Consider the following 63,248-nt stretch of genomic DNA (forward strand, 5'->3'; position numbering starts at 1 on the left):
TGACTTAAAATGGATTAATTAGCAGGAGAAAAGCACTGGGGGCCTTGTGATGAATGAAGACCCAAAGACGTGATAAAGCCTGCGTGCTTTTAAAACAGGTTAAACAAAGAGCAGCAATTGTGGGAAAGAAACTAAACCAGACGAGAGGCTAAAGGGAGATGAGAATTATTTTAACAGATTCTGTTCAGACAGAATTTTCTCCATCTCAACTTCTGGTCCTTGATGATAAGAAAGTTACTTTCCTTCTGGTCTTATAAGGAAGACGTCTTTCACATGGAGATTTCATCTCTTGCTTTCAAGAAAAGGAAAGAAGGCCAGAGTGTTTTTCTTGCCTTCGCTGTTTTCCAAGTGGCTTTAACTCAAAATAATCCTTATGCCAAAGTGGTGTATTTTAGGGTGGTATATTCTGCCGTACTCCAACACCCATGTTCTTGGCATCACTGTTCACAACAGCTAAAACGTAGAAGCAACCCTTTGACAGATGTGAATGGATAAGCAAAATGTGGTCTATACTTGCAATATTATTTTGGCCCAAAAGGCTGAGTACAAAGGAAGGAATTTTTCTTTCTTTCTTTTTAAAAAAAAATGTTTAATGTTTATTTATTTTTGAGAGACAGAGAGAGAGACAGGAGAGGAGGACGGGTAAAAAGAGAGGGAGACACAGACTCTGAAGTCGGTTCCAGGTTCTGAGCTGTCAGCACAGAGCCCGACGCGGGGCTCGAACCCACGAACTGTGAGAAGGTGACCTGAACCGAAGTCAGACGTTCAACCAACTGAGCCACCCAGGTGGCCCCAAAGGAAGGAATTTCTGACACCTGCTATGACCTGGATGGACCTTGAGGACATTATGCGAAGTGAAATGAGCCAGTGGCAAAAAGCACATACTACTGCATATTCCACTCCTGTGAGGGACTGGAAGTGGTCAAAATCATAAAGACAGAGAGTAGAATGGAGGCTGCCTGGGGCTGGAGAGGGCAAGGGGAGCCACTGTTTCATGGGGACAGAGTTTCAGGTTTCCAAGATGACACAGGCTATGGGCATGGCTGGTGGGGACGGCCGTGCCACGTTCTGAATGTATTTAATACACTGAACTGTGCACTTAAATGTGGAGAAGATGGTAAAACTTGCCTTGTGTGTATTTTACCACAATAAAAATATTTGGAAAGAGAAAAGGACAATGGGAGATATCAACATTCTATTCCACTAGGTTCGTTGAAAAGGAGAATAGTAACTGTTTTTTTTTTTAACATGTCAGTATTTAAAATGTGACATTGAATATGAAATATGAATCACATCCTGCCTCATCAGACTCTTGATGCAACGTTTTAGAAAACAAGCAAAAAAGGTCCCAGGATGTCTGATGCAGTTCTCTCGAAACCATTCAGGAGACCAGAGGGTGAGCAAACTCTCGCCCTTGGGCGGTCGGGGCCCGGGGCTTGGTTTGGCTTGGCCTGCAAATTAAGAAGGGCTCCTGCATTTTTATGTGATTGAAATGAAGTGAAAAGAAGAATATTTTGTGACACATAAAAAAGGTATGAAATTCAAATTTCAGGGCCCATAAATAGACTTCGATTGGAACGCAGTTAATCTCATTCATCTACGTCTCATCTCTGGCTGCTTTCCCAGCACGAAGGAAGAGTTGAGTAGTTGTGACACAGACCATATGGCCCGCAAAGCCTGGAATATTTACTATGTGGCCATTTGTAGAAGGTGTTTGCCTACCACAGACTAAGGACATCGGGGTAGTGGTTCCGGCTCTGCTCCCAACCGTGGACAAACCACTCCAGGGCTCTGAGACTCGGGCCTCTCATCTGAAAAAAACGTGCCACTTGGACAAAGTCGCGTTTGAGTTCTCTACCACCTCTAAAAATTTGGCAAGCTTGGGAAGGCAATGCACACTCAGGTATTCATGGCCAATACCTCCCAGGAGTACTCACCTTTGACAGTGACCCCGGAAGAGGCAGCTTCTTAACCCAAAGAGGTGGGGTGCTACCCCACCATGGGTTGGTGGCCACCATTTTGGTGAAGGGGTTCTTTCCAGCATCGTCCATTCACAGTGTTTATGGTGAACAGACAAAGGTTTGAACAAATCAATCTGTCCAGTGACGAGCATCCACCAACGTCCCCTAGAGGCCACTCCTGGTTCGTTCCCAGCCCACCGACTTCCTGTAGAGGCCTCAGGAAGGCCGGGCACATGCAGGACTTTTCACGCCCTCTGTCTATGGAGAGCTCTTGTTTCATGCTGGGCTTGCAGGGAGGGCGAGGTTACAGGCAGACCAGGGGCAGGCCACACTGAGTGAGGCAGGCCATGCTGTGCAGGCCCCACCCACTCCAGCGGGCTGTGCACTGGGGTCTCCCACAGAAGGAAGGGAGGGCTGGGCGTTCAGGGTCTCCCTCTGACTCCCCCGGCTTCCCCAGCCAAGGTGCCAGCATGCCCTGCTCCCCCATGGGTCAAACGTGGCCCTGCTGGCTTTTGTGGAAGGCCAGTGGGGTGGGGAGGGGTGACGAACCCAGTGCCAACAGGGTCCTAGTCTGGGTGACAGGCAGCCTTGTCCCATCTCAGAGGGGCCCCTCTCTGGCTCTAGTCTCAGCTGACTGTAGCCGATTGTTGAAATTCCAGGTCTGGGGTTGCCAGCAGTTCCAGATTTTCTAAAGAAACCGGAAATCTGGAATTCAATGGGAAATCTGATTTCCAAATGTTGGCAGTTTGTTTCAAAAACATTAAAAAACCGAGCTGGTCTCTCAGGAAAGCAAATCTATAGGTCAAATTCAGGCTCCAGGCTGCAAGATCAAGGCCTGTGAGGGGGCAAACCCTAAGCTCTGGACTTGGGAGCCCAGGTGGGCCTCAGCTCTGCCAGTGTGGTCGACTGAGGCCCCCAGAGCATCGATTTCCTCACTTCCAAGGTGGGATGATCGTCCTCACGGGCGTCCTCACGGGCGTCCCTCCTCTCCTGACTCGGAAACTGGCCGTGTCTCCTGATGACGAGAGACATGAAGTCGGGGCCGGTTGTCGGGTGGGTTTGCTGTGCTGCCCACCGCTCCATTTCTGGATGCTTCTGGAAGGGTGGGCGGGACTTACCTGGGTAACTGTCTTGTCTTGCCCTCTCAGGCACCGCCTTGAGGCACCTCCACCCACCCGAGGAAGCCTGTCAGACGGGAGATGCTTAGATCCCACTGATCGCCACCCTGGGGAGGGGGGAGCTGCTGAGATGGCCCTGATAAGAGTTTTGCAGCGAGGGTGACTCTTTTCCGGTTTTCGTGTGGGCGTTTTCCCCTTAGAGGAAGATTAGAGGTGGGTCCACCACGTTTTCCCTGCCGCAGGTGCCTTGACCGTGATGGTGACCGCACGAGGCCATCCTCATGGGGCGCAGCCCCGGGTGCGGCCGGGTCAGGGGGCCCGGGCGGGTGCTGGCGGACCCGGGTTTGAATCCCGCCCGCAGAGCAGCGTGCATAGGGAGGGCCGCTGGAGGAGGAGCAGGATGAATGGGGATGGCACTGAACGGATGAGTGAGGAGGAACGTTTGCTGTAAACCCCGGATGGCACAAGAATGACTTCTCTCTGCTTTGGGAGTGCGTTCGATCCCCATCACCACGCCCCAAAGGCTTGTTCTCTAATTCCGTTGCATCTTTTCGTCTTTTTAAGCCCAATTAAGCCTAATTTAATTAAGCCTAATTAAGCCTACTTTAAGCCTAATTAAGAAGTTACTATAGAGTGGCTCAGTCGGTTAAGCGTCTGACTTCGACTCAGGTCACGATCTCGCGGTTCGAGCCCCGCGTCGGGCTCTGTGCGCGCAGCTCGGAGCCTGGAGCCTGCTTCCGTTTCTGTGTTTCTGTCTCTCTCTCCCCCTCCCCTGCTTGGGCTCTGTCTCTCTCTCAAAAATAAATATTTAAAAAACCATTTTTTTAATAAATAAACGTTAAAAAATTTTTAAAAAAATAAAAAGAAGGGTGGTACCCAGGAGACTTTGGTGTTCAGAGGCATCACTCCCAGCTCACGCGGGGCTCCGTGCCTGCAGGAGGGGGTCTTCTAGCTCCCTCAGGTGGGGCCTGGGCTCCTACAGCATGGGGCTCAGTGACAGTGAAGAACAACCCCTGCGTGGGTCTGGGACCTTCAGGAAACCGGTGTGTCCCCCAGAGGGCAGGATGATGGAGGGGTGCACAGCAGGAGGGGGCGGGCAGGAGGGGCGGAGGGAGCGAGAGAGAGGAGCGAGGCTGAGCCCCTTTATTGTTTTAAATTGGGGCAGAAATGAGGGATGACAGTGACAAACCATTCACAACTTAAAAAAAAAAAACAACCCTTTTGGGGACACAGATGTTCAGGTTGCAGCATAATCTATTTATAGAAACACGTCCAAGGAAGGAGCAAGCCCACTTTTCAAACAGAGAGACAATTAACCAAAGACCTGCCGAGGCCCTGTAAGAGCTGTTGAGTCTATTCCTCAAAAGGCAGGTGTCCCTGTTGTGCCTGGCAAACACTCCAGGCAGCACCTCGTCTTTCTATCCTTTCCCAGCCCCCGGGGAGAACTCATGACGTGGGTCCTGAGTCCGGCCAGACTCTGCTCTGGGTCCTGCGGGTACCCCAGGAAACAAAGGGGGCAACACTCACGACCTGCCCGGAGCTGACGCGGCAGTCTGTGTCTCCTTTTTCTGGGGCCCTCGTCTTGTGATGTGGCCGTCTTGGCACGCCAGGCAGGGGCCAAGAGCTTTCGTTCAATGCTCAAGGAAGATTTATCGGCAGTGGGAGCCATCAGAGAGTCAGTGTCACATCCTGCTCGTCTTTGCATCCCTAGAGATGAGCAGAGAAAATGGCTCATAGTGGACACTCAACAAATATATTAGGGGAAGCCTGGGTCGCTCAGTCAGTTGAGCGTCTGACTTTGGCTCAGGTCACGATCTCACCGTTCGTGAGTTCGAGCCTCGCGTTGGGCTCTGTGGTGACAGCTCGGAGCCTGGAGCCTGCTTCGGATTCTGTGTCTCCCTCTTTCTCTACCCCTCCCCCCTCACGGTCTGTCTCTATTTATTTTATTTTTGAGAGAGAGAGAGAGAGAGAGAGAGAGAGCGTGAAGGGGGAGGGGCAGAGAGAGAGGGGGACACAGAATCGGAAGCAGGCTCCAGGCTCCGAGCTGTGAGCATGGAGGCTGACACGAGGCTCGGACTCACAAACGGTGAGATCGTGACCTGAGCCGAAGTCGCTCAACCGACTGAGCCGCCCAGGTGCCCCTAAAATAAAAAGTTACTTTCTAAAAATTAGATATGCCATAAGAAAAATGGGGGGAAAGCCTCACTTGCCGTCTGAGCAGGGAGCAGGGTGGGTGCGGAGTAAGAGGGGGAATCAAAACAAGACACGTTTCTCACACACTGACGATGTTCTCTTTTCTTCTCCAGCTCCCAGTGGCCGCTGCTGTGTGCCTGCTCCGTTGGCACCTGCTGGCCCCGGGGTCACGGCCTCTGGATTCTGGAAACTTCGGGAGCACTGGATTCAGAGAAGCGAGGCCTACCCGGACACTTTTCCATTCTAGTACTGCCCATAACTGTCTCTGTCCCACAGTGAGCTTCCTGAGGGCAGGGACCCTGTCTTCTTTCAGGGCCGGGGCCCTGAGGGTGCCCATTAAACTGTCATGAAATGGGTGTCCCTGAGCTCATAGCCATAGGACAGGACTCTAAATACCATCAGATCACAGATTGAGAAAGCAACGCCCTTGTCAGACCTGTGCCAGCTTTTCTCTGACATCAGGAACAACTCAGGCCAGCAGGAGGATGTCCCTGCACCTCCCCTCTGTTGCCCATCCCCGCATGTAACCAAGAACAGGCGGGTCTTAGGCTCAGACTCAGCTGACTGATGTATCTAGCAAAAGGAGTGGCATTGCCCTTGAAGAATGACCTTCAATTTGTAGCGAGCGATACTGGTTTCCCCCTCAAGACGGCAACACAATGCTTCCTTTAAATGTGTTTTACATTTTAAAGCAATTTCAGACTTAGAGAAAAGCTTCAAGAATAATATAAAGAGGGGTGCCAGGGTGGCTCAATCGGTTAAGTGTCCGATTCTTGATTTTGGCTCAGGTCACGATCTCGCAGTTCACGGGTTCGAGTCCTGCGTCGGGCCCTGTGCTGGCAGCACGGAACCTGCTCAGGATTCTCTCTTTCCCTCTCTCTCTGCCCCTCCCCCACTTGTGTGCACGTGCATATGCTCTCTCTCTCTCAAAAATAAATAAATAAACATTAAAATATATATATATATAGCGGTGCCTGGGTGGCTCAGTCGGTTGAGCATCCGACTTCGGCTCAGATCATGATCTCGCGGTTTGTGAGTTCGAACCCCGCGTCGGGCTCTGTGCTGACAGCTCGAAACCTGGAGCCTGCTTCAGATTCTGTGTCCTCCTCTCTCTCCGCCCCACCCCTGCTTGTGCTCTGTCTCTCTCTGTCTTTCAAAAATGAATAAACATTAAAAAAAATAAAAAAAATTCCTGGAAACTGCTCATTGCTGGATATCCCCTAATGTTAATATTTTACAACTTAATTACCCCTCCCCCTACCTAACCCCTTTCCCAAACAGAAAATTTTTTAATGAACCACTTGAAAGTAGGCTGTCCCTTTACTCCTAAATACGTCAATATTTTAGTGTGTATTTCCTAAAAGCAAGAATATTTTCTTCCATTAACCGTAGTTCACATATCAAAATCAGGGAGTTAACACTGATACAACACTATTGTTTTTTGAGGGTAGAGAGGAGCTGATTCTCTTTGTTTTCCTTTATTTTTATTTTTTGAGAGAGAGAGCGTGTGTGGGTGCACGAGCGCACACAAGCAGGGCAGGGGCAGAGGGAGAGAGAGAATCTCAAGTAGGCTCCACACTCAGCACAGAGCCCCACGCGAGGCTCGATCTCACGACTGTGCGATCATGACCTGAGCTGAAATTAAGAGTCAGATGCCTAGCCGACTGAGCCACCCAGGCGTCCCTGGATACAGCACTATTTTCTAAACTGTAGACATCATTCCTATTTCTCCGTCTGTCCCAGTAATGTCCTTTATAGTGAAAGGAAATCCCAGATCACAGCTTGAATTCAGTTGTTCTCTCCTCAGCTCCTTTGGTCTGAAATATGTCTTGGAACTTTGTATTGGGTGATGTTAGTATTTTTGAGAAGCACACAGTCGATGTTTTGTAAAATGGCTATTTCCTTTACATTTACGTTTTCAAAACTGTGAATCCATCTATAGAAAAATTGCAGGCATACGTAGGACATATCATAGATTCGTTCCAGACCACCGCTGAAATAAAGCAAATCAAATGAACTTTTTGGTTTCCCAGTGTATGTAAAGGTTATGTTCATACTATACTATAGTCTATTAAGAGTGCCACGGTGTTATGTCTAAAAATAAAAACAATGTACATACCTTAATTTAAACTATTGCTAAAAATTGCTACCTGTCACCTGAGCTTTCAGTGAGTCCAGTGAGTTATCATTTTTTGCTGGTGGAGGGTCTTGCTTGGATGTTGCTGGCTGCTGACCCATCAGGGTGGTGGTTCGCTGAAGGCTGGGGTGGCTGGAGGCAATTTCTTAAAATGAGACCATCAGGTTTGCTGCGCTGATTGAGTCTTCCTCACCTGAAGGTTTCTGGGCCGTTGTGGGCTTAGTCATTTCCCAAATTTCACTATTGTTGCCTCTCAAGGAACAGGGAGGCCCCAAAGAGAGGGAGGGAGACTGAAACAGCTGGTGGGCGGAGGGGTCAGAACACGTACATTTATCCATCAGGCTCGCTGTCTTGCACGGCGCGGGTCACGGTGCCCCCTGGTACCACAGTCGCATCAAAGATCACTGATCACAGGTCAGCATAGCAACTATAACAATAATGAAAAAGTTGAAATGTTCTGAGCACGACCAGTATGTGACCCAGAGACACGAAGTGAAGCCAGTGCTTTTGGAAAAGTGTGCACGTGCAGAAACTTGATTGTTGCTGGGCAGCCAGGAAACCTTCAGTCTGTAAAACACGCACTATCTGCAGAGCGCGATACTGAGAATCGCGATCAAATGAGACGTATCTGCGGAGCGCGATGCAGCCAACGGCGATAAAAGGAGACGCGCCCGCATTAAGCAACCAGAGAACAAATGGTCCCCCGATAAAGCAAGACCGTGGAGACACACGGAAAACTGAGGTTTAAGAAATGCTGATGGTTTGGATCAACTTCCTTCTGCCCCTGGCTCCTCGACCCCTCCGGGGGGGTTCGGGCCTGGGGGGCTGGGTTAGAGCCTGTGGGTCACGCTGGGCAGAAACTCAGCCTCAGGGGGCAGGCATGAGGGTGTTGGGCTCCCTCTGGGTGCTGGTCAGCGGCTGGGGGGGGAAGGCTTGCGCAGATCTGAACGAATGGTTCATAACATGGAGAATGGAGGAAACAGCCCAACGAGGCAGCAGGAAGAACTGAATGTGGATAGGAGAGTTTTCTGGAAGCAGAGGAAGGTATCTCAGCAGCCTCAGACTCACAGCTATTGCACCCCCCTCCCCTCCCCCACACTCTGGAGTGTTCCCCAGATGTTGGAGGAGCAGGATGGCCTGCCTACTTTGGTCCTGCACTAACTATCCCCAGGGTAGGTGGCCTGGGGACAGAAGGCCAAGATGGTCTTGTGTCACCCGAGACCCCACAGGGACCTTCTCCAGGGATAGGCTGTTCTTGCCAGAGCAGGGGTGTGGGTATGAGCTGGGGTGGTCCTGCAGGCTCCCGGGAAGAAGGAGTGAGGGAAATGGAAGAAGCCCTGGGAGGTCGGGGCACTGGTGCAGAGAAGAGGGTGGCTGTCGTGGATGTGTGACAAAAGGTATCACTACATCTCAGTCACTCAGAAGAGCTGGGGGTTACTGACTCCAGTTATGTTAGCATCTCCTCAGACGAGAGCAGGCCTCCACCTGCCTTCACGCCAGGCCCCGGGGGGCCGAGCGAAGCCCACGAGAGAGGTGGCCACACCTCAGAGGGGAGGCCTCGGTGGGGGGCGGGGGAGGGGAGTGGGACCCCATGTTCACGCTCGAGTGGAGCGTGGCTCACAGGCCCATGAGGGAGAATGTGTTTGCGGGTACAGATGGGGATCATTTTTCTCTCCCCGCTGTGAGAGACTGGAGGGGGTCGAGAAGGGCCTGGCCCCCCTCTGCCGTGGCGGGGCGGGCAGGAGACCCCACAGGCAGAGGGGGTTGCTCAGAAGGCAGTGACGGCTGGAGGATGACTCCTCCTCTCTCCTTCTGCACTTGTGGGGGTGGGGGGTGGGGGGTGAGCCTGGAGAGAAGGAGCCAGGAAGAGACACCTGCCTTCAGCCAGGATAGGGCTGGGGTCCTCTTGGTGGGGGGCAGTCCCTCCCCAGGAGAAGACGCTTCGCGATCCTTCCTGGGCCTCCAACCCGTCCTGTCTCATTCTCCAGTCCTTCCACTCTTCCATCGTCTTTCCTTTCTCCTTCCAGCCTACTGACTGGCTTCTCCATCCGGGTCCCAGCTGGGTGACCTCAAACAAGTCCCATGACTTCTCCGGGCTTCACTTTTCTCACCTTGAAGACAATGGAGATTAGAATATCCAGCTGCCCTGAGAGGCCCTTGAGGTCCAAGGGATGCCCAAGGCTAAGGGACCGAGGACGGTGCCCCGCTCCAAGGGAGGGGGGGGTGGATAAAGTCAGCTTTGGCTGCCTGCTGCGACCCACGACCCACGTTGCCTCCGGATTACTTTCCTCTCTGTCTCATCACGCACTCTCTCCCTCCTCCCCTCCTTTGTCTCTCTGTTCTTTGTCTTCCTCTGTTGCTATTTCAGTCCTTCCTCGACGATGCTGGTGAGGGGTGAGCCTCTTTTCATGTCAGGATGCCAGCACCGCGTCAAACTGGTAAACAGCTGAAGGATGTGGTGGGAGATGAACTTTCCACTGGGGCGACTTTGAACTTACCCCTTCCCCGATGGGTCTCCCCTGCTCCCCCCACCTTGTGGAGACTCCATCCCATCTTCGCAAAGCCAGGACGGGGGGTCTGGGGCCACGGCCAAGAGAGGCCCACGACGAGCAGCCGCACGGGGCCCTGGCCACTTCTGCCCGCCTCCAGGGGAGGGGTGGAAGTGGGGACCGCAGACGGGGCGGCAGGGAGGATGGGGGCCCGAGCAGGGCTTGGCAGATGCACTCTGGGGCAGAGGTTTCCAGTGGAAAAGTTCGGATCCCAGCAGGGCAGGGAAGCCAGAGCCCGTGCCCCTGGGAGTGACCTCAGAGCCACATGCTGCAGCCCAGGGACGGGCCTCTGGCAGGATAATCTAGCCCAGGCCTCCTTCTGGGTTCAGCCCTCAGGGTCCCCCAAATGCCTGGAGGATGCAAATGAGCTGCGAGGCCTGAAGAGTAAGTGGTATGGTGCTCTCTGGCTGGGCATTCGGATCAGTAAGCACAGAAATGAACCTTTAGCTTAGCCCGTCCCACCTCAGGAGGCCACGTGGAAGGGGAGCCACGGCCCAGCCACACCATGACCAGCGGACAGCTCTGGCGAAAACTCTGGATCTTTCCGAGCCTTGGTTTCCTTAGCCGTGAGATGGAGATAAATATTAATACCTCGCAGAACATTAATGTGTTAGTACCTGGAAAATGCCCAGAACAGCACCTGACGGAGTACTCAGGAATGGAAGCTGTTTTTAAAAATTTTTTTAAATGTTTATTCATTTTTAAGAACAAAAGGGAGAGAGAGAGAAGGAGAAAGAGAGGGAGAGAGGGAATGAGAGGGGTAGGGATCAAGAGGGAGACACAAAATCTGAAGCAGGCTCTGAGCCATCAGCACAGACCCCGATGCGGGGCTCAAACCCTTGAACCTTGAGATCGTGACCTGAGCTGAAGTCAGCCACTCAACCGACTGAGCCACCCAGGCATCCCAGGAATGGAGGCTGTTTTACTGTCACTGTCATCATAATTATCACTGTGGCTGGGGGTACCGTGTCAGAAAGTCATCTCCCGTGTATGTGCTCACTCTTCACGTCCTGGGACCCTTCTCCAGCCCCCAGTCCTGGCCATCAGTGTTCAGTGACCACCCCCCAACTGGTCTCCCTCCAACCCACCCCCACCTCACAGCGGTGATCTTTCTAGAGCATCCGTCTCATCTGGTCACTTCCTTGCCTTAGAAACTACTCACGACTCCCCAGTGCCTGCAGGACCACGACCGAACCCCTGGCTGAGGTTATAGACCCTCTGAGATGCTCCCCAGTGTCTCTTCCCATGTGCAGTAGACTCCCTGCTCCCCACACTTCAGCCAACACGCTCCACACATGTTGCCTCTGGGAACACCCTTCACTCTCTTTTCTGTCCATCCAACTCTTACTCATCCTTCAATGGCCAATTCATTTGTTCTCTCCTCTGTCCTGCTTTCCCCAGCTTTCCATCAAAGTTAGTGGCTTCTTCCTCTCTGTCTGCACAGCCCCCTGGAGCACTGTGTTGGAGTCACCCATGAAATAGAGATCGTATGCTTGACTAGCACATGGGACAAAACTCAAAAATGGTCAACGTTACTCTCAAAGATCCCTCGGGAGAATTCTCTCGCATGCTTTAAGAAGTGAAAAGAAGCAAGGAGCCTAGGACCGTGGGTAGAATGCCATTTTTTGCTTTGGTTTTTGTTTGTTTGTTTGTGTTTTTAATAAGCAGGGACGTGGGGGAAGCAAGAGATATTCACAGTTGCTTGTCTTTGTATCACAGAAACAGTACTGTTCACCTGGGAAGGGGGTAAGAGGAGGGGGAGGGCGGATGGGTGGGTAACAAGATTTTAATGATATGCATGTGTATGAGTTTTGAACCACGTGACTATTTAAAAGAAAGAAAACGAAGGGGCACCCGGGTGGCTCAGTCGGTTAAGCGTCCGACTTTGGCTCAGGTCACGATCTCCTGGTTCGTGAGTTCGAGCCCCGCGTCGGGCTCTGTGCTGCCGGCTCAGAGCCTGGAGCCTGCTTCGAATTCTGTGTCTCCCTCTTTCTCTCTGCCCCTCCCCCACTCATGCTCGTGCTCTCTCTCTCTCTCTCTCAAAAAATAAATAAACATTTAAAAATTAAAAAAAAAGAAAGAAAACGAAAGAAGGGGAAAAAGAAAGAGGGCTGGAGGAAGGGAGAGGAAAAGTAAACACTGTTAGGAAGGCTCTCCCGTATTTGAGTCTGTCGTGCATCGTCTCCAATTTCGATGTTTCCCCCTCCGACGCTGGCTGACCCAGATGAAGGGGGGGTTGGGGGTTGTGTTCGGGCCCACTGTGCACGAGGGTTTAGTTGTTAGTAACTAAAGTCTTATCTGATGTGGCAGGATGCCCAGGTGATGAATTGTTCTCAGGGTCCGAGGGAACAGAGGGCCCCCCGGCTCCTCCCTCCCGCCTCCCTCCTTCCCGCCGGGTGTTTGTTCACGGAGGGGGACTGTGGGCGCCATCGTTCCTTTCCTTTCTCTTCTGCTGCCGGGCAGATACACTGAAGTTTGTGTGGGTTAAATATGGCCATGGTGGGCCCTCACTGTGCATTTGCAATGGTTGGTTTCACACTGGGGCTTTCGAGCTGCCGAGCTGTGTGACCTCCGGCTTGTCACTTAACCTCTCTGGACCTCGTTTCCTTCTTTGTAAATTAGGGAGGATACTACCTTCTCAAAGAGCTCGTAGGAGGATTGCGTGAAATGATTTAAGCCTTGCACGTAGCAAATGCCACTCACCCCCGTCATCGCCATCACCACCGTATCCATGGTGACATACTGTGGCTACTGGTCTCTGTGTGTCTGCCGCGAAGACCTTGAACTCCGCAAGGGAAGGGCTCAGTCTCCCTCCTCTCTGTGCCTTGTTCCACACAGGTGCCCAGGTAATGAGCTTGGAATCCCAGTACCCAGCAGGTGCCAGTGCTGGCGTTTCCAGGCTCGTGTTTCCAGATCTCAGAGCTCGGCCGGGGCTCTGGTTGTGCCCAGCAGTGTGACTCCAGGGGGCACGGGGACAAGAATAGGTTTCCACCGGAAGTGCCATGGTTAATGCTCAGACTCTGAAGCTAGACAGCCCGTAAAAGCTGCCGCTTTTTTAGCTGTGTGACTCCGGCATTTGACTTAACCCATCGGGGCCTCGGTTTTCTTACCAACAAAACTGAGTTGGTGTGAGAGTTGACTGTCCTCACCCTCTGATCGGGCGGGACCGCCCTTTACCTTGTGAGCGACCTGGTTTGCTGTGCTGTCTCTGCTCGTGCCATTGCATTGACTTGGAATGCCCTTTCCTCTCCTCTCCCAGACAGCAAACTCCTACTCATCCTTTACAGCCCAGCTCAGGCAGCAGCGTCCCCCACCCCCACCCCCACCCCGCCCAGGTCTTTCCGGATGGCCTCCCTCTAGCTGGGTCAGGGGCTCTCCGGGCCCCTCCGTACATTCCCGGGGCTCATTCTCTCGCTGGCTTGCAGAGCCGAAGAATTCCTGCCGTGCTTTCGTGCTCGGATACAACCCCTCCCGCTGTATCGACGTTTCTGAAATCGGGATGCGACTGCCACATCCGTTTAACATCTTGGTGTTTCCTCTCCCAGATCCCTGAGGCTTATCGTAATGGTTGGTCTCTGAAGAGTGGACGGTGAGCACACCAGCTTATGTTAGTTAGGGACGCTTCCCTGCCAGGCTCCCACCACCTCCCCTCTTCGGATCGAAGCTGGATGCCATTCGGATCTCTGCCTCTCCACTCCGGGCGCAGTCTGGCTCCATAAGGAACCCTCCACGTCCCCCGGAGGCATAGAGATGGCTGCGGATGGCCGGCTCTGTGAGCAGCCCCCATCACCCAGCGCAGGAGGCCTTGTGGTTCTGGACCCCAGGCGTCAGAAAGTCCCCCTGACGCGTGTGACCCTGGTGCCACCAGGCTGCAAGGGGGCAAGGGAGACACGTCTCAGAGCTTCCCACTTTCTCTCAGACTGGTGGGTGTGGGTGGAGAAGGGGCCGGGGATGGGGAGGTGGCTCTCGTCAGAGAGGAGCCAGAACTCAGAGGGCGTCAACAGCCCCCTGTCTGAGTCCTGGGTGGTGGCGGGGGCCGGGTGGGGGCGTAGGTGGGATAGGGCTGAACTGTGACTTGACTATTAATGCTCTGAGTGACCTTGGGCGAGTCCTTTCCCTCCTGGGGCTCAGCGTCCTCATCTGGAAAATGAGACGGTGCTAAGACCCAGGGATTGGTGGCTGTCTTCTCTTCTCCTCCCCCTCTCTCTCCTTTTAAGGAGCTCTCTCACCTCCACTGAGAAAGAACTAAGCCTCTAACCCTTGCTGCCAGCTGTGTGGTATCACTGCCATGCCCCCTTTCCAGATGAACTTCACAGCAAAGGCTCAGAGATGCCGAGTGGCTTGCCAGAGGCCACACAGGGAGGAGACGGGATTTGAACCCAGGCTACAAAAAACCAAAAAACTTTCACAAACCACCCTGGGACTCTGTCCCGGCCCACCCCAGCCCTGACTCCTCCCCCAGAAATCCCCCCCCCCCCACCTCAACCCGAAGGCTGGGGAGGGTTCAGAGGGCCAGAAGGGGGCCATCACCGGGAACCACATCCTGTGACAGTTGCCCTGGGGAGAGCTCGCTTTCTCTCCAAGTCTGGGACAGGTGAACGGAAAACAGGCCCTCCTCAGCCCCGCTGGGCAGGACCCACAGCCCAGCCTCCTGTACCATCCGCCCGCTCTGGGAGGAAACCTGAGTCCCGGGCAGAGCCGGCCGCTGGCCCTTGCCACTGGGCCCAAATCGCGGCCTCTGGGCTGACGGAGGAAAAGGATTCCTCTGTACGAAGCCACTCCACAACCCGTCCCCTCTGGGCATATGCCAGGCTCATTTCAACTCCCCCAGGCCTGGGAGCGATTCTTTGCCAGGCGGCAGCTCTGAGCGTCAATCACATGACCTGTCTTGGAAACCCGTGGAGCTACTGAGCCAGCGCCGGCCGAGTGGGGCAGAGAAGAGAGGGACGCAGCCACTGACCTCCCTCACGGGTGTCTGTGTCCACCTTGTCCCGCCCTCCACACACACACACACACACACACACACGCGCGCGCGAGAGTTCAAGGACTTGTCACTCAATGCCCCATTTTTATTCAGCAATTACTTTAATCTCAGGACCCTCGGAACAGGACACCAGCAGCCGGCCCCAAACCCTCGGGCCTCTCTCTGGAGGCTGCCGGGACGTGTTTGTGGCTCTGGGTGTGACACTGTATATTCCCGTGCTCCTCGGGGAAGCTCCCAGCAATCCAAGCAGACAGATGGGCGCGAGGTACTTCGCACAGCCTCTGGGCCCCTCCTGCTGCCGTGGGCACTGGCGCCCAGCTCTGGGTCTATGGGGGAGCTGGGCTAGGGCCATCGTCGTAAGCCATGGGAAGCTTAGAATAAGGATCTTCTGTCCAGGGACAGTCACCGCAGAGCAGGGCTGTGCCCCAGTGGGCTCCAAGGGTCTCTAGAGGCAGGGCTGGCTGCGGGCACCAGCACCTTGGTCGTGGGGGAGGGGCAGTCGTCCCGCTGGCGGTCAGCTGGAGGTTCCCAGGAAGGCTGGACTCCGTGCCCGGGCCCTTGCCAACCTGGGCCAGTGGGTGTGCCACCCCCAGCCCCAGAATCCACCTGCCGAAGCAGCCCAGCAGCCCCTGCACGTGGGGCGTCCCTGGGCAGCGCTGGGACGGGGCCTGTTTCTGTTCTCTCAGCACCTCTGGACCCGGAGTCATCTGAGAACCCGGAGAAGCAAACGCATCGTAGACGCCTGAGGACCCGAAGGGGCCTCAGGAGTCATTCAGCTCAGCCCCTCCTTGCAGCCTGCTGAGAGGTGGCCCAGGCGGCTCGTTCATCCTTGAGACGGAGAGCTCACCACCTCTCCGAGGCAGCACCCTCCACCTTGTGGCTGTTTGGGGCCGGGGGAGGGCTGGGCCAGCAGCTTCTGTTTGATGGATGGAGACTGAGCAGTGCAAGGTGAGGGCTTTCCTTGCATCTCTCCGGGGGAGGCTTCTCAGCCCCCTGGGTGGGGGGTGGCGAGCTGGGAGGACGGGGTGGGAGAGCGGGGGCAGGGAGAGCAGGAGTCCAGCGGAAGGGAGTCGCCGGAGCCTCTCGTGGGCCCGGCCTAGGATGCCCCGATGTCGTCATAGTCCTCATTGCCAGTGGAACCAGGCTGGGGCCTGGGGGATCCTGTGTGGCCAGGGGGCTTGGGTTAGTGGGAGGCTCGTCACCGCCCCTCCTGCCCCATGGGACAGAGCCGAGCGGGTCCGAGTCCGCCCCCTCCCCTGTGATGCCGGGCGGTGTGCAGTGATGAGACTCCCGTTGTATGCTCTTGGTCGCGGCCAGCTCCCTCGCTGGCCTGTCAGCCCAGAAGGCAGAGCCTCGTCTGTGCGGTGTAGGGCTACAGTCCCCAAGCTTGCACAGGAAGTGCTGGGCGACTGAGTGCTGGCAGACGCTTGCCACCTCAGTGTCCCCCCCAAGGGACCATCGGCCACTTCTGTTTGAATGCCTCCGCTAATGGGGAGCTCACTTCCTCTCAAGGCACTCTTTTGAGTCTTTCTCTGTCTCATCCCCATCCATGTTCCCCACCTCCTCATTTTACTTCCTTTCTTTTCCCCTTGGGCCGATGGATCCGATGGATCCAGAGTTCCCCCTACGCGTGCACCCGCTGCCCCTGACCATCCCCCCCCTTCCGGGACCCACCTCCCCTGCCGCTGGCACCTGGATACTGAAACTGGTCCGTAGAGGGAGGCTGGGGCGGCGGCTGGAAGTTCTGGTACCACTCCCCGGAGGAGGTGCTGGAGCTGTCGTCAGCCGAGGGCCCTGCCGGAAAGCCCCAGAGCCGGTCACTCTCTGCCTGGGGACAGCCAGCTCACGAGCTGCCAGGGCTAGGAGGCCCTCCCGGCTCACAAGAGTGAAGTCCCTGGCTTGACCACGAATAAGAAAATGAAGGTCCGGAGAGGGGTGGAGGCTTGCCCAAGGTCACACAGCGAGTGGCTACGGGGCTGGGGCTGGGATCCCGAACTCAGCCTGGCTCAGGGCTTCCGGCTGCACGCTTCCTCCAGCCAGGCCGGCTACGGGATGGGAGGCTGGGGTACACGCAGAGTCCTCCTGGGCCCAGCTTACCTGAAAAGGTAGCCTGGGAGCCAGCCAGCTCCAAGTTCGGGGGCTGCTCCAAGAAGGGGCTCCTCTCTGTAGAAAACACCTGAGGGGTCCACAGAGGTAGCCTGCTACTGGGGCTGTTGCAGTAATCCTCCCCGGAGGACGTGCTGGATCCCCTGTTGCTTCCTGGGTGGCGCTGAGAGCCCAGGGAGGGCGTGTCTGCGATGTAGTGTCCAGCCCTGGCGGGTGGGACCTGGGAGGCACTCGGCTCTTCAAGTCCTGGGCCAGGAAAGGGAGGATGGTGAGGAAAGAAGCGGCAATGCACCAAGGGGGCTTTCAACTCGGTCGGGGCCGACATCCCGTATCACCGACTCACCTTCCTCCAGGGGAGGCATTTGGAACCTGCTCTGCTGGATCTCCTCCTCCGTGACCCGGTACCGCTGGGAATCTAGAAGCAGAGCAGTGGTGAGGAGGGGTGAAGGTCCACCTCCTGGTCCTGGGAGCCCGGAGGAGGGGTGGGTGGGCCTCGGGACTTGGGAGGGGGCCCTGAGGCCGAGCAGTGGAGGAGGACAAGCCCAGGGGTACCGAGGGGCTTAGAATTTCCCATCACACCCCAGGCTCTTGTCCAGCCAGACCCCAAACCTCAATCTCTAACCAGCACGGGGACAGGCTGCTTCTGGCCAGAGACCCCAGTGCCTCGAGCCTCTCTGGCCCGCCAGCTGCCCCTCCTCCTCCTTAAGGAAATAGGAAGAGTCCTGGGCTCTCCGCTCATGCCCTGGAGACTCTGGGCAGGAAAGGGGCAGGCAGTGCCTCCTAGGAGCACCTAGAACTTTCTAAGAGCACCTAGAACTTTCCGGAGTGGAAGCCTTGCTTACATCCAGTTCCCTGTTTCAGAACTGGAGAGATGTGGATTTGTTGAGTCTTAAGGACTTGAGGGTCTGGAACCTTGCCGTCAGCTCTCTCAGAACCGGTACCCCTGAATTTCCTTCACAATGTCACAGGATTTTGGACTCCTGGTCTTGCCTCTTACGTGCCTGAGCTCAGAATCCCGGGCTCTAAGGATGCCTCATCCCGGTGGCTCCCAAATGCTGATTTGTGGCACAGAGCAGAAGTGGAATCACCCACCTCCCACCCCATTGGCCCTGGTGTGCTGGGTGGGGCACAGACAACCGGTGGTCCCCAATATCCATTCTCCCCTCTGGCCTTTATCTGGACACACAACTGCTTGGGACAGAGGTTTCGTCTGTCGTCCTCTCTTACAGCTGGGGGGGGGGGGCTTAAGTTCCAGCCGGGGTGATGTGGGTGGCTGTGATGTGGGCATCTCTGGCATCCTGCCTTTTAGGGTAGGGCATGCTTCACCTTCCCTTCCTGTCCTGCTGCCCAGAATGTGGATGTTGTAGTGAGCCACGCTGGACCATGTGGACAAGGGCAACAGCTTAGGGATTGCACAGCGGCAAGAAAGGAGGAGGCTGGGTCCCTGCCGACTTCTTAGGATGCTGTCATTTGGGGACCTCCATCACACACAGCCAAACTCTCATCGTCGCTTATATGGTGGGTCCCGGGGAGAACCGGGGAATGTTTGACAAGCTCCCAAGGGACTTCACAATAGGCATGGGATTCTGTGCTCTAACCTCCAGCATTGCATGGGCCCTGCCTTAAGCACTGTCTTTCCTCGTCCTATCCCCAGCAGGCGGGAAGGAAAGCTGGAAAAGCCGGCTGAGAGGTTCAAGCTGGGCTTGCCCATGAAGGGAGGGGAGGGTGCCAGGTTGATGGGCAGAATGGGACGCAGAAGGGGTGTGGGAGAAACCATCTGAATGAATGTCTCTTGCTTGGACTTGCTTGTCTAACACGGCCACAGCCACCTTCTGGTGAATGTCGAGGGGCGGGTCTTAAGACCCTGCGTGGCCAGAGACAAACGTGGGAAAGAAGGAAGTTGGAGCCATGGAGAGGTCTCTAGGGTCACAAAGTATTGTGAGAGCCTCAGTGTAGGACCATCTGCAGTGGATCCAGTGGGTAAGAAGGGGCATTCAACCCATGTCATGCAGGGGTCACCAGATGGAACCTACGGAGGGTCCCCAGCCACATGGGCCCTCTCCCTGGTAGGGGCGGGTGGGCCCTCGGGAGCCCAGGCACTCACTGTAGAAGGTGGTCAGGGCCACGGGAGGCTGGGCGCTGAAGTCATAATGCTCATAGTCTGAGTCCGAGCTGGAGTCCGAGTCCTTGGGGGGTAGGGCCTGGACCTGGATGGGCAGCTTGGGAACTGGGGAGAGAGCAGAGTTGGGGCACCGGGGAGTGGTGGGCAGAAAGGCACAGGGAGAGGCAGCAGAGAGCGTGGGTGGGGGGGACCAGAGACAGAGCGGCAGGGAGAGCACGGGGTAGCCCATCTTGTACAAGCCCATCCAGCCTGGGTTTTCCAAGCCCTCCCCCCCCCCCCACTTCAAACACGGGGAACTAATAACACGTGTTTATTTCACAAGGAAGGTGCAGTCACTACATGTGAGGCGCTGTTCTAACATTTAAAACATGATCTCGTCTGGATTCTCGGAACAACTCTGTGAGGTAGGTGCATTACGGTCCCTCTTTTACAGCCGAAGAAACTGAGGCACAGGGAGGTTCTCACCTTGCCCAGAGAAGCGGGCAGTGTGGCTCTTAACCTCGAGACCATAACATTCAGTGAGCGAATGCTCTGGGCCCAACTTGTGTGCTAAGTTCTGTATTCATAGTCTCTTCTCAAATACACGGATACCGTGCAGAGAGAATATGTATATAATTTGGCTGAGTTTTGTATTGCTTTTCCGGTCACCGAATGCTTTCAAATAAAGGTGATTTAATGCAGTCATAATGCAATGCAATGAAACTCGAGTTCCTTTACAAGACTTTCAAGAGGTATAAATCCCTACGTTGTAAAAGATGGATGACTGATCTGATTTTTTTTTTCATTCAGAAAAATGCAATAAAATTATGTTCCAGGAAACCTGGATGGGGCTCTGCAGGAAGGCTGATTGAGGCTATTGAAAGACGCGATAATATCACAAACCTACCAGCCAATTAGCAGGGCAGAACTTTCCTCTGAGAAATGCCCTGTATTATTCCAGAACTCTAAAGCCTAGTCTAGAACGACTGCCTTGGAGGGTCCTCTGCCCAGATCGAGGCACGACATGCTCAAGGTCCCACGGGCACCAGTGGGCTGGCTGAGGTCTCATCTCCAACTGGGACGCTGCTTTGACCTACACAGGTCTGACCCTCCAAAAAAGGATTCCTTTCCTGTCCTCCCCAGCCTTCCTCACTCCCAGGGTGGTGGACATCGTACCTTCTTCTTTGGAAATGGTGATGGGAACATCTTGATAGCTATTGATCCCCTCTGGGGTGGTGGTGGGTGGGTGCTGGTCGTTCACCATAATGGGCAGGGCTGAGAGAGGAGAGGCAGAGACGCTATAAGTCACTTTTTGGTCTCTCCCGGTCTAGCTGGTCCTGTTCTCACGGAGATGCCTCTCTCCCCATCTCTCCCTCGAATCCACACGCACGCACGCAGTCTAGTCCTCCCATGGACCGCTTCTGCCAGGCATGCTGGGAAAATCCTGCCCATCGGGAGGTGCTCCCAGGGGTCTGGGCTGGGTGGCCATTGCTGGGTGGTGCTCCATTCTGCTGAGTCCCTTGAGGCCCCCATCCCCCTGAGAAGGCCACACCTCAGGCCTGCTGCTTTCCCTCTCTGGGCCTTTCCTGTGGCTCCCAGAACTCTGCACCTACCGTATTTTCCTTTAACTTTCAAGAAGATGAAGGCTGTGGAGATGAGTAAGCCAAGGAGGAGAATTCCCAGAATGATGCAGAGGATGAAAAGCATTAGTTCTCGCGATTTCCAGGCTTCTGCTTTCTGGATCGTAGTAGGTTCTGGAAGCAAGAACCCCAAATCAGAAAGAGGAACGGACATAGACTTCTTGCCTCTCCAGCATCTCTGCAGCCGACCTACTTCCCTTTTGGACTTATCTTCCTCCTCTCTTCTTTTTTCCGAATGTCCCCATCTGCTTTTAGACACTTTATATTGGGAGGTGCCCAAGAAATGTTGAATGAACAATTAGCTGAGTGAGCCTTTCCCCTGGCCACCCGCTCAGTAATCACTGAGTGCCCACTGTGTGCCCACTAGGCTCTAGGGATACAAATACGACATTGGCATCATAGGCCTTGAGGGCCACTGTCTAGTGGGGAGATCAACACGTTGACTCAATCCAATATGGCGCCAGGCTTACTGGGAAGGAGGTATGGGCAGGCATGAGGCCTTACAAGGGGCCTTCTCTGGTAGGGCAGGGTGGGAGGTGGACACCGAGGCTGGCTTTCCAGAGAAGGTGACGTGGAGCCACCTCTGGCAGCGAACAGACCATCAGGAGGGCAAGATGTCCTTTCTGTGACCTGGATGCATCGTTCCCATCAGACACGTACTCCCTGAGGGCAGAGGTGAGGGCCGTGATTCTGGACCTCCCAGGTCCGCAGCCCTGACGTGACTTCCTGTCTTCACCCCTCTCTCGGTGCCACCCCTGCTAAAAAAGAACCCAAAGCCTGCAAAGAGGCTATAATGAGGCAGGTGCTTGGAGCCCTCGAGAGAGGAGAGATGGGACTCATCTCCTCCTCGGTGTTAGGCCACAGGGCTGGATGAAGGGTAGTGACAGCACCACAGGGGGCTGGTGGGATGTAAGCATCCTGACCCCCTGGCTGGGCATAGTGACTGCTCCCCACTGCCAAGAAATTACCCTCTCCCTGTTCTCATTTTTTCCCCTCTCCTGCATCTGCAAAGGGCTTGACTTGAACCAGGGTGGGAGGTGGGTTTAGCAGCAGGAAGTGGGTGTAAGAGTGGGTGTAAGCTGGGCTGCGGAGGCCATGAAGAGACCAGTGAATTCGGGCCCAGGGGGACAGGCTGAAGGCAGGGCTGTGGGGCCAAAGGCTAGAGTGTGGTCCTTGGAGGTGGATCTTTCTTTGCTCTTTGAAGGCTGATGAGGCTTCCCACCTTGACCTCAGAGAGAGAGAGGGAGTATGCGAGTGGGTGTCTGGGGTCCTGGCAGGAGTTCACCCTACAGCCCGTACCCTTCCCAGCGTTCCATTCCCTCTCTGTGCCTTCATCCATTGCCAGTTGTCTGTCAGGACTTAGTGCCCCTCCACTCCGTCCCCAGGCCCCTGTCCACCTTCCTCCAGTGGAAGCAGGGGACGGCACCCAGCCGGTGAACCTGGGCCAGGCCCCCTGCCTATCCCGGGGTTGCCAAGGGGCTCCGTGCCCGGACTAACTAATCACGAGAACACCTAATGCTCCGGCAGTGCTTACCGTGTGCTCTGCCCTGTTCTAAGTGCTTTAGAAAAATGAATTCACTGGAGACTCACAGCAATGCCAGGAGAAAGCTACGGCGATTATCATCCCCACTTTATAGTCAAGGGATCTGAGGCTCAGAGAGACTCAGCCCAACATTACCCAGCTAGCAGGGGACACGGCTGGGCTTTGAGCCTCAGGAGTCTTCCTGGAAGTCAGCCAAGCTACACACAGCTGGCGGGCAGACCAAGCCTGGTTCAGATCAGAGCCTTGGATGCAAACTCCGGCCAAATGCCGGCTGGCTGCGCCTTCATCCTGTGAGCGCGAGCTTTTTTCTCCATGTAAAGGCTCTAATGAGACCTCCCCGATGGGGACACCAGGAGCATTACAGGGCCGGGAACTAATGATGGCAAAGCTCTGGACCGGTGCCCGGGATGTTATCAACCCACTGACTGTGAGCTGCCACTGGCCCGTGTCAGACCAGGTCAGCGCTGGCTCTCTCCAGCTCTGTTCTCCTGCCTGACAGGAGAGTGGGCTCCTGTCCATGAAATACCAGGATTCGGGAGAGCTGTGGAGCTTACATGGCAGGGAGGGGAGAGGAGAGGGGCAAAAGCACCCACAGAATGGAGCCCGGGGACAGGGAGGGGGCGGAGGGAGCGGCAAGTCCATCGGCTGGAGGTAGGGGACGTGGGAGGCGTGCACCCACCTCCCTGAGAAACCACACACCCAGCGACACTCACCCACAGTGACCGGCTGAACGCTTGCAGGGGCTTCGGAAGTGGACAGATTGAGCAGACTTCGGGAGCCTGTCAGAAAGCACCGATCACTTACTCAACACGTATTACCAAGCGCCTACTGTGTGCCAGTCCTTGTGTTAGAAACTGAGCAAGACAGACAAGTGACCTGGAACTTGGGGGTGCATATGGGTAAGAAAACCTGCCTTTCCCACCCCCCACACTAAGGAAACTTCATGCTGGGAAGTTTCTTGGGTTAGAGTAAGAGGCTGATGAGAAAAGAACGATCCTTTCTTTCTGTAAAATCTGCTACAGACCCCAAATCTCTTTTTCTGTCAAGTCCTGGGTTCGTTCTTCACATTGGCCTTGGGAGCTGGGAAGCCGACATTATGATCACTATCATAATCGCTTGACAGGTAAGGGATGGGGCTTACAAAGTCCCTCGGTGGATATCACCCGATTTCCCAGCTACCCTGCGAAAGGGCAAGGATCGGCAACCACACGGTCATGGAACTGAACCCCCCCGCCCCAGTGGGTAAATGGTGGAGCTAGGCTTCATAGACAGGTGTCTGAGCTCCTTCGCGACGCCTAATGCCATGTTTCTCTGGGTCTAACGCTCTGGCTTTGTCATAGTTTAACACCTCCGAAATTGGGGCGATGGCATCCATTGTTACAACGGATGGCGTGCCACGAGTTTATTTTGGCAGCATTGTTGTCCTTTATGGTACATAAAATAATAAGCGTGACCTCCCGATGCCGCCTTAGATTTGGCGAAATATGGCAGAGTCCGATTCTTAGTGGGGAAATGAGGCTTAGCGGAAATAAGAGGTACCGGGTGCTCCCCAACGCCTGGCACGTGATCGGGGCCCCAGACTCTGTCGCTGATGTTATTAGTGTCTCCCACTGTTATCCTTCTATGCCACCAGCCCTGGGATAGCAGTTGGTTTCATGTCCTTGAGCCAGTTCCGGTCAACAGAGACCATTGCTTAGCATGCAGGAATGTCTCACCAAATATTGGACGTCATGATCTGGGGGCTGAATCGAGGAATCTGGGGGCAAGAGTGCCCTGATTAATTAGCCGTGTCTCCCTGGGCATGGTAAGGGCAACGGTCCCTGGAAGGCCAGTAGTTGTCATTCCTGACCTAGTCCAAGCCGTGGTCCCTGGCCTGCCAGTTCTCAGGCTTCAGATTCGGGTGGAATCGCTAGTCTACATCCGGGGGTAGGTGAGGTAGGGGTGGGTGGGGAGGAGGGATACCTGAGCAGAGGACTCTGGCTGCCCTCGACTGTCTGCAGAGATAGGGGTTGTTGAACCTCCAGAAGCAATCGGAGGGGGTGGGCTCCTCCCCCTTGCATGAGTAGTACATTTTCCCCGGCAGGGAATGGGGCAGCCCCTGGAGTCTTGTGGCCACGGTCCCACAGCCCAAGGTCCGGCAGAGCACCTGGGCCTCCGAGGAGTACCACTCACTGTCACACACTGTGCTCCAGACCCCACGGAAATGTACTTCCACCTGCCCCTCGCAGGAGTCGGCGCCCCCAGTCAGGCGCCAGGACTGGTGCTCTGCAGAGGAGAGGTGCGGGGGGTGGGGGTGGGGGCAGAGTCAGGTCAGGACCCTTTGGGCTGAACCCCCCCCCCCCCCCCCCCCCCAAGCAGGCCTGGCTCATGGATGCAAACACCCTACAGCCAACCAGTCTCCAGAATCCGTGTCCTTCCCGTCTATATCTGCCCACACATCATCTGCTGCCATCTACACTGGCCCATGCTGCTCTGCTACTCAAACTGTGGTCCGTGGATCTGCAGCATCGGCGTGGCGTGGGATCTGGTCAGAAACTCAGACTCTCAAGCCCTGCCCGCACCTACTGAGTCAGAACCCCTATTTACCAAGACCGCTTCTCCCCAGCCCCCATGCCCGCGCACAAGTAGAAAGAAACACTGGCTGGACCAGAGCTTCGTGGCCTCATCTGGAAGGCTGACAGCCTCCTCCGTCCGGCTCCCCTTGCTGCTCTGAACCCGGTGACCGGCTGGCCCCGGGGAAGAGTCTCACCACCGATGTGGCTTCCTCCAGGAGGTGGGCAGGCTTAACCTCCAACTCTGGAGTCCTGTCTCCCTCTAAACTCCACCTGGCTTGCTTTCTTAGGGCGCTTGTCACTCTCTCCCTCCGATGTTGCCTGTCTCTTATGTGCTTGTCTCTTATTTGCTTGTCCCCATATTTGCGAGGACTCGACCTCGCTCCGGCAGGGGTCATCCCTCCCGGCTCCCAGTAAGTGCGGGTAGATGACCCCCGACTCACCTGAGCACAGCACGCCGGCGTCCTCCTTGTGACCGCAGTAGCCGTTTCCTGGCAGCCCAGGGCAGTCCCACAGGTGGTCCTCGGTCCCCGAGCAGTTCACCTGGTCCCGGTGGATGGGTCCTTGGCCGGGCGCGAAGTGCAGGCCGGGCAGGGCCTGGACCGCCCAGCCGCAGTTCAGCTGCCGGCACACCACGTGGGCGTCCTTCAGGTCCCACGTGTCGTCGCACACCGACCCCCACTGGCCGCGCTCTAGCATCTCCACGCGGCCGGCGCACGGACCGCTGCCGCCCACCAACCGCACCGCGCGGTTCTCTGGGGAAGGAGAAGAGGTTTGTGGGTGGTTGGGAAGAGCGTGGGGGGAGGGCGGAGGGTGGTCCTAGCGGTGGATCCGATGAGACGAGCTGGTAGCTCGGTGGGCAGGACTGGAAAACCCAGTCAGGGCTGAGGACCTAGTGGGCAGACGTGGGGGACTCCGCAGGACTAAGGACCTGTGGGTGGGCTATGGGGCCGGTGGGAGGGGCTAGTAACCTGGTGGGCGGGACAGGGGAAATCTGTGGGCTTGCGGACTGGGTGGGCGGAGCTGCAGGCTGGTGGGTGGGGCTAGAGGCCTGGTGGGCGGAGCCCGAAGAGCAGGCGGTCCTCGGGGCTGGAGAGCCGCGCTGCTAAGAGATACAGGAAACCTGGCATATTTATGCACATGGGAGGTAGGGGCAGAGATAGAGGTCCTGAGCGAAAGCAGAGGCAGGACCAGTAGGTAAGGGCTAGAGACCCAGTTAGGATTGGGGAGCCAAGGGGTCAGGTTGGGGACCACAGTGGCGGAGCTGGAGATCTAGTAGGGGGAGAGGTCTGGCGTCCAGATCTGAGGACTTGCTCAGAGCTGGAAATGAGACAGTGCTGCAGTCCTCCAGCGTGGGAACCAGCTGTGCTTGCATTGGTGGTGGGTGGCCGGTGGCGGGCGGCGGGGGGTGGGGTGGGGGGTGGGGGAAAGGAGGGTCCGGCGGGCAGGCCTTGGGTCCAGTGGCCAGGGCTGGGGACAGGAGTGAGGGACAATGGCTTGAAGACCTGAGGGTAGGGCAGGCAGGGCCAAGGTGGCGGTTTACTTGTACCTGCGCAGGTGACCTCAGCTGGCCTGTCGCTGTCGCACGGACGCTCCACCACGTCGCAGAGTGGCCACTCGGGCCCTCTGCACAGGACGGCGGGCGCCAGGGCCAGTGTGGCGTTCGGGGCCTCGCTGGCGTTCCCCGCGCCTGGACCAGGCGGCAGCTCTGAGGGCGTCAGGGTGGGCTGGACGGCTGCCCCCGCCCCGCCGCAGCTCAGCGCGCGGCACACGGCCTCAGTGGCATTGTGGTTCCAGAACCCCCCGCACGCGGGCTCCCACGACTTCCGGATCCAGACCTCCACCGTCCCGCTGCAGTGGCTGCTCCCATTCACCAGGCGGATCCCGAGCGGCTCTCCTGGAAGTGCCAGACGCCAGCTCAGACCTCCACCGATTGGGACTCTGCAGATCCCAGGGATGGCAGTGGGGGGCGGCGGCTTCCAGGGGCTCCACCGCTGACCTGCTGTGTTACCTCAGACTATACCCTCCTGGGCTCTGGGCCTCAGCCTTCCCATCTGCAGAATGGGGCTGGGCTGGTTCATCCCCAATCCCCCTTTGGGGCCTGACCTGGTTCTCCTTAGAGTCAGGAGACGGGGGCTGAGGGTGACTGTAGAGGTTAGGATGCCTTTGTTCCATCTAGGGTGACAGAGAACCAGGGGTCCAGTCCCCACAAACCTCCCTCTCTTGCCCCTGTCCTCAGGGCACCCTTGTGTGAAGGAAGGGCAGAGTTCTGGGTGCCAGGCCCTGCCCTTGTACTGTGGATGCCATGCGTCCACTCTTAGGCCCCTCTGCTGTTCTGAGGGTTACCATTGAGGCCGCCATCATGACCTTGAAGCCCTGGAGGATGGATATGGGGTTGAAGACGGGCTTCTTGGGATAGTGGTAACCCAGACACCGTCCTTGGGGAGTCACCTGCCTATTTTTGCCCAGGACTGCACCCTCAGGATAGCACACAGCTTTGCACAGAGTAGGTGCTTAATATGTATTAAGTTAATCAAGGACCCACTTGGCAGAACCCACACCCCCCCAACTAAGAGTTCTTCAGCTTGTTCTCAGCAAGTCTCCTTAAAATGCTTACTGAACATTTTGACCACCCATACGTGACATTTTATTTTAAGGTAAGCCCCTTGCCCAGCGTGGGGCTTGAACTCATGACCTTGAGATCCAGACCTGAGCTGAGATCGAGAGTCAGATGTTTAATGGGCTGAGCCACCCAGGTGCCCCAAGCATATGTGACATTTTATCAGTGGCCTTTCAAAGATGACAGTTCTAAGATCTCAGAGGGAAGGTGATGCTAGGACTCAGGCACTGAGCCAGGAAGTTAGGGAGCCTCCCTGATACCCTAAAAGTCTGTTTCCTTTCCCCATCACTCAGGACACCCCCTGCTTGGTCTCAGAAAGCTGGCTGTGCACCCCAGAAAGATTGTTTCCTTACCTGACTCCAAGGGCTGGGTCTCTGTGCTGCTGGTGTTGGGCTGGCCGGATGGGGTTGGAGACGGGTGACCTGAAATTAACCAGCAGCGGCCATGGTGGGTGAGTGAGCACAGAGGTAGAGGGCACAGAGGTGACTTCAAGGACAGGAGACACTTTCTGGAGCCAGTTTCTGTGGCTACGTGGGGACCTTGACACGACATGGCCCTGGGCATTGGGCATAGTTGCTTCCATTCAGGGTAGGGAAATTCTCAAGCTTTCTTCTGGGGCATTTTCCACTTCCCCTTTGAATTGTGCAAACGTGCTCAGACATCAGAGTAGAGCAGGGAGGAGTGACTGGAGGCTTTGGGGACACACTTCCTGGCTGAGTGACCGTGGATGGGCTACTACCCTCTCTGGGTCAGAGTCCCAGTTTGTTGGCAATAGCACTTAGGCAGGTATTGTGAGGCGAAAAGGAGTCAATACCTATAAAATACTAGACCTACAGAAGAAGCTCAAATGGGAGTTATTGTCAGGAAGAACATTGTTGTTTGGAAAACCTGTTTGAGAAACTCACACCAGGCTTCTGGGTAATCGTGGCATAGGGGGGCGGGACCATCAGACTGCAGAGCTTTCAGATGCGGAGAAACTAACATTTGCCAAAGGCTGAAGTTATGCAAGGTCCTCGCAGATAGTATTCCATTTTCCTCCAAACAGGCAGTGAGGTAGATATTAGCGTTTGCTTTTTACAAATTGGGAAAGGGAAGCCCAAAGAATAGAAACCAATCGCCTGGCCCAGATGGTACCCCTTTGTCTTTCCAGAGCCCTGTCCTCTTGGCCCCCTGGGGCTGACCTGTTTGGGCTAAATCAGCATCTCCCTAGGCCCTTTAGCTTTTGCTTGGGAGGAGCCCAAGCAGAGGTAGGAGGGAGGGAGGAGCGTGGAGTGGTAGGTGCTTATTCCCCTGGCTCCTCCTGTCCTTGACTCTCTCCTTCCAGGTCTCACTGACCACTCCCTGGTCTTGTCTCCTTGGGTCCAGAGTGGCAACAGCTCAGCCACTTCTGGTTCTTGCTTACCTTATCCTTTGTAAATAGTCTTTTTGTTTTTCTGTGTGTTTTTAAATGTTTATTTATTTTTGAGAGAGAGAGAGAGAGAGAGAACACACAAGCAGGGGAGGGGCAGAGAGGGAAGGAGACAGAATCCCAGGCAGGCTCCACACGGTCAGTGCAGAGCCCGACGCGGGACTCGAACCCACAAACTGAGATCATGACCTGAGCTGAAGATGCTTAACCAACTGATTCACCCAGGCGCCCCTGTAAATAGTCTTTTTGTAAATAAGCCCCTTCAAAGTCTCCTATTTTGAAAGCGCCTCCCGTTTCCTGTTGGGACCCTGACTGATATTGGCCCGAGGCACCCCCGCCCCAGCTGAGCAAAAAGCAGAGCTTGGATTTGAATAGTCTCCGAGGAATGGACTCTGTGCTGGGCAGGGATATTCCAGTTTGCAGACGCAGAAAGGGAGGGCTGTGGCCAGGGCCGCTGTGCTCCCAAAGGAGCACCCCTGCATTCAGGGTCTCTCCCCTGCATTCAGAAGGACGTGTGCTCACTGATGGGCCGATGTGGGGAAGAGGCAGCGAGCCTCCTTCGTCCCTTCCTTCTCTTTCTTCTCTTTTGACCCAGTATTGGAGGCCCTGATGCAACCACAAGATGGAGGGAAATGTGGACCCAACTGGAATTTTGTGCAAGAAGTAAACCTTTTTTCCGGTTCACATCCTGGTGCCCCCTCCGAAAAAACATACGCAAACCCTCCAAAAAAACCAAAAAACCCAGAAGTGAACCTCTGCTGGGGTAAGCCATGAAGATTTTACCCTATGTTTGTTACCCCGGCCCAGCCTGGCCTGGCCTGACTGATCTAGGGGCTGCAGACTCAGGCACGGCTGCTACATATTCTGAGAAGCTTCTCCAGACTCGTACCCAGCCGTGCGCGCAGGTGCACTCAACGCTCAGGCCTGCAGACACAGCTCTCCTGTAGGCACCCATGTGGGCCACTCCATCACTCAGACAGAAAGTAATCAGGCCTAGGATTGCCTGTCCTTGCCAGCTCCCTGCTTGGCTGCCCGGCCTGACCCCCGGGGAGGGAAACGACTCAGAATTCAGAGCACAAACTCTGTGGCTAATGGAATATTCAGAACCAGGATCCAGACGCCCCGAGGTTAGGACTGCAGAATCCTGGTTCCCACAGCAATGATCCCAGTGCCACAGAGTAACAGTTTTCAATACGTGTGCCAGGGCCCGGGGTGGGGAATGGGGTGTTGGCTGGGGCGTGTATGTGCTTGTGATTGTGGTGGGTGTGTGAGTGTGTGGTTGTGACCATTTGTGTGCAAGCGTCTGTGTGTGTGTGTGTGTGTGTGTGTGTGTGGAGGGCCCTAGATCGACTGCGTGTGTCTCTCTGGGTCTGGGAAACCACTCTCTCATGTGCAAAAACACACATGCTTTCTGCTAGACCAGAAAACCCTGGAGGGCGGGGCTCAAAGCTGAACCAGCCCTGTGTCCCAGGCTGTCCAACCCCGTGGTTGCTGATTGGCTGATGGAGGAGTGAGTAGACCTGCCAGGTTTTATTTTTTTTTTTTACATTTATTTATTTTTGAGAGACAGACAGAGACAGAGCACACGTGGGGGAGGGGCAGAGAGAGAAGGAGACACAGAATCCGAAGCAGGCTCCAGGCTGGGAGCTGTCAGCACAGAGCCCGATGCGGGGCTCGAACTCACAAACCGTGATGTCATGACCTGAGTAGAAGTCAGACGCTCAACCGACTAAGCCACCCAGGCGCCCCTAGACCTGCCAGCTTTAAGGACAGCTGTCACCAAGGCAGTTTATTCATTCTCAAGGGTTTGTTTTCTGTGTCCCAGGCATTTTCCTGCCCCCAATCCCAAGAAGGGATCCTGGCTTTTGTGTTCTCTGAGTCCTGTGCCTGTAGGAACAAAAGAAGAATTTCCCTCCCACCCTCCTTGCATCCAGGCCTCGGCTGGCACGCGGGGCCCAACGCAGCACCGGTGCGTCCCAGGCATCATTGCTGCCTTTGTCTGGTCCTGCGTCTCACACTTTTCTTTGCATTTGATTCACTTTTTGCTGGAGTAAATTTATTTGAAAAGGAACCGTTACCTTTTCCCGGGAATCTGCTCTACAACATTAAGATACTCAACTATAAAAGTGTGGATTGTGGTGTCTTGGATGGCTAATCACTGGACACAGAGTGAATGCTCATTCGTTGGGGAAATGGAATGAATTATGGCCCATTTACAGCATGTCCTCTGATGCCGCCTTTATAAAGAATGAAATGGACACACTGGTTGGAGGGGTTTCCATCCTGTGTTGAGTAAGGAAGCAAGATGCAGGGAAGGAGGTGTAATGTGATACAATTTTGGTAAAGCGATGGCCAAAAAGAAAAAAAAAAAAACACCTTTTATGAACTGGTACGATTCTATGGACATGGGGAAGAGCGTGGGGGGAGAGACAGAGGGGGCCAGATTTATGGGCGTGTGACCTGTGCATTCACAGGCCCCCAACCCAGAAGGTTCCCTGGACGTGGTTTAGTGCTGTCTCCATCTTGAAATTCTTAATAGTTTTTTAACAAGGGGCTCTACATTTTTCTATTGCACTGGGGGGGGCCCCTTCACATTTTGTAACTGGTCCTGGGGCCGAGCCTTATGCTGGTGGGAGAAGAGAGGGAGAGAGAGAGAAAGCAAACAAGGAAAGAAGGAGATAAAAGGCTGTATTTAGAAAACCATGGGTGGTATGAATCCATTTCTATAAAATCAGGTACCGAGGTAGACGTGCGCAAACTTAGCGAATATAGAGCCAAATATATAGCGAATATAGAGCCAAATAGACTTTTAGTACGGCGTGCCCCAAATGGAAGCTAACTGCAAAACTAAGTGTACTAAAAGGAAAGCCGCATAAGAAATATTAAAAGGCGCGTCATCATCGAATAAAGACGGTCTCTTTGATAGGCTCAGAAAGAATGACAGAGCCTCGAAGAGAAAATCATTGAAATAATTGAATCTTTTTCTTCCCACGCGGCTCCGTGTGGGAAGAGAGAGAAAAGCTTACTCTCCCCAGCGCAGGACGACGGACAGCAGCTTTTCCGGCCGGCCCGGAGCAGAACGGGCCAGGACCCTGGACAGGGTAGCCAGGGGAAGATGCCAAGGGAACGTGAAATGTAGGCGACTGAGGACAGGAAAAATGAAGAGTCACCTTGCCTGGAGGCTGAGAGACACTTGTCCTCCTCTTGTGTCACCCAGGCCCGTGGGACACCCCGGGGCTTGGAGAGCTGGGGGACATGGAAAGGGAAGAGGCGTAGACCCTGAAGGAGAGGCCGAGGCCCAGCTGGCCGGCCCAGTGTCAGAGCAAGTGGGGGAGGGGAGCTGTCAGGCCCCTTCGGGGTCACCAGAACACCGCCCTGGGCACACCCGGCACACGGGGTGAGAGAAACACCAGCTGAAGGCTCCAAAGATGTGCCGAGAAAAGCATAGACGTTAAGTGTTTGCCGAGAGGATGATGGTGCAGGGTCGGGGTTTGGGGGAAGGCAGGGTGGAGACGGAGGGCTACAGCCACGTACGTGGAGGGGGCCCACAGAGAGAACCAGTGCGCGGAGGGGAGCATGTGTCGCCTGTCACAAGCACATTGTTTTCTTTTTAACATCAGTATAAAGTGTCATGAGCCCACGTCAACGGCCTTGAGAACAACAGCAGCAGAGCCCTTTTGATCCAGTCATTTCGTTTCTGGAAACCTGTCCTAAAGAAATAATCTGGAATACTCCATAGAGATTAGAGGCCATGTGTCAGAATTGGAAAGTTCTAGATTCCTTTCTCCACCTGAGCCCTTTTCTGTTGTTGTTTTTTTTTTCCTTTTAAGAGAGTGTGAGTGGGGGAGGGGCAGAGAGAAGGAGAGAGAGAATCCCAGGCAGGCTCCGTGCTGCCAGCGCAGAGCCCGATGCGGGGCTCGAACTCACGAACCGTGAGATCATGCCCTGAGCCTAAATCAAGAATCGGAGGCTTAACTGACCGAGCCACCCAGGTGCCCCCGAGCCCTTTGCTAACTGTGCGATTCAGGCAAATCATTTAACTTCTCTGCGCCTCGGGCATTCCCTCTGTAAGATGGGAACAAGAAGGACCCCCCAGTGCAGGCTCACCATGAACATGAAAATATACTACACACGTTAGACAAAGCCTTCCCTCCCCTTGTTTCTAATAAGAAAAAAATTTACAGTCCTCTAAACTGGGGACAACTGAATTGTCTAAAAGCAACTGGCGGATCGGTTAGGAGGATCAACAATAAAAATATTTGCAAAAAGATATTCACAAAGAGTTTTTAATGATGTGGGGAAAACTACAAATACTTTGGGCTCTCCCCTCTGGCCCCCGCCCCCACCCAGCCCGGTTTTAAGCTTCTGAAGGTCTTCTGAGACCCAGAGGGAGCCCGAGTTCGGTCCCCCATTCTGTCCTCTCCTTGAACCCTGGACTTTTTCCCTCCGTGGCCCCAGTTGCATGTAGTTACGGTGGTTTTAGTGATGTGCTGTTGATTCCCATCAGGCCCGCTAGATTCTAAGGGTCACAGGGAAAGGGATGTTCCATATCCCCGGCACTTGGCACAGTGCCTTGCCCAGAAGAGATGCTAAAAGGATATAAATAAATGAAATGTGATCTCTACTACAGAAAAAAAAAAAAAAAGCATAGGAAAAATAAAAACACTGGCAGGAAATATGCCCATACGGCGAGTTTTGTTGTTTTCTCTCTCTTTTGGTTGCTTTAAATTTTTAAAATCTTCTACGACAAATTAAAAATTAAAGGTCTCCAAAGAAACAAGCGGGCCTTTTTTTGGGAAGAACATGTGGTTGGCTCGCGGTACTAATACAATGAGTTTTTTTAGTGTTCGTTTCTTTTTGAGAGAGAGAGAGAGAGAGAGTGCGAGCCCAAGTGGGGGAGGGGCAGAGCTGTCCGCACAGAGCCCGACGCGCGGGGCTCGAACTCATGAACCACGAGATCATGACCGGAGCCGAAGTTGGACACTTAACCGACTGAGCCACCCAGGTGCCCCCACAATGAGTTTGAAGCCAGCTGTCCACTCATTCCGCTCACCCGAGCCTGTGGAGAGGGTCCGGCAGATCACGTGGCCAGTGTGGCCGTGTCAGCCAGAGCCACACTCACGCCTGGAGGCGAAACAAAGAGCTCGTGTGCTCCGTGGGTCAAGGCGTTTCTTCTCTGGTAAATGTCAGGATTGTTGGGGACAGAGTGGAGGGGTCACACTGGGGCTGAGTGTTAGAGGAGGTGGGTCCGGGCTGATTTCTATCATTAGCTTTCTGTGTCACCTCGAATGGGTCTTTTATACTCCAGACCTGTTTTCTCACTTACAAGACAACAGACTGATAGCTTTCTGGTCTCTTCTAGTCCTTCGATCCTTTCATTATAATTAGATAAAATATATAATGAAAGACAACTCTAATGAACACTCACTGTATGCCCCAGAGATGATGAGTATTATCAATGCGCTTTAATCCCATATAGTATCTATTCGAATCCTGAAACTATCCTATGAAGTGGGAACTATTAGCCTCCCTGTGTCATCACAGAGAGAACTGCAACACAGAGAGGTTAAGCAAATCACCCACGGCCACCCAGCTGGTCAGCATTAGAGGCGAGCGTAGAGCCTGGCCAGTCTGGCTTGAGAAGCCACTCTTAAACCACTACATCGTGCTTCCAATATCCTATGGATATAAATGGAAAATGTGTCCTGTGCTCTCAGTCTATCATTACAGGGGGCGGTTCATCATATGCAAAGAGTTCGTATGTATAAATGCGGCAAGAGGAGTAGAAATCTGGAGATGTTAGAGATCCTTTTGTCCAAAATGGAGAACTGTGTTGTGCTGCACTGTCCGGTATGGTTGCAATTTTCATTTTATTTAATGCAATTCGTTTAAACTTCATCTTGCAAACTGATAATTCGATCCAGTCGTTGGAAAACTTCAAAAACCGTTCGAGCTGCTTAGATACGTGAATCTACCTCTGCCATAGCGAATTTTATGAAATCTGAATACAGATCAAGTACTGCTGATGAAACTTTAGGGTCCAGACTGAGATGGGCTTTAAATGCCAAGTATACACCATATTTCGAAGACTTGGTAAGAAAAAAAGTAGACTGTGAAATAGCTCATTAATAACTTTGTATATTGACAGCATGTTGAGATGATATTTTGGACATATGGGTTCAGTAAAATATATCATTATGTTAACTTCATCTGTTTTCACTTTTTAAAATGTGGCTACAGGAGAATTTAACATGACCAATGTGGCTCACGTCATATTTGCATCAGACAGCACGATGTGGGGGAGAACATGGGCCTTGCATCCACAGGCTTGGACCGGAGACCCAGCCCTGCCCTTACTAACTATTTTTTTTTTAAGTTTATTTTGAGAGAGAGAGAGCACGTGTGCGTAAGTGGGAGAGGGGAAGAGAGAGAGGGGGAGAGAGAGCGAATCCTAGGAGGGCTCTGTACTGTCAGCGCCGAGCCTGATTCGGGGCTTGAACTCATGAACCATGAGATCGTGACCCCAGCGAAAACCAAGAATCAGATGCTTAACTGACTGAGCCACCCAAGCGCCCCTTCCAATACTTTAGAAGAACTCATTTAATTTCATTTCATTCCCACAGCAAGCCCACAAAGTGGGGACACTGAGGCACAAAGACGTTTTGTAATTTACCCAAGACGACACGGTGAGAAAATGTCAGAGCTGGGATTTGGACCCAGGCTCTCTGGTTCCAGAGCCCACACTCTCAACCGCTCTACTCCACTGGTTGGAATCCAGGGTCCTGGTTTCGGCTTCAGTGACAGTGCCGGGGGCAGGGGAGTGGTGGGGGGGGAGTGGAGTGGGGGGGGGCAGGGAGCTCTGACAAGCCAGGGGATCTCCCAAACTCCTTCCACCTCTGCACCGCTCAGCAAGCCCTGAACTCAGACATGAAAGCTCCCCCCATAATGGTGGTACAGCTTCCGGGTGCTGATTTCCGAAAGGGGCCCTGACTCCCAGGGTGAGCTGCCACCGTGAGGAGACCATCCTTCCTGGGGCAGAGGCCCCTGGGATGGCATTTGTCCCACTGCCCTCCTAACACGGAGGACACAAGTCTGCCGGCTGAGCCACGAGCTGCCCCTGCCCCTTCCCCACCAGCCCCCCGACCCAGGCTGGGTCCGGTACCGTCTGCCCCCCCTCCCCCCCGTTTCTATTGTGAGGAGGAAAGGGACACTTAGAAGACCAACCACCAGTGGAACCGGGGTGGGGTGTTGCGGTATCGGGGAAGCAGCCAGGAGAGGGAGGGGGCCGGGACTAGACGACTGGTTCTCTTTCAAGAAATTCCCTGGAGGTCGTTACTGGGCAGCGATCCGCCGAACGGCTGGACAGAATAAAGGAACAAGCTACAATTCCATTAAATTTGGAAGGAAGCATGGTGCCCGTTTACACAAGTAACTTGCAACCGGAGTTGGAGCCGGTAGCTGTGTTCTGTCTTCGAAGGGACTTGGGGGAAGATTGTGACATCTAGCCGGGCTGCGTTTACTTTGTCAGGGAGACCGAGGCTGGCCCAGGGGCTTGGTGGGACAGCACAGCCCTCGCTCACTGGTTTCGGTGGCTGTGGTGAATAGACCAGGCTGTACCCGCTGGGAATCTCTAAGTCCAAGAAGGTTGGGGTGACCTTCCTCCCTTTGGAACCTATAGAGAAGTTAGGGGGCTCCTGGGTGGCTCAGTCGATTAAGCATCTGACGTTCGGTTTCTGCTCAGGTCGTGATCTCACGGTTTGTGGATTCGAGTCCTGCACTGGGCTCCTCGCTGACAGTGCGGAGTCTGCTTGGGATTCTCTCTCTCTCTCTCTCCCTCTCTCTCTCTGCCCCTCCCCCACTCAGTCTCTCTGTCTCTCAAACTAAATGAACTGAAAGAAAAAAATTTTCTAATTAAAAAGAAAATGTAAGGGGAAGTCAATGACTTGGGATTTTGGCTTTATTTTATTTGACGGGCGTTTTTGTTTGATTTCACTCTCTCCTCTTCTACCTAGGAAAATCTTGGGGACACAGAGGAAACTCAGTGCACATGCTATGAACTGGACCTTTGTGTCCCCCCCCCCAACCCACCAAATCTGTATATTGAAGCCCTACTCCCCAGTGTGATGGTTCAGGAGGTGGGGTGCTTGGGACGCAATTCGGGTTAGATGAGGTCATGAGGGTGGGGACCTCCTGATGGAAAAAAGAACAGGAGACAGGCACTCTGGCCCTCTGCCATGTAAGGACACAGCAGGAAGGGGGGGGCAGCCATGAACCAGGAAGAGGTTCCTCACCAGACACTGAGCCTGCAGGCACCTTGACCTTGGACTTCCCAGCCTCCAGAACTGTGAGACCACGTTGGTACTTCAAGCCATCCAGTCTGTGGCATTTGGCTCTAGCAGCCCAAGCTGAGACAGCACATGATTGATGGGAGTTCAGAGCTCCAGAGGACTCCACTCCCTCAGGGCAGAGAACATCCAGCCTTTTTTAACTTTCTTGCGTCACCCTGTCACACGACAGAGGATGTTCATCTGCGTGACCCCCTCCCTGCATGCCCAGCTGGAATTTCTGTCCCCTCCATCGCCACGTCCAACGGCCGCTCATAATTTCCACCGAAAGGGAAGCTCAACCATAGGAACAACGCAACATAACCCGCTTTGGGGCCCGTTAGATTTCTGGAAGTCCCCCGTTCTCTCTCTTGCTCAAGAGAGCGAGGCTGTGTGAGTGACACTGTGCCGAGAGCTGAGAAATGAGTCTGTGGCTGGCCTGCGTTCAATTCCATTCACACCCGTTGACCGCTCGCCGCGTGCCGGGACGGGAGCAGGTGTCAGGGACATGAGCGTGTCACTGGGAAGGTCCGTGGGTTGCCTCGAGGGCTGCGGGGAGAACATACGTGAAATGCCTCGGATGTGGTATCTGGAAGCTGTCGTGAAGACCCCCCATCCTGAGGCTTTGGCCTACTTTCTCTTGTCCGGTGCTGAGTAGATCCGGGGGGGGGGGGGCATCTGGCCGTCGATTACACGTTCCGTCCCAGGCACGAAGATGGCTCTGAGGGCCCTTCAGCCTTCTCTGCAAAGGGACAGTTCCAGCTCCCCAAAGACTTCGTTATGTCCTCCTTCCTCCCCATCCCTCTTATGAACTTCAGCAGAGCTGCCCCACACTCACATTTTGCTGCCCCCTTCCCTGGCTCTGCAAGTCCTAGAGATGTTCATCCGGTGGTCCTAGAGATGAGACGGGGCCTGCAGTTGCCATGGTAACAGGAGTTCCTCCAAAACCAAAGGCTCCCGTGGTCCTGACCCCACAGGCGCCTCCGCCAGACCCCACCTTCTGGGCCGCCACCGCCCGGTGAGATGAGACACCACCACCCATGGAGAGTCATGAGCAGCTCCATACTAAGCCCAAGGGGTGACAGAAGGGACGTGGTTCCAAGAGAGCCCAGCAGGCCAGAGGCACTGGCCTTTCACAGGTCCCACCTGCTCGATCCCCCATAAGAATTCAGACCACTGAGTGCGCGAGGCAGACGTCCGGTCCCTTCTCTAGAATTCTGATTCTAGTAGGTCTCGGGTGGGGGGGTGTTTGAACCAACCCTGCCTGGGTTTGGCACCCAGCTGCCTCCACACCATGGGCGTGTTGGGCCAATCTCATTATATGCCAGCCTTGCTTCCCCCACCTCACAGGTGTAAATGCCTCGTATGACTGACGTACTATCACAAGAGAGACCCAACGCAGGCCCTGGTTAAGTACTCAAGATCTTGCCGGGTCAATGAGTATGAACGTGTATATGTGACAGATGTGTGTCTGTGCACATGGGCATAGGAGGTGGATAAAGCAGATTATAAACACATTACGCAGGATGGTCACATCGTTACACATATAACTGATCGACAAATGGCCAATAATACCTCAAAAAGCTGAAGATGTTCAGACCTTGACCCCCAAACCTATTCCTTTCCATATATATCCTAGAAAAAATTATCTGGCATGTTCACATGCAAACATCCACAGGGATTTTTACTGCAGAAGGAAAATTAGGAGTGGGGCGCCTGGGTGGCTCAGTCGGTTGAGCGTCCGACTTCAGCTCAGGTCATGATCTCACAGTTCGTGGGTTTGAGCCCCGCATCGGGCTCTGTGCTGACCGCTTGCTCAGAGCCTGGAGCCTGCTTCGGATCCTGTGTCTCCTTCTCTCTCTGCCCCTCCCCCACTCATGCTTTGTCTCACTCTGTTTCTTAAAAAATAAATAAATGTAAAAAAAAATTAAAACAAAAAAAAAAAAAAGAAAATTAGGAGTAATCTAACAGCCCACCAGCAGGAAATAATTAAAGATACTGTGTTATATTCATAGACTGGATTATTTCGCCAGAAGCATGAACTAGATCTTTATCTGTCCACTTGGATAGATCTTGCAAACATAATATATTGAATGAGAAAAGTAAGTGTTAGAACAGCCTGTCCAGCATGCTAACACTTATATAAAATATGGCACATGTGCCCATCCATTGGGTATGGATACATTTTTGTGTAATAAAAATATGAAAGCACGGAAGACAATGGTATACACGTCACACTTTGGAGTGTGTGAATCCTCTGGGGAAGGAAGGAAAGGAATAATACGTATTTCAACAGTATTTGATTTTCTTTCTTATTAATATAGATCATTTTGCCAAATGTAGCAAAAATGGAAACATTTCTTGTTTGTTTTTTTTTTTTTTAATGTAAACATTTCTTAAACGAGGGTAGTGGGGACACAGAATCTGAAGCAGGCTCCAGGCTCCGAGCTGTCAGCACAGAGCCCGACACGGGGCTCGAACTCACGGACCGTGAGATCGTGACCTGAGCCGAAGTCGGATGCTTAGCCGACTGAGCCACCCAGGCGCCCCCCGTTATTTTTAATAGAAGTCTGTATAAGTTGCCTTACCTCCGCCCGCGTTTCCAGGGTCATGCCCGTGGCCAGGCCCTCTCTGGGCTCTACTGTAGAAAGGTGGAGGTGAGGGAGCCCCAGGCCGGCCTGCAGTTTGGAGTCCAGCCGGGAGGTCCAGGTGTCACGAGTTGGCTAAATCCTGTCTCTCTGGCTGCACAAAGGGTGTCCCCAAGGAACCCTGAGGAGGGTGGGTCTAGAAAGTTCCTGCAGGGGAGGAGGATTTGGGCGAGGCCTTGATGGTCAAGGAGCGTTTTACTAGGACCGGGTGAGCAGACGCACATTTACCAAGGGCTTCCTCTGTGCCGAGTGCTTTCCATACATTATTGTACAGAATCCTCATGACAACCCTGTGAGGAAACCCGTCTTCCTGACAAAGAGGCTCGGAGAAGTTAAGTTACTAGCCCAAGGTCACAAAGCTTGGAGTTGACAGACCCAGAATGCAAATGCAGGTTTGCTCCCCGTATTTATTCTTTCCATGACTTCATGCGGCATCAGCCAGTGAGAGGAGGCAGAAGGGCATTCTGGGTCGGGAGTATGGCACGAGCGAAGACCCCGGGGCAGGTCAGGGACTGGTGTGTGAAGGCAGAATGAGATTCAAGAATAAAATCCTCCAGAGCATGGCCCCCTGTGCAAAGCTCAGGGCTAGGTTTCTTCTGGGTTTCAGTGGAAGCCGAAACCCCGCTGGGCCGCACAGGGTTTTCCAGGGGGCCTGTCCCCACCCACTGGCCCTCTGGAGGGACTCTGGTTTGAGTCTCTGAGAGCTGCTGAACAGCAGTTTCTGGGTGAATGAAGCTTGACTGTGGGCACGGGATGAAAATCCCCCCAGCTCCTAGAGGCGGTGCTAACACCTTTCTGAGGGGGCCTAAAGCCCCCTCAGGAGAAGGGCCCCCCGGATGTCAGGCACCCAGAGCTGCTGGAAGCCATCGGCATCCCTCTAAGGAAGGAACCAGGGCCCCTTCCCGAGCACGTGACTTCAGGCTGGGACCGGAATGTCTTGGGGGGAGCGGGGGGCGGGGGACAGAATATCACTTCAGATCCAGTCCAGGCCCACAGTCTTAGCCGCCAGGCCTCACGGTCGCCCCACGCTTCCCTCCACAAGTCACACGTAGGCTTGCTTTTGAGGGGGCTCAAAGTCCTTCCACGTTTCCGCCTATCTTAACCCTTAGCCAAGAAGGTGCATTCTTTCGGTCCTTCGTTCATTCCTCACCGTTGGCCAGGCTGTGCGCACGTCGCGGTAGGGCTCACACGTGTACTCATGGCTCAGCACAGTCGGGGAGAATTTCTGTCCCAGGGGTCAGAGCAAAGTGCTCTAGGAGAAGTAGAGGTGGGAGGGAATAACTTGGACTCCAAAGAGCAGGGGACCATCGGGAGGGGTCTTAGAGGATGTGTAGGAGTTCTCAGGGATGGGAAAGTGGTGGGGAGAGAGAGAGCCATCCAAGCCTTGGACAAAGGACTCAAGAGACTCAACCTGCCCCTTTCCAGAGGTGAGTGGGCCAGGAGGAGAGATCACCAAGGGCAGCAACGACCCATTCCTCTGTCTGTAGCCGCCTCGTTCTCCCGGCCAGTGGCCTGTCCTCACAGGCCTTCCCGTCATTCTCTGCCAAGGTGCTTCGGCCCCGATTTATACACCGGGAAGACATGCTGCTTTCTCAAGCCCCTGCTCCCAGTGACGGCTAAGATCTCTGATCAGCGCCTCTCCCCAAGCCTTTAGGCTTCAAACCAGGATACGCGGAGGTCCGGCTGAATGTTTGGTCAGTACCAGAGTATGATGGGCACTTGGCAAGTTCGGCAGAGTTTTGGGGTGGGCGTCCCAAGCTCCGGCCACCGGCACCCACTGCGTTGGGGTGAGGGTCTGGCTCAGCCAACGGAGCCGCCGCTCACTCCCAGCTGTGCTCTGCCCTCCCAATCCACTCCTCTGGCTTGTGACTTTGTTTCTAAACTCTCGAGTCCTGGGGAACGGAGAAACCAAGAAGTCACCGCCAGAGGGTTGGACGTCTGTGAGCCCTGGAGTCAGACCGATGTGGGTCCAAGTCCCCCTCTTCCTCTTCATACCAGGATCTGGATTTCTTAGCCTCTCCGCGCCTCGGCGACCCTTCTCCAACGCGAATGGGGATGGTCATGTCACCTCCCTGGAGCAGTCAGGGGGATTAGCCGATAAAGGGGGCACCAGAGGGCCCAGCTTGGGGTTTGCGTGCACACTCCCTTACCGCGGTCTGGGAGCCCCAGAGACCCCCAAACTGAAAGTGTTTTCGTAAGTCTGTTGGTGGTGGCACCTGACCTTTACCGAAGCAAGGTCTTTGTTTATTCCGTGTGGTGTGGACAATCACACATTGTTGCTGCAGATATATTAACGTATTCGATGCCAGTGGCTGACCGGGCCCTGCCTGAGACCTGACAAAGCAGAGAAGAAATCCAAACAGTCTCGATTCTGAATCACACCCATCCCCACGGATTCCAGAAGGAGACAGAGGACCCAGGGCGGTTTTCTGTTTCTCTCCCGAAGGAGTAACTGTGCAGGTCAGTCCTCCACACCTAAGGCCACAAAGGGTGCCCTAACCTCCCCCTCCCCTTCCCTTCTCCTCGCCTCCCCTTAAAGGAAACCCTCCTTAGAAAAGGGGATTGTCTATAAATCAATAAGGAAAAGGCAAGCGATGGAACACTGGGCAAGCGGCCTGGATAGGCACTTCACGGAAGCAGAAACACGCGGGACCCATAAGCTCATGGGAAGTATCCAGCCTCACAGTCGTCAGAAAAATGCAAAGTAAGGCCACGGGGAAACGGTAGCATACACCCACAATTGAGAAGTGGGGTAATGCTGAGTGTTGAGAACGGGGGTCAGCAGGGACGCTGTAGATCGCTGGCGGGAGCCGAGCCCACACGACGACTTTAAAAACATTTCCATAGTCATGACCCAGGAATTCTACCCCTGAGTCTCTCTCTCTCTCTCTCTCTCTCTCTCTCTCTCTCTCACACACACACCCCCACACACACACGCGCACACACGTGCACGCACACACGGCTATGGGTGGAATTGTGTCCCACCAAAAAAGATATGCTGGAGTCCTGACCTCAGTACCTAAGAATGTGACCTTATTTGGAGACAGGCTCTTCACACAGGTAGTCAAGTTAAAACGGGGTCATTGGTGGGGGCGGGGGTGGGGAGGGGCGGCTGGTCCAGGAGGACTGGGGTCCTCATAAAAAGGGGAAGTGTGGACACGGGTGTATTCGCGTAGGAAGAATGCCATGTTAAGATGAAGGCCGAGATCGGATCAGGGCTTCTACAAGCCAAAGAATGGCGAAGAACGCCAAGCAAACCGTCGGAAGCTAGGAGAGAGGCCTGGGAGAGATGCTCCCTCCCCGCCTGAGAAGGAGACCCTGATCTTGAACTTGCAGCCTCCCGAGCCGTGACACGATACACTTCCGTTGCTCACGCACCAATCCGTGGTGCTGCCTTATGGTAGCTCTAGAAAACGAAGTCACATACACCTGCAACAAAGGTGGCCTTCCAGAGGCAGGGGCTGGGGGTGGGGGGAAGGCCCCTGGGACTTCTAGGGAATTCCAGGAGGCGGGTGGGAGGGGGGAACTTGCAAGATGCATGGTTGTCCCCCCTCCTTCACTTCCAGAGGGCCAGACCCTAAACCCGCAAGTGCTCCCGGGACTGTTTCACGGCTTCTGTTGACATGGCTGGAACCGAGACCATCCATGCACGTGCAGGTGGCTAGAAATGGTCCGTAAAGACCTTCAGGGAAGGTGGAAAGTCCATCTCGAGGGTAAGAATGGAGGAACTGGCGTTGGGGCGTAGGCCCGTGTCCCCTCAGGAGGTTCTGGACCTCGCCCAGGGCCCCCGAGGAGGTGGTGGGGCCTGGAATCAAACGCTCGTCTCCCGGACCCCAGATTCCACGTGCTCACAGCGGTCCTGACAGACACTGATCAGAGGCAGCACGATGCCCCCCGCACCCACCGTCATGCTGATGAGGGACGAAACACGCGCCTCGCTCCAGGGACTTGCACACTGCCTCCTTCGAGAACGAGAGGCCGATTCTTGTGCCGGGTGACAGTTCTTTTCATGTGGTTGTTAGAACGATTTTTTACAATAAGGATGACTGATGTTTACGGCGCGCGTGCATTTTCGGCTGGAACCCGGTGGAAGTGACAACGGAATTTGGCAGAAGTGATACCAGCCAGGATTATGATCTTGGGTAAGTCCCTGTGGGACGGGGCGGCGGGTGGGGAGGGGGCTCAGTTTCTCCAGGGTAAAATGGGCCAACCGGGCCAGATGGGGTCTGACCGCTGGAGGGAGGGGGCTCCCTTGCCTCTGACGGCTGGTTTGAGGGTGCCCGGCAGACTGCACTTCCCTCCCTCACGGCATGGCCCTCCAGTGTCCCCAGACAATTTAAGAGTGGGTATTAACTAGGACTGAATCCCACAGTAAAGGAAATTAGCCCTTCTCCAGTCCTTCGGTGCTTGGGGTTCCAAGTCTTGGCTGGTGCCGCCCAGCCTTGAACACGTAACACTTCGTACCAAGGGGAGAGTGACTCAGGCTTGAACAGCAGGCTCTTTAAAGCCGCTTTGTTTTCAGTGTTTTGTTTATACGGACATATTCTGTTTACTGAAGTAATATTTGTTGGAAATGGATGATGGTGACAGGAGGTCCAAACAAACTGACTTAGGTTTAAGTGTGGAGTTGATCATAAACCATATTTGTTAAATAATTGTATATGCCTAAACGCAGATCGGGTCACGTCTTTTTATACCTAAAACTCTCTGAAGATTTCCCATTTCCCACGGGTTCATTCCAAGCCCCTGCGTGACTGATGATCCCTGACATCTGCAGCCCGTCCGTCTCTATCTTCTCTGCTCCCCGCTCCCTCAGCAATCTCCTCCAGCACCTCAACTGGTCCACCTCAGGGCCCTTGCGCCTGCCTTCCCTCCGCCCGGAAGGTCCTGCTCCCTGATCTCTCCATCTCGATTCCAGGTTAATCTCATGAGTCACATCTCTGCTCAAATGCCCCCAGAGGCCTTACCTGGACCCCGACCCCGACCCCAGTCACTCTCTGTCTTTCGGACTCTGCTTCATTTCCCTTGTTGCAGGTACTTCCTTTCTGATGTGATACTGATTTTGAAACGTGCTTGTTCATTTGTCTGCTTTCCCCCCTCTAGAATATAAGCTCCTTGAAGTCTGAGGCTGTGTCCCGCATCCTCAGTGGCTGAAAACGGTGCCCGACATGTAGTGGGAGCTACAAATGAATGGCAAAACTTGTAGGCGGGGAGGGAAGCGGCCCCGGAAGCAGAGAGGAACTGAACCAAGCTCTAACCTCTGAGGCGGAGCAAGATGGCCGCCGCCAGAGGCCCAGCCTGAGGGGCCCACACCTTGGCCTCTTCAGCTCCAGCCTTTGAGGCGCTGAACCAGTTGGCTCCTACCCCCTGAACCTGAGCCAAGAAAGCCAAGCCAGTGACTAAACTTGTAGAAGGCACGATGGCGTCATAACATCACCATGGAGAAACGGTAGCAATGGTAACCGATTCAGGCCAGGGTCATCACTAATGTCACAACTAGAGGGTAGAAGTTTGAGGGGAGCTAATGTGTTTACACATTCTCACAGAATCTGCCCCCGGGACGCACATGAGTCACAAAGCAGAAAAGAGCAACCTTACCTACAGACATCCCCTTAGCCACGCAGTCAAAATTAGAACACCCGGATGGGACAAGCCGATGTGGCACGCCTCTTGACACGAGAGACCGACGATAGCACCACGGCACTTCTGTGCTATTTCTGCCATAGAAGCCATGACTAATCACAAGGAATCATCAGACAAACCACGACTTGGGATACAGATCACAGAATAACTGGACCATACTCTTCCAAAGGATCAATGTCATGAAAGAGAAAGAAAATCTGAGAAATTATTCTAGGTTGAAGGAACAGAAAGAGACATGAGAATAAAGCACAGTCCCCTAACTGGAGTTTTCTTTTGCCTTAAAGGACGTTATTGGCACAACTGGAAAAATCTGAAAAAGTTCTGTGGATGAGGGTTAGTTTCGTATTGATGTCAACTGGGGAGAGCACAGGACCCCCCCCCGCTATGCCCACTGCAGGCCCCACTTTCCACTCCCGCTCCGTGACCCTTGATCCGGTCCCCCCCCCATCCCGCCACTCTGCGCCTTGGTTTTCTCCTCTGACAAACAGGAGTACATGATTGGCAGCCCTCTGGGGTTTCTTCCTGCCCAGATACTGTCATGATATTTCTAGAATCCTATCTGGAGAATGTGGCACATTTCTCCAAGGAGTTGAATTCATTTGGCAAGTGACTTTAGTTTAGTCAAGGGAAGTAGGGAAAAGTGAATCTCCCTGAGCAGACTCGGCAGGGGGTGGGGGGTGACACGGTCCAGGGATCGTTTCCCACCTCTGCCCCCCCCACCCCCGCCCAGCCCAGCTCTCACGCACTCCTCCCAGATGAGGTGAGCACCCTAGCAAAAAAGAATTTAAAAAAATGCATAGATCAAAATCTTTCCCCTAAGCTCCATTTAGAAAGAGGCAGCTGGTGGGGGTGGGTTGGTGACCAGAAGGTGGCTAGGGTCCCGGTTCTCTCAGCGACTGGCTGCATGGCTGGAGCTCTCTGAGTATCAGTTTGTCCTTCTGTCAAATGGACAGAGCTTGTGCTTGGCTTTGCGCATAGCTGTGGCGACACGGTGACTTCACCTCTGTGTCCTCCCTCGCTCAGGCCTCAACAGTTGACTTCCAGATTGGAAGTGGGGTGCTCAGGTGGGACCCCCAAGACATCTTGAGAAGCTCCCAGCGCTGAGGCCCTTCCTCACTCGCACAGCCTGCGGCCCCATGCACAGACCCCCTGGGCATCTGCGAGCACTGCCTGGAGAGCCCAGTTCAGCTTGGCCATGATGGAGGGGAGGCATGAAGACATATAGGGTAGACCTTCTAACGTGTGCCACTACCTTCTAACATAGGTGGAAACACAGGGGAAAGCCAGGGGATCACTTTCCTCTTATGGGATCCCAGTCTAGCATCCCCCAAGGGCCTGGCAACTTCTTCTTATGACCCCTCCGCCCTCTCTCCCTGTCCAGGCTGGCATCTCAGAGGCTCTCTCAGCTGCCATTTTCTGGCAGAAGGCGGTTGGGCCACAGGACTCTACAAAATGGTGGGCGGAAACTGGGGCTTCCTTCTTTTTCTGCCGTCCCCACGAGCTCCTGTCATGGCCCCTGGCCCAGCAGCAGTTATGGCCATGGGACTCTTCAGCATGCCCACGAACCCCATATTTTCCCAAGTACTTCAGAGCCAACATCTCATGGAGCCTCATCCTAGACCCGGGTTCTGGAAGCTGACATCGACCCTGCTTTACAGCCAGGGAAACTGAGGCTCAGAGTGGCTCCTTGGCCAGGAAGTGGCTTCTGACTCATGAGTAGCTTCAAGGGTTTTATTTTTTTTTTTTAACCGGGTTCCATGACCGCCCAGCCGATAGTGGGTGAGATGAAAAGTCTCCAAAGAATGGGGAGACCTTTCCCGAAGAAATCTTGAAGTGGACGGGGTCCGTGGCCCAAACCCTGCCTATTTTCCAGGGCTGGGAAAGAACATGGATCAGGAGTCACAAGGTCAAGTTAAAGATCCACTAGCTGTGCATCTACTAGCTGTGTGATCTAGGAAAAGTCCCTTCGCCTCTCGGAGCCCCAGCCACTTAATCGGTAAAATGGGGGTAATAACTCCTATTTCATAGGGCTGCAATGAGGAAATAGATCTATGAATTTACAGAGTGCTGTCTGGGAAGCCGTTACCCTTGTGACTGCCCGGCTAACATCCTTAAACGTGTATACGGTCTATGTGTGTGCTTTCTGTGGGCTAGTCTCTGGCTTGGCATTTTCATGAATATCAGCTCATTGAATCCCCACCACACAGCAGTCCAGATGAATCAGGAGGAAGAGAACGTTCCCTATAGGACCAGCAGGGCCGGCTGGTCAGCCACCCCCCCACAGCCAGCCTGTCCTGGGCTTTCACCTTGACTGTCTCACCTCCAGGCTTCTGCTCAAATCGGTCCTTCTGCAAAGAATGTTTCCCACCCAATATAGCACGGAGACGAGTCTCGAGTCTCGTGTATCCATCGCCCGGCTTCCCCCCAGTGATGACATATTATGTAACTAACCAGAGTAACTTACCAAAACCAGGAAGCTGATATTGCCACAACACAACGGACCATTTACACTTTCCTCAGGCCTCATTAGTTTTTGCACACTTTGTGCCCAGGATGTTTGGGCCACCCTTCTCTGTATGTCCAGCCCCCTCGGGACAGCCAGGTTCCACCCCACCCCCCTGCCCCTACCGCCACCGCCCATCTGAGAAGCCACCAAGTGTCTCCAGGAGGCTCGGGCCCTCCTCTTCTCAGACTCCCAGCTCTGTCTGGAAGGCAGTGTAGCCCCGTGACGGAGAATGTGGGTTTTGGAGACCTACGGACCTGGATTTAAACTCCGCATCCGCCCCCAGCCTGGGACCAAATACATAAACTTCTGAGCCTTAGTTGACCCAACCATAAAATGACCCAATGTCAGGGCGGGACAGCATCCGCTCAGCCGATGCTTACAGAACAGTAAGTCTCCTGCAGTGAATGGTGGTTACTGCTGTCAACGGATTGCATCTGTTGTCACACGTACCCCAGGCTGACCCTGTGTGTTTTATCATCTTCCTCACAGCACGTAAAGTGCTCGAGGACAAACCTTCGTATCTCACATCTCGGTGTTGTACAGGGCCTGGCACGCAGCAGGCGCCCAATAAATGTGACTAGATGGAACCTCCCGCCAGACAAACAGTCCCCAGGCTCGAGGTGCCTCTTCAGCTTCCCCTTCATTCATTTCTGGCCTAGGCGGGCAGGGTGGGTGCACAGCAGGACCCCACAAGGGCGCAGCCACATTTGACCCCATCTGTCCCTTGGAAGCCTTCCAGGAGACCCCGGAACCTCAGAGGCCCCTCAGGCTGCAAGCTAGGGGGGATGGGGGAGCTGGGGGAGAACCTCATATTTGCAAGGAGCCCCGAGGACAGCCCTCCAGGAGGCAAGCCAGGCCGCTCTTCCCTGGGAAGGAGCCAGAGCTGTGACCCTTAAGCTCAAGTCCTGTCACTTACTAGGTACAGACTTTGGACCGGTCTCTCAGCCTCGATAAACCCTGGTTTCCTCATCTATACGCTGGGCTTGTCATGTGGGTAAACGAGCTCACTGTGCAAACAGCGTGTTAACCACTAACCCCTGCACTCGCATTTACAAGACCCTTCTCCTGGCTGTGTAACATTTATAACTCACATTTTTAAGCACTACTATGTTCAGGCATTTTCCGATGCAATTATCTAAATTTCATAATGTGGTGAGGTGGGTGTTTTTATTTGTAGCCTGCAGGCACACAGAAGCTGAGAAATAACCCAGGTCACCCAGAGCCGGGACCGAGAAGCCAAGCCGGCCTCCGGCCAGGGTCCACGATTCCGCGTGGCAGGTGCCGGCCGGGGTTACCATGTCGCGCCCATACTCCAGTTGGTTTCTAACAGCTGGATCTCCGCTGCCCTGCTCCACAAACGGTAAAGCCACAGAGTACGAGGGTTTTTAGGCTGGGTTTTTAGTGGTCAACTTGCCCATTTTTCCAGTGAAGAAACTAAGGCCAGAGGAAGGAATGGGCCTGCCCAAGATTCCCCCGCAATCGAGAGCCAGAATGAGTTCTAAAATTCTACGCTCACCCGTCTTCCTGGTTCCTTGTCCCCACCCTACAGGGGCTCGTTCCCAGAGGTAAACCGGGGGGATGTGAATCTGGGCACCATTCTCACCTTCAAGGCTCACCAGGAGCCTAGGGGCTGTCCTGGGGGCCTGGGGACAGCCTGAAACGGGGTCGCCATGTCTAGGGTTCCACCAGGAAGGTAAGCAGAAGGCTTCCCCAGGCTTTGTCCCGTAAGGGGAACAGATTGCCCACCACCCTCGCCCTTTCTCCGGACCAGGGTGAGGCCCTTAGCTGAAGCCTTGAGAAATGATTTAGGTGGTCACTGACATGGTGTTAAACTACATGAAGGCAGTTATGCCCTTTCAGCCTTTCTGACTACTTGCAGGAGAAAATCTCTCAGGGCGCTAGTCCCTAATGCCTCTCTGACATCTAGAAACCCTCCCATTTGAGCTCAAGGAAAGCAGCAACACATCTGGCTAGAATTTAGTGACATTTTGTTTCCATGATGTTTATTTTCACCATTACCACCATTAAGGTGATTCACAATGGCTTTATCTTTAAGGGAGCAACATAAAGTTTTTTTCTAAAAACGAAAGTATTTACACTTTGAAACATCAGCTTAGGGGCACCTGGGGTGGCTCAGTTGTTTAAGCATCCAACTTCAGCTCAGAAAATGATCTCAAAAAGACAATTTGAGCCCTGCATTGGGATCTCTGCTGTCGAAAAATAAAAACAAAAATAAAATATCCACTGAAAATATTAAGTAAATTATCAGTGAATTGGCAGCTTTCGAAAACCCTGGGAAGGGACAGGAATGAGGGCCCCCAGGAAGTCCTGCTCTGAGGGACTCTGGTAGCCCTGACTCTGGGGGAGGCTTGGGGGGGCGGGTAGGAGGCAGTGCCGGGGATTGGGATGGAGAGTCTGAGGACATTGTGAGTAGAGAGGAGATGGGCTTGGGGATTCCAGCCCCCGCCAGGGTCTGTTCAGTGCAGGACTGAGCATCAACATGGGTACAGGTTGCTGGTTTCACAGCCATCCACATGGCCTAGTCTTTTCCTCCAAGCCCCTGTCCCAAAGCCTCCATTGGGGCCACCTGCTTAATCCCTCCCTTGTCCCCAGGAATAGGGCTGATTCTTCAGCCTTTGAATCCAACAGCTGGGGGCCCAATGTGATGCCTGAGTTTCCCTATCAGGCAATGAGACTGGCTCCCAGCAGGCCTCAATAAATGCAGACTGAGTGAGGCAGTCAGTGGACAGTGTTTCTTACCCATTCTAGATGCCTCTGTAATAAGCCACGTTACCCTAGGAGCCGCATCATCCCACATCACCACGATGGTGACCGTCATGCCAACGTCCCCCACCAGTCATTGACCTGTGACCAGAGAGCCAGACTAAGCCAGGAGAAATACACAGATGCCGGTCATATATTATTTATACATCTGTCTTGCCAGCTGGGAAGAATGAGAGGGGGGAAAAAAGAAGAAAAAGAAGAAGAACAGAATAGCAAACACATTTGTTTGTTTTAATCCAATCGGGTGGATTGGATTAAATCTGATCCAGGACACATAGAGAATTAGGCTTGCAGAAGTTGGGTCCAGAGGTCACAGGTCAAGGGACCGGCTCAAGTGAAGGGCACAGCCTATCCAAAAGCTCATCTCACACGCATCAGCAGCGCAGGAGAATCTTAATCTTCTATTTCGGCAAAACAATAGAAAAGCTGACCTCCTCTCAATGCACTAAGACAGACCCTCCAGTCTCCGGGGGGATAATCCGTGTTATCTGCTATGGGACAATCCTTTTCTCCTTGGTAAGTGGCTTTGAAGCCCAAGAAGATTAGAATTTGAAAAATAAAGATGATGGAAAGACGTGGAAACCCTGAGTAATTATACATTTATGTTAAGTTTCGGTTGGATCAATTTCCGTGCGTTGCTGCATGAAGTCCTGTTACCTGTGATGTTTAAGAACACGTGGCCACTGGAATTTCTCGTGTGTGTGACCGAGTAATTGACTTCAGTTGAAATTTTGAGTTAAAAACTTAAGAGAGTTTGGTAATGTCTGTAAACATTATTGGCATATTTCAGAGAACTTAATACTCTGTTTAAAAGTTAGTGTTTTAGATCTGTAAGTATTCTCTGAAATCCTTGGAACAGTTGTGTTTCTTAGAGCTGTTTGAAGCATTTATAAGACAATCGAGTTCGTTAGATGTGCAAATGCAGCTTAGATTAGGTAAGGCAGTGCTACCTGCAAGCTACCTGGGTCATTTAAAATGTCCTAGTAGCCACATTTTTTAAACGTTAAGAAGGAATAGATCAACCTAATTATAATGATAAAATGTATTTAACCTAACATATCCAGCAAATTATCATCTCAACATACAATTCACATAAAAGTTACTAATGAGGTATTTTGTGTTCTTTTTTTGAACACATCTTCGAAATCTGCTGTGTATGTTACCTTTCCAACCTTCTCAACTCAGACGACCGCGTTTCAAATGCAACTTCCGCTGGCCGCTATATTAGACATTACAGATCTAAGGGAATTTAATCAGCTACCTTTGTGAGTGGTATTTATTATTTAAGGCGCTTACTCCGTTCAACCTGATTTGATGAAATATTCATCAAAGGCTCCCTGAGAGTCATTGTCGAAAATTACTGGACTTATAAATAAAGTGATTTTTGTATATTGAATTTACAAGCCAAGGGGAAAAATCGATGTTAAAAAATTTGTTAATTTAAGAAACTTTTTTTTTTTTTTTTTTTTTATAAAGTAACCACAAACAGCCTTTTTAGTGCACAACAGAAGCCCTCAACCCACCACCGTCCAGATGGAATTAGAGTCACCAACCTCGGCACGGCCCTTGGGGGAGAGGCCTGGTTCTATGTTATCGCTCTGCACACAGAAATGTCAGGTCTGACCGAGCCCTTAGGGATCGTCCACCCAAAGCACCCCATTTCACTGGCGCAGAAACCCAAGTCCAGATCAGAGAAGAACACAGGGTGAGTCAGAGACGGGGCCCAGGCAATACCCTGGCCTCCTGACCCCACCCAATCTTCCCCAGTAAAAAGGCTTCGAGTCCATTCCTTCTCCCTCTTCGTCCCCAGATGACTGATCAGGAAACTGAGGCACAAAACTGGAGGGTATGTGGACAAACTGGTCCTGGACCCAGGCCTCCAGGGAGTACCAGCAGAACTGGAAAGCGTGGTCCCTGCCCTGGTCATTGAACAGCAGGCACCCAGACCTGAGGAGAGAAGGGCCCAGAACCCAGGCCAGCCTGGCCAGAGGAATGGCTGTGTGAGGCCCAAGATGGAGCCTGGTGCTAGGACTGCAGAGGACAGCCGGAGAGGGGAGGCCTGCTGAATGCGAAAGAGCCATGGCTGGGTCTTCCGGGGCCCAGGAGGGCCAGCCTCCGGCCTCCTGCGGCCCCAGACGCAGCCTGCTAACCTCTCCGGGGCTCTATGCAGTTGTCAGAGTGAAGGCCCTGGGACTCCCTCTGGGGCCTCATTCTTCCAGGATCCTTTCCTCCCTCGTCTCTGTTGTTTTCCTTTCTTTCTTTTTCTTTCTCTCCTTGGAGACCCTCATTTCCTTTCCCCAACTCTGATCGGCCCAACACACTGATTTCGCCAAGGAGAACCCCTCAGGCAGATCGGGGTCCATCTTGCCCGCCTAGGGCTCAGCTCTGCTGGGGTTTGGGCCTGCTGGACCTGGGCGGGGCGGGGAAGAACATTCTGGCAGGCCCGGGGAGCAGCCTCCCTACACCAGCTCGCTCTGGCCTTCCCCACCTTACTCCTGGGGACACCGTTTCCTTCTGCCGGCAATGTTCTTCCTGCCAGGCCCTATTTGTCAGCAGTAGGACATATGCCTCTGGGGACCCTTTAGGAGGCTTTCAGAAAGCAGCATTTAGTGCCATTAAATCACACAGCAGGGAAACTATTCCCCATTCCAAGTGCTATCAGTCCCCCTGAAAAATCAAGAAGAAAGTAACAATTTGGAGCCAGGGTATCTCTATCGCCACCCCATCTCCCCTTTAACAGGGGGGACAGGTGTCAGCTTCAGGCTCAAGGACCTTTGCTTTCTTTCAACTTTTTGCTAGCACGTAATAGAAATTGGTTTCCACCCCCATTTATTTTTATGCTTACCTTCATCTTTTATTTATGGCACATGATGTCGGTTTTCCACTTAGAATCGTGACATCAAGTTTCCTTTCAAGACTAAACTGGTATTAGTAACAAGTGAGACCATTGAATATGAATGTGGTTTTAGAAACACGGAGTGAAATATCTGTGCTGGGAGTGGGGTGAGGCGGGCAGGAGTGTCAGGAGGGGACAAAAAGGGCTGGGGTGTAGGGACCTTGGCTCCAGGAGTCCCTTCATTTCACCTTCCTGGGCTCTCCCAGGGCCCTGGGTTCCCACCTGCTTGCGGCACCACTCAAGGCCGGTTCCCCGGGGCCCAGGGGCCGGCCAGCCACCCTCTCTGCCCCAGATTTCATTCTGAGCCTAGGCCGGCGGTCGGGCCTCATGGAAAAGGACGGAGGGTGGCGACAGTGGAGATGGGGAAGGAGGGGCCCCTGCTCTGACCCTCTGTCCGTCTTAGGTCTTAGCTCTTAGCTCAGGGGCAGAAGGCGGCTGAGTTCCGGGTGCTCCTGGTAGAGCGAGAGAGACCACACGACCCCACACGGAGCTGAAGGCACACGCGTTCCAGCTAAATGGCTTTCCCCCAACCGGGGTGAGTTCAGGAGCACATGCCTCTAGATGGAGGCCGAGAGAGGAGTTGTCCGCCATCCCAAATAACTCCCCACCTCTCTCAGCTCTCCGAGTCGGCTTGGGCTTGGGTGGCCCTCCTGATGGGGCCTCTCTGGGTCCCCTTGTGAAAGCAAAGTGAAAGCACTTGGTATCTCCACTGCCAGGGGGACCCGGGCTCCCTGGCCCAGAATTCTGTTTCCATGAGTCTCCCCATCCCCCGAAAGGTCCCAACAGGAGCAGGCCCCCGCCCAGCTCCCGCCAGCTTGGACCCCGCACTCGACAGAGGCCAACAGCGTCTGATGAACACAGCCAGCCCCCAAACTGCCTGCCTGACGCCCCTGCCCAGGTCACAAAGTGCCTTGGCACCCAGGGGGAGCTCAGGAGGGGGCAGGAGGGGGCCCTCAAGAGCTCTCCTATTCACTTGTGCCCTAAACTACCCCTGACTGGTTGCATGTGAGCCACAAGCCCCCAGCTGTCCTCAATTCCCATTGGCTTCCCTGAATTCTGTCTCTGGACCGTTCTCTCTCTCCCTGAGAGTCGCCGAGAAATGGGGATGGGGAGTTCCCAAACTTATGGTGGGAGGCGTCTCCCTCCTCAGACCCTGGGAGCCCGCTGACAAGACATCACGCGCGCATGCTGAGCCTTCTGGCACCGTCCAGGCACAGCCCAGCTCCCCCGGGGGGATCCTGGCCCCTCTCCAGGTCCCAGCCGCTGTTGCCGTAGCTGGGACCTCCCTGGCACCGTCTCGGCTAAAAGGTTCTAGAAAGGTGAGTGAGAAAATGACCGGAAAGGGGGCCAAGCAAGAGGCCAGGACCCAGGTCGCCCAGCATGAGCGGCAGGAGGTGGCAAAGGGGCCCTACCTGAGAGGGCTGCCGACAGCAATCCAAGGACGGCAGAGAACAGCCACATGTCCGGGGCCATCTCTGGCAGCTATGCGCGCCAGCCAGCGGGAAGCGCCATCCCCGGGCCAGGAGGTGGACGTGGCTGCTGGGTGCTCCTCGCACCCGCTCGCTCGCTCGGACCTTGGCTGCTCCTGTTTATAACTCTCTCTCCGCAAGAGAGAGCGCTCCTTTGCACGCATGTGACCAAACCAGCCTGTGAGTGTGTTTCTCACACCTCTGTGCTCTCTACTTGTGGTTTTGGTCTCCAGGAAGCCAGGCTGGTATCACAGGGGCTGAGGAGGAGAGCCCAGCTGCCTGTGAGCCCACCCAGCCCTGCTGAACCCCAGAAGTCATAGAGAGGGACGCACGCACACACACACACACACACACACACACACACACTTCCTCCAAGTGTTTCCCAAAGAAAAGAGAAATGCGGACACGCTTCCTTTCTGGAGACCTGAAGCACAGTAGATGATCAATCAGTCCATGTGGGAAGAGTGAGCGCATGACCCACCCCCTGTCCCGGTCCACGGAAGCCAGCTCTTCTGGGATAAAATCGCAACATTTACCTCGTCCTTGGGTGTGTTTGTAGCTGGTCAGGAGGAGGGTGGGGTCCTGCACTTTTGAGAGGGGAAAGTTCCAGATGCCCTTTGGAGAATTGTAAATGGAGAAGGGTCTGAGAGATGTGGTGTCCCCCACATCCTCCCAGGCTGGACCTGTTCCCCCGAGATGGCACAGGAGGCTCCAGTGCCCCCCCCCCCCCGCCCCCACCTATGGTCACGGGGCTGGGTGTTCATTCCCTGGTGAGAGTCAGGCAGGGGAGCTGGTCCAAGAAGGATGAGCAGGTTTCAACAGGCAGAGATGGTGGAAAGTGTCTGGAAGGGCCAGAAGGAACAGCAGGAGCAAAAGGCCAGGACTGCTGGGAGGTGCTGAGTTGTTCAGTTGGTCCATGGTGAACGCTGTAGGAAGGAAGCAGGGACCTGTGTGTTTCATTCACCACTGCCCTCCCTGTGGGGCACTCCCTGCAGGGCATACTGTAGGCGCTGAATAAATGCTGAGTGAAGGAAGGAATGGACAATTTAATTTGGTTGTATAAGCAGAGCCCTTGAAGAAACTGAGTCCGGAAGAGACTGGTTTTATCTTGGCCCTTCCCCGTGTGACCTCATCTCAGATTTACCTGGCCTGGCCCGACGCTTCCCCCCCTCCCTGCTTGACTTCATTTCCCCGTCTGTTGAATGGGGAGGATTTCTCCACTGGATCCCGCTCCAAGGGCGCCTCTGATGTTGCCGGTATGGGAGCCACGGGGAGCCAGGCCCCTCCACTGTAAACCCGGCCCAGACCTGCGGGGTGGACAGGGCTCTGGCACCAGCTGACGCTGCCCTCTTGTGGAGGGTCACTGGTAGCACAGGCAGGGGACGGGGACCTCTACCTCCTGGGTTCACTTCCCTTTAACGGACTCTTAGGGAGACTTTGGTGTGGGGAACTCTGTGGAAGGTGAACGCAAGAAATCAGAACCTGCTTTCAAGGAGAACAGAGTTCACAAGCCCAGAGGACCAAACCACAGGCCAGGGTGAGATGAACACAGGAGAGGTCTCCTGCTGATGAGTAGTGTCCTAAGAGAGACACGTCTGAACGGGCTGGAGGAGAGGCTAGACTTCCATTTCTGACAATACGGTAAGCAGCATATGCTGAAAGTTCTCCTGCTACAATAACTCTTTTTAAACGCCTTTAGAAATGCAAAGGTGAGGTGGTAAGAAAGTAAGGATAGACCAACAGGACAAGAAAGCACAAATCCGAAGACATGATTGACGACAGAAGCAGAGGGTGCCCTGAGGTACCCGCTGACCCCAGGTGGCCAAGAACTTCAGTTTAATGGGACAAAACCTAGCGCCTGAGCAAATGAAAAGCAAAATCAGAAATATCCCACCTAAAGCAAAACGATGAAAAACAACACCCACTTAGGAGGAACAGGAAAGAGAAACCTCTCAAAAGGATCCGACGTAGAATGTGCTTGGCTCAGCACTGACTTCTGAGTGGAAGAAAAAGAAATGCTAACCCTGAATGTTCCTAACCACAAGGTCGCCTGCAATGGGGTCTGAGAGAGAAGAAAAGAGAAAGGAAGGGAAGGAAGAAGGGAGGGAAGGGGAGGGGAGGGGAGGGGAGGGGAGAAGAGAAGAGAAGAGAAGAGAAGAGAAGAGAAGAGAAGAGGAGAAGACATAAAACATAGGACGCAAGTGTATTAGTCATGGTTTTCCAGAGAAATAGAATTAATGGAATTTATATGAGATTTATTATATGGAATTGTCTCAAGTGATTTTGGAAACTAAGCCCCAAGATCTCAGCTGGAAAACTGGAAACTCAGGAGAGCTGGTGGTACCATTCCAGTCTAAGTCCAAAGGCCCAAGACCCAGGAGAGCCATTGGTACGAGCTCCAGTTGGAGCCTGAGCTGAAAGGCAGGGGAACACTGGCATCCTAATCTGAAGACAGGCAGAGAGAGACAATTCTCTATTATCTCTTCCTGTTCTATTCAAGCCCTCAGTGAATAAAGCCCATCCACAGTGGGGAGGGCAATCTGCTTTACTCAGCGCACTGATTCAAATGCTAATCTCATCCAGAAACACCCTCACAAACACACCCAGAATAATGGTCAGCCAGATATCTGGGCACCCTATGAATCAGTCAAACTGACATCTAAAAGTAAGCGTCACAACAAGGCCCTTGAGGTGAGAATTGCACAAAGCAGGAAGCAGTAAACTCAGACCTTCAAACACTTTAGCTGCTGGAATTATGGTATACATAATATCAAATAGGGTTGTTTCATATACTTAAAGAAAAATAAAGTTGATCATTGAGGCTATAGAGAAGGAACAGGGGACTATGGATAAGACACTAAGTGACCAGGAAGATTTGGAGAAAAAAAAAATACAATAAATGAAAAATGTAACCTTCAAAACTAGCAATGTAATGGACAGATTAACTAGCAGATTAACGTAGCTGAAGAGAGAACAAGTGAGCTGGACAGTAGACCTGAAGAACTTACTGAGAATGCCACCCAGAGAGACAAAAAAGGAAATTATGAAACAGAAGTTAAGAACACAGGGGCACCTGGGTAGCTTGGTTGAGTGTCCGATTTTGGCTCAAGTCATGATCTCATGGCTCGTGAGTTCGAGCCCCACATCGGGCTCTGTGGTGACAGCTTAGAGCCCGGAGCCTGCTTCGGATTCTGTGTCTCCCTCTCTCTCTGACCCTCCCCTGTTCCTGCTCACGCTCTCACTCTCTCAAAAATAAATAAACATTAAAAAAATTAAAAAAAAAATTTTTTTAATGTTTATTTATTTTTGAGACAGAGAGAGACAGAGCATGAACAGGGGAGGGTCAGAGAGAGAGGGAGACACAGAATCCAAAACAGGCTCCGGGCTCCGAGCTGTCAGCACAGAGCCCGATGTGGGGCTCGAACCCACGGACCGTGAGATCATGACCTGGGCTGAAGTCGGACGCTCAACCGACTGAGCCACCCAGGCGCCCCTAAAAAATTTTTTAAAAAGAAGTTAACGTAGAGGACGGAACAAGGTGAATTGCTCGAATTCAGAATCGATGAAATACATAGCCCTCCGATCCCAGAAGCTCCCTCCAACCACCAGCTGTTAAATAAAAATAAATCTCTCTCATTAAAACCAGGAGGAAAAAGAATTTTAAAAGAATGAAAATGTTTTCATACACACATCAATCAATCAAGCTACACCAATTACTTCTGGTAACAAAATTGTTAATCTAGAAAGATGAACTACAAAGTAGATTTACCGATAACTTTTTCATGGTAGCAATGGAAGCCAGAAGACAATGGAATAACATCTCGAAGTGCTAAGAAAATAACAGTCGATTTTGACTATGTTTCAAGAAGGAGATTGAATGGAGAATAGATTTGCAGATCATATATCTATCTAATGAGGGGTTAATATCCAAAATATGTAAAGAACTCATACAACTCAATAGCCAAAAAAAAAAAAAAAATCTGATTAAAAATGGGCAGGGTATGTGAATAGATATTTTTCCAAAGAAGACATTCGAATGAACGACAGGCACATGAAAAGGTGCCAACATCACCAGTCATCAGGGAGATGCAAATTAAAGTCACAACGGGATAGGGGTCCCTGGGTGGCTCAGTCTGTCAAGCACCCTACTTCAACTCAGGTCATGATCTCACAGTTTGTGAGTCCGAGCCTCGCATCAGGCTCTCTGCTGTCAGAGTGGAGCCTGCTTCCGAACATCAGTCTCTCCCTCTCTCTCTGTCCCTCCCCCGCTAGACCCCCCTCAAAAATAAAAACTACGTATAGGCCATGGACTATTACTCGACCATACAAAAGAATGAGATCTTGCCATTTGCAACAACAACGAATGGACCTCGAGGGTATTACGCTGAGTGGAATAAGTCAGACAGGGAAAGACAGATACCGCATGATCTCACTTATGTGTGGAATCCAAACACCGAACCAAACCAACAAAGCAAAACTCATGGATACAGAGAACAGAGCGGTGGTTGCTAGGGGATGCAGTTGTGGGTGCACAAATGCATGAAGGGGTCAGGAGGTACAGACTCCAGGTGTGGACCAAACGGGTCATCGGGATGTGTGCAGCAGGGCGACCACGGCAGGGGTGTCGTGGTGCAGGCTTGAAGGTTGCCGGGAGGGTGGATCTTGGATGCTCTCATCTCAAGGAAAACACAAAAGCTTTTTTTTTGTAGCTTGTGATGGTGGCAGATGGCGATAGGGCTTATTGTGGTGATCATTTTGCAGTGTATACAAGCATCAGATCATTACCTTGAACACCTGAAACCAATATGATGTAGATCGATTATGCCTCAATTAAAAAAAAAAAAGACCAAAATGGCTTTGGTACAGACTCAAACAAAAATGAGGCTGAACAGAATCATTTTCAGATAAACATTGAGGGCATTTACAACTAACAGACCCCCAGCTAGGGACATTTTAAAGGACAATCTTCAAGAACAAGGAGAATAGTCCAAGGGGTGCCTGGGTGGCTCAGTTAAGCATCTGACTTCACCTCAAACATGATCTCGCGGTTTGGGAGTTTGAGCCCCGCATCCGGCTCTGTGCTGACAGCTCAGAATTCTGTGTCTCCCTCTCTCTCTGCTCCTCCCCCTCTCCTGCTCTCTCAAAAATAAACATTAAAATTTTTTTTAAAAATTTTTAATTAAAAAAAAGAAAAGAAAAGAATCCGAGAAGGAAAGTATACGTTTCAAGTAAGAATGGTGAGGAAAGAAATACGTCAACACGGAGGCAAATTAAATAAGCATGGGTGGTATGTAACAATTACAATAACGTCTAATTTGTGGGGTTAGGAAACACAAGATAAAAACAGAGAACCAGAAGATAATGGCATGAACGAGGAAGGAGTGCGCAGAGTTGGAAAGATCTGTTTTGTGGCAGACCCATAAAACATCGACCAGCTTTTGATTTTGTTCAATGAAACGTGCATGTTAAGCCAGCGGAACAATAACATGGGATGACTTGAAGAGCCTGATAGAAAGACGTGCAGGAAAGGGAAGGAAAAGAAACGAAATAAGACAAGCAGGACAAACAGAAGGATGGCAGGTTTCCTGGCAGAGGGCATGGGGTAAGTTGAGGCAGGACGTCGTGGTGGGAGCATCCCTGGGAATTGATGTGACGTACCTCAGGAACGTGTCACAGACGTGAAGCTCTGAACAGAACCCTAGAAAATGAACCCAGCTGGATACCCAACTCAATGAGCTCGTTTTTATTTATAACTCTTGGAGCCAAGACCTTTTTTTTTTTTTTAAGATTGTATGTATTGATTTATTGATGTATTGATTTAAAGGAAACTCCATGCCCAACATGGGGCTCGAACTTACGGCCCCGGGATCAAGAGTCACGTGCTCTATTGACATAGCAGGCCAGGCACCCTGGAGCCAAGACCCATTGAACTCCATTTGCAGGGACACCTAGTGCCCCTGGCATCTTCCATCCACACTGTGTCTCTCTCCTGACCTTGGCCCAGCAAAGTGGAATATGCAACATTATTGAGGGAAGTAAGTCTGCCTTTCTGGCCCGAAGGAAGGGAGGCCCTCAAACTTCATCCCCGCCATGTGGCGCAGGGGGGAAGCCTCATGCTGACGGGCACTTAGTGAGTTCATCGTCTTGTGTCCAGTGTTTCACATGGGGACCCCCCCCCCCCCCCGCTGCCACCACACACACTCTGGTTCTCGCAGCAGCACAATGAAACGGGTACTGTCCTTAATACACCTGTGCAGATCAGGAAACTGAAGTTAGGCAGTTTGCTCAAGGACCCGCAGTTAGGGAGTGGTGTAGAGCTAGGCTCCCGACTCAGGTCTGTCCAACCCAAGACCCTGAGCTCTTAGCCTTGGACAGGTCAGCCTTGTTGCGATGGAGGGGGTGGGGGGGGGGAGTGGTCGAAGCATGAATGCTTTGGCTGAGACACAGCATCTCTGGCAGGAAGGCTCTGGCTCTATGGGGCTCTGAATTTGGACCAGTCCTGCCCAGCTCAAGTCAAGCCCCCTCCTCAGTCTCCGGAGTCCTGAGACAATCCCTGAAGCAGGTCCACAGCCAGTCCTCGTCTTTCCTGAGGCCCAGCGTTCTGTACCACAGTCTATACATCCGGTCCTTAAATGTACACATAGTAACCCACATCACTTGGTCACGCATTCAGCACAGATGTCCTGTGTTCTGGGTACTGGGGACACAGCATTGAGCGAAACGGGCAAACATTGCTGTTCTTGGTGGGAGAGTCCCATTATAGACAACGGACATAGCAAATAAGTCAATTATATGGAGAAAAGAAGTCGAGCTGAAGCAGGGGGACTAGGAGAACCAGGAAGGGGTTACAGTTGTAAATAGGGGCTTAGCCTGCCCCCCCCCCCCTACTCAGATGAGCCTTGGTTGCAGATGGGTTATTAGGGAATGTGATCCCAGGGAACAGAGAGGAACGTGGAGGGATGACAAAGGAGAAGAAGGAAAGTCAATAAAATGGAGCACCATTGGGTTGGCCCCACTATAGCGAGTGGTACTGGATGTCAGACTTCCGTGATGGTTCTCAGAACAGTCCACCCCAGGTCCAGCCCCCATTCCCGCCTCCCAATGCACCAGCGCTGAAGGCCAGAAGCAGAGAAGCTGGCTAACACCTCCGGGAAAAGGCATCACGCCCACCGGATTGCTGGAGCCTCCTTTGGGTAGACCTTCTGTGCTGGGCATTCACGTAAAACACGGGCGCCCGCTCCCCCAGACCTGTCCACAGGCCCTGCCCAGGGGTTCACGCACACCCATGCCTTCAGCCACTTCCTTCCACAGGCAGCGGATGACCAAAGGTACTTTCATATCTCTGCCCACCGGCAGATTCCCATTTCTGCTCACTAACGGCCTGCTCTGCTGTCCCGCTTGTGAGCCGGGGCTGAGCTTTTTCTCTTCCATCAATGGCAGCTCCATAGAGGCCAGAGGTATGAGTTCAAAGAGAAACATGGATGCCACAGAGGTCGGGGCCATCTGTTCTTGGAACATCATTGCACCTTCTGGGCCTGTTTGGGCCTGAAGCTGTTGCGTGCAGTGAATCCCCGCTGCCCACCCCACAGATCTTACAGTCTCCAGCTGATGACCAGCACTTAGGTCGCCTAGTCTTTGGCCACCCATCATCAGACACAAGTCTCTATCAGGGCCTGGTAGCCCAGCAGGAGATGGTTCTTTGTTGTTTTCTTTTTTAAGTTTATTTATTTTGCAGGGGGAGGGCAGAGAGAGAGGGAGAGAGAGAAGCCCAAGGAAGCTTTGCACTGTCAATGCAGAGCCTGACACGGGGCTTGAACCCACGAACCATGAGATCATGACCTGATCCTAAGCCAAGAGTCAGATGCTTAACCGACTGCACCACCCAGACGCCCCTAGGAGATGGTTTTCAGATGACAAGTGGTTCTCTGCTGCAGGAGTCAGACCTCTTTTCTCCAGGGCTCTAGAGGCTTGTGTTGCAAGGTCTCCCCCTTTACAGCCTTCCAGAGACTACACACAGCATCCGTATCCATCTTGGTGTCTCTGGCATGATTGGACTGTCCAGGTCT

General features: G+C 53.4%; 1 protein-coding gene across 6 annotated transcripts; it reads right to left on the reverse strand.

Moving 5' to 3' along the window:
- Nucleotides 1-14,526: 14,526 nt before the first annotated feature.
- Nucleotides 14,527-55,504, reverse strand: CD6 (CD6 molecule). 6 transcript variants are annotated; one of them, XM_049645334.1, is made up of 13 exons: nucleotides 55,126-55,504; nucleotides 27,858-27,926; nucleotides 26,434-26,781; nucleotides 25,328-25,639; nucleotides 24,295-24,597; nucleotides 23,046-23,111; nucleotides 20,763-20,903; nucleotides 20,326-20,424; nucleotides 19,153-19,275; nucleotides 17,392-17,463; nucleotides 17,040-17,294; nucleotides 16,635-16,736; nucleotides 14,528-16,103 (listed from the first exon to the last, which is right to left on the reverse strand). In XM_049645334.1, the coding sequence occupies exons 1-13, from the start codon at nucleotides 55,184-55,186 to the stop codon at nucleotides 16,039-16,041; spliced, it is 2,016 nt and encodes a 671-aa protein (XP_049501291.1). In that variant the 5' UTR covers nucleotides 55,187-55,504; the 3' UTR covers nucleotides 14,528-16,038. The 6 variants fall into 6 exon arrangements, with proteins under 6 accessions (XP_049501298.1, XP_049501315.1, XP_049501308.1 ...); XM_049645325.1 differs by having other exon boundaries at nucleotides 16,617-16,736; XM_049645341.1 differs by lacking the exon at nucleotides 19,153-19,275 and having other exon boundaries at nucleotides 14,527-16,103; nucleotides 16,617-16,736.
- Nucleotides 55,505-63,248: the final 7,744 nt, after the last annotated feature.

The sequence above is a fragment of the Panthera uncia genome, chromosome D1 (genome assembly GCF_023721935.1).
Source record: "Panthera uncia isolate 11264 chromosome D1, Puncia_PCG_1.0, whole genome shotgun sequence".
Lineage (NCBI taxonomy): Eukaryota > Metazoa > Chordata > Mammalia > Carnivora > Felidae > Panthera > Panthera uncia.

Coding starts and splice junctions, on each gene's coding strand:
- CD6 (XM_049645325.1), bottom strand. CDS start 55,186: ATGGCCCCGGACATGTGGCTGTTCTCTGCCGTCCTTGGATTGCTGTCG. Junction 23,112..24,294: donor AGCCAGAGTCCTCTGCTCAG/GTATCCCTCCTC, acceptor GCTTTCTGACAG/GCTCCCGAAGTCTGCTCAAT. Junction 20,425..20,762: donor GAAAGTTAAAGGAAAATACG/GTAGGTGCAGAG, acceptor CTCCTCTCTCAG/CCCTGCCCATTATGGTGAAC.